This window comes from Lactuca virosa, chromosome 3 (genome assembly GCF_052849685.1).
Source record: "Lactuca virosa cultivar CGN04683 chromosome 3, Lactuca_virosa_CGN04683_v6, whole genome shotgun sequence".
Taxonomy (NCBI): Eukaryota; Viridiplantae; Streptophyta; class Magnoliopsida; order Asterales; family Asteraceae; genus Lactuca; species Lactuca virosa.
Genome location: NC_136428.1, coordinates 281,910,521 through 281,982,609, shown reverse-complemented (window position 1 = coordinate 281,982,609; position 72,089 = coordinate 281,910,521). Strand labels below are relative to the sequence as shown.

General features: G+C 37.9%; 1 protein-coding gene and 1 long non-coding RNA gene across 3 annotated transcripts; both read right to left on the bottom strand.

Moving 5' to 3' along the window:
* Positions 1-27,638: 27,638 nt before the first annotated feature.
* On the bottom strand, positions 27,639-30,437 carry LOC145162978 (uncharacterized). Its single transcript, XR_013739478.1, has 4 exons — positions 30,040-30,437; positions 29,863-29,950; positions 29,143-29,220; positions 27,639-27,782 (listed from the first exon to the last, which is right to left on the bottom strand). It is a non-coding gene; the product is annotated as an uncharacterized LOC145162978 (long non-coding RNA).
* A 7,828-nt stretch (positions 30,438-38,265) lies between these two features.
* LOC145167238 (RNI-like superfamily protein) lies at positions 38,266-42,791 on the bottom strand. Of its 2 annotated transcripts, XR_013741020.1 has the most exons (3): positions 41,345-42,791; positions 39,175-40,124; positions 38,266-39,085 (listed from the first exon to the last, which is right to left on the bottom strand). XR_013741020.1 is itself a non-coding variant. In XM_079086370.1 (1 exon), exon 1 carries the CDS (start codon positions 42,765-42,767, stop codon positions 41,355-41,357), a length of 1,413 nt encoding a protein of 470 aa, XP_078942496.1. In that variant the 5' UTR covers positions 42,768-42,791; the 3' UTR covers positions 41,082-41,354. The 2 variants fall into 2 exon arrangements, 1 of the variants encoding a protein (XP_078942496.1); XM_079086370.1 differs by lacking the exons at positions 38,266-39,085; positions 39,175-40,124 and having other exon boundaries at positions 41,082-42,791.
* Between the last annotated feature and the right edge of the window lie 29,298 nt (positions 42,792-72,089).

Genomic DNA, 72,089 nt, shown 5'->3' with positions numbered 1-72,089 from the left:
GAAGTAACCAGCATACCGGCAAAACACCAGTTCTACAAATGGACCTCAGTACATTTCAAGCCACTATAACAGCCGCCGTGACAGCCGTCATGGTACAATTTAGCGCTAACAACGCAAACGGAAATGGGAGCGGTACCAGCAGTACCAGCCCCGGTGGCAACCAAGGACACCAGCGGGTCGTTCCTCTAAGGACACCTAAAATCACAAACCTAAGAACTCCCACGAAAATGAAGGGGGACTACCCAAGAAATGAAAGTTTTAGAACAACAAAGGGGGTCGTTCGACTCAGGTACCTGCCAAAAGACCACAAATTGCAGCAGCTCGTGCCACCACAACCCCTACTGGCTCCGTTCTGACGAAACCATATGCGGGGAAACTGCCTAAATGCAACAAGTGTAACTTCCATCACGTTAGATTGCGTCGAGAGCTCCACTGCAATAACTGCAACAGAAAAGGGCATACTACTCGTTTATGTGGGATGCCAGCTTGACAAATCACCCGAACCACTAATAAAAAGGTGAGTCGGGTTTGCTACGAATGTGGAGAGGCGGGGCATTTCAAGAGGGAGTGCCCAAGGATTAAGAACAAGGATGTCATGAGCGTTGGAAGCATTTCAAAAATGGAACACGAGCAGGCAATGAAGGACCCTACTGTGATTACATGTACACTTCTCCCCAACTAACTCATACGCATGCGTACTTTACAATAGAGGTGCGGAAAGGAAACTCGTAGGCCACAAGGTATAATTTCATGCTAAATAAAAACCCTCAAACATTCATGAAAATATTCCCGGTAGAGATGACTAGGGGAAGAACTAAAACCACCATCAACACATACCTAGGATGCACTCTAACTCTAAGCAAATATTTCTTCTAAATTGACCTAGTGTCGGTAACAGTAGGAAACTCCGACGCAACCATTTACGTGTTTCAGATAAGTCCCCACCAAACCCATATCATATGTTACAAGAAATCGTTAGACTTAACTTACCAAATAACGAAACCCGTGTTATCTATAAGGACAAACCCGACACAAACCTCCAAATTGTCCTATGTATCCAGGCTCAAAAATACATATACAATGGGTACCACGCTCTTTATTAGCCCATAATAGTAATAGAGAACAGGGAGTTAAAGGCATCAAGGATATCCCAGAAGTCTGTAACTTTCCCCATGTGTTCCCAGAAAATTTTCCAGAAATACCACCCGTGTGCGAAGTTGAGTGCGAAATCGACTTGACCCTTAGAGCCTCTCACGTAGCCAAATCCCCAATACCACTTAGCACCAACATAAATACAGGAATTGTTCAGTCGATGGAATGACCTAATAAGTAAGGAAATTATCAGACCGAGCCTCTAACCTCAGGAAGCACCCGTCTGGCTCGTAAAGAGGAAGGGTGAATTGTCCATATGACCCTTGACTACCAATAGCCAAACAAACCCGTCATCAAGGGCCTATCTCCCCTATTCCGAATCGACGACCTATTCAACCAAATTCAAGGAACGAGCAAAAGTCGGCATACCACTAGCTCATAATTCCGTAGGAAGAAATTCCCAAGACAACCTAAGATTTATAAGGCCAACTGCACCACACGCAATCTTAACCATGGTGACAATAGTGTTCGCCTTAAGGTCTAGAGACACTACCTTTAGGGCGTCAAGTACACAATCTTCATTAGCCATGAACATCCATTCACATCTGCCCCGAAGATCGAAGAGGCGCAAGCTCGAAGCCTTGAAACCCTATAGGACGCAAATGCAGACCACCCCTGAGCTAGGCTGAAGTGGGTGAAACACAGTTAGCAAGAGGAAAAGTACCCGACAACCCTCTCACCGGTCCCGAGATCATCAGAGAGACCACTGAGAAGATCGACAAATTCGGGAACGACTAAAGGCATCCAGCGACCGACAAAAGAGCTACGCGGATAAACGATAGAAACCCTTGGAATTCCAAGTCGGCGACCGCGTGATGTTAAATGTCTCTCCCTGGAAAGGGATGATACGGTTTGGGAAGCATGGACAATTAAATCCGAGGTACATTGGACCATTCGAGATCCTCGCCAGGGTCGGTCCAGTAGCCTATAGACTTCGGTTACCACACGAATTCAACAACATACATCCCACATTCCACGTGTCCAACCTTAAGAAGCATCTGACCGCTGAAACTCTTGCAGTCCCACTCGACGAAATCGAGGTAAACGAGAACCTACACCCCAAAGAGGAACATGTGGGGATCATGGACAAGAAAATAAAAAGAACGAAACAAAGTCAAATACCAATAGCGAAGGTCCGCTGGAACGCCAAGCGAGGACCCAAATTCACTTGGGAACATGAGAATCAGATGAAAAGGAAATACCCACAAATTTCCTTGGGGCGACCAAGAACCCATTCAAGATACAAATTTCGGGACAAAATTCCCTCTAACAGGGGGATGATGTGACAACAAGAAAATTTTGGGTCAATCAAGGTCTAAGAGGTATTGTGTATAAGTATACCCATAATGTATATTTATGTAACTTTGTTGCAATAAGAGTTGAAAACCAAGAGGGCATGGTTTGGATAAGTGTATATATAGGAATATATACTTTGAAGATCATATTCGTAATAAACCTTTAAAATTCAACAAGTGATAGCATGGCAAAACAAGTCAAATGGTGGGAACATAAATCATAAAACTAAAACATTATTTTATAGTTTAATCCTAGTACCCCACAAAGAATGGGATTTCGGTCTACCTAAGGCCGAAATCACCCTCCCATGAAGCATCAAGACCGAAATCACCTTAACTCCAAACCACTTGGACAGAAAACCCTTTAATGGGTGATACCCAGGCCGAAAACTCCAAGCATAAGCCAACTAACGCCGAAAAAAACAATTGTGGGGGGATTTAGGACCGAAATCACAGGGGACACAAGGTGATTTCGGTTTAGAGGAGTAGATAAGGGGTTTTGACTTTGTGATTTAGATGTTTTTCCTCTTTTCCCATGCAATATATTACCTAACAGTATTCCAAGGAATAGTCCAACAGTTATCAAAGTAAACATCCCATCAATTACCACCTTATCTTTGGACGAGATCATCTCCACAAACACCACCATTTCCATTATATCTCTTATTACTCCAAACTCTCTCAAGAACCATAACCAAACATCCTCCAAGTTAAAGTTCTCCAAGATTATTCTTAGATTCTTGCTAAGTATTCCTTCAAATATAGTGTATTTATACACTTTTACGTTAGTTTCATTATATTTACACACATATTATTATGTGTTAAACTCTTAGGATAACATTCTTGCCAAGAAAGTTCAACCACCACATTCAAGTGTGAAGCTTGGAAATCTTCACACCATTTTCTCAAATAACCCACAAAACCACTCAAGGTGATTTCATACCCCCCCCCCCACACATTTTCAAGTTTTTTCATGTTTTTAGGGGGGGAATACAAATGAAACTTTGTTCATCACACAAATACTTACATGTTTTCATCTTTATGTTAAAAATAAGATATTATTTGCATAAGAAATGAATATCACTACTTTTTATACAATATTTGTGATGTATTAGTTTTGATATGCAAAGTTAACAAAAACATAACTCATTATATGCTACAAATATCATAAGGGAAAGTATGATTTGGAAAACTACAAGGTTTTGGAAACTTTTACAAAAAGATAGCTTTTCTAGCAAAAATGGTTACATTATAGTCATTTACTATTTTGGTGGGTTACAACCGAAAGATATCATGTTTTGATTACATATTTTGACACTAGACAAGATTACAACTTTATATTTATATAAAAGAATATATAAATAGTCTCAACAAACATACAAAATAAACTATAATTGGTATAGTTTGGGAGTCACAAAATCACACTTTCATTTCAGATGAACCATATAATTTTTCAAAGGTATAATTATTTCATTTTACAAGAAAAAGGAGTCATAGTTCATGTAAATATGTTGATGCTCTTGTAAGACATTCGTTTCCCCGTACCTACCTAGTGTACACCTTAAGTCCTGCATTATAACCAGAGTCTCCTTGAGGGAGAGTGAGATAGTTGTGTATAGATCTATATGGGATTGACAACCCTGCATCTCAACTGTTAGCTACAGCTAGACCGGCAAGTCTAGGGAGATAAATGTCTACTAGCTCCGACGCCTGAAGAACGTCGTTCAGGCATATCATTCACATTACCATGGTTATAATAATTAACATAGGGATTAACATAACTACTTGGTTTACGAACTTACAGTTCATTAGTTTTATAAAAAGATGAAACTACATACTATTTTCAGTAGAACATTACTTACAGTTTGGTCTTAGGGTTTAAGACTACAGTTCATATTTAAGAAAATATTGGATTTTCTAGCAACATACATTATCATTTTACAAGGAAGAGATACAAAGGAAATACATACATTTTAGTCTTGGGTATAAAACTCACAACTCATTTTTAAAGAAAATATCAGATTTTCTAGAAGTATACAAAAATCATTTTACACGAAACCGTTACAAATCCTTCTCATACAAAATGCTTATGAACTCACCAACTTAATTGTTGACACTTTTCAAAATCACTTGTATTCTCAGGAAACCAGCAAACAGGTATTCAACCATTTTGAGGGTCGGCATCGCTGTTTCGTGTTTTCTACTTTGTAGTTATTTGTATTTAACCTGTGAACAAACAAAGCTTTGTAAACAATGTAAACTTGAAATCTCAATGTATGAATGTTTGTGTTACTATGTTTAATTTATATTTAATTGTTATGATACTGTACATGAAGTCACTCCATTCGCCCCCAGACGTTTCCGCCGTTCTGGTTTGGGGGTGTGACAGTAGTCATCCCGCATGTAGGTTAATCACTAACCTGAAGGCAAAACTCGTTCATTACTAAGTGACCGACCCAACCCTACTCCACTAGCTCAACCCAATGCACTAAGTGAGGCGCGAGTCACTCGTATGATTGCTCCCGATTCGTTGTGTTCGCTACTCTGACGTTGCATATACAAGTATGCACATTGTCATTCGAGAGTGGTACTTTTCATTGTTCCCATCACTAGAACTTCCCACTCAAACGTGATATTTGATCCAACGCCATCACTAAGCCAATATCACTCCGGTCCTCGAACACCTTAGTGTCCATGAACGATGTCCCGAGTGGTGGTCTAGTAAAAAACATTCGAAGGCACCATTTTGCTTAAACTCTTTCCCTTAAGGTATCTTCCAACCTATAAGGCCCTCACAAGTATCCGGATAGGGTACACACACCTAAGTCTATGTTACTACCCTTTACGCCCCACTAAGTGTATTCCCCTTTTTAATTAATATATTATGAATTCATCACATAAGGATTACACTAAAAACCTCCCTAAGTACTCATGCTCATTTTTATTAAAATTAAATGGCATATTAATTCCCTAATTCACAATATGTAAACATGCAACATGACATATCAAGTTAAGGCATTTTACATCTATATATAATCATACACATATCATCACTTCATCACTAAGGAATATTATATCACTAGCATGAATTGTCCTAACCAACATAGATAAGTATTTCCAGAAAAACATAGAATGCACATACCACACACAACCATCACAAATCCATCTTTCTATCATGGACCTATGACACCCCTCACATCAAAATAGCAAACAAAAAGAATAACATAAAGGAAACATGATTCACATCAACATATCATTCACAATTTGGGTACATGCAACCTAAACAACCTAGGTTCATTCCAATCCCTCTAAGATGTGTAATCCCTAACAAGTACTTTAAATAACCACAAAGATTGACTAACTTTTGTCAAACAGGCACCCTTTACTCACTTCAAATCTTGTAAGACCTGAGGTATCAAACCTTCCCCTAGTTAAACACAAATAGATGGATTAATAGAAGTTTACATGAATAAATAATGGTAATTTACTACCGAAACATGCAAATTGGTTATTAGATCAAATTCTCAGATTTGACCTGAAACAACAACATGTTCAAGGACACTTTAGCCCCACTTATACCTGAATAAGTTGCAATCATTTTTCATATTCCAGTATACTAGACTTTTAGCTTTTCATAAAGTGCTCACACAAGTCCATACGATTTTTTTCTAGAATTCTCTATGAATTTTACAAGACAACATGTCCGTGCAGCTAATTTCCGACCAGTCGGTGAAAAAGATGATTTTCACCTTGGTTAGGGACAATATCAGGTCTTGGGAAAATCATGGACAAACTAGACTCAAAATACAAACTTTGAAAGTTTACGGATCACCAATCCAACATATTGGTAATATTTCAGAATTTCCCAACATTTCATTTTAAGGGTTAATTAACAACTTAACCCATTAAGCCATAACCAAAATCAACTATAAAGCTGGAAATTGAGTTCTTAATAGTAGAAAAATGTCAATAAGTTAAAATAACAATTTCAACCCCAAGTCATGATTCAAAGTACATTGCTTTTATGGGAAAAACAAAGTTCATTGCTAAAAGAGAAAACACCACTAGGGCTTAAGTTTCGTCCACCATTAAGCCTCATATGAAGACTTTTTAGGGACTGTTTTGATGACATTTTGGATGGTTCAAAACATGGTCTTTTTACAAAAAAATACTCACTAGAATTGAGATAAGAAATTAACATGAGTTTTAGCAACAACAAAGAAGGTAATGATTCCAAAACTTTGAGCATTTCATGGACTTGATTAATAACCCTTTTGAGAGTTTTTATGAATATATTTTGGCAGCCATTAAATTACCAAAACACACTCATTAAGACTAAAAAGTTAACCACGCATAACTACAAGAATCAAGAGTAGAAAGCACCATGATCAAGGATAGAAAATAGGAAGCAATTGACAATGATTTCAACAAATTCTTGTCAAATGAAGATGAAATAACATGAGAAAGAAAACCATATACTTACAAGAATGAATAATTTATTTCCATTAATCTCAATTGATCTGTAGGAACAAGCAATCAAAATAGAAAACAAATTCTAAGTTTCATATTTTGAAGTTTCATAGCCCGACCAATGTTCAGTGTTTTGACCGTAAAACAGAATGTATAACTCCAAAAACGGTGCTACTGGACTTTCTTGAAACTAGACTCAACTTCATACAATTTCATATCTTTAGGGAATTGTCTAATTCGAACCAGATCGAGCCCTACAGCCCTCGCAAAACAGATCAACAATTCTGTCTAGATTTTTATCTTTGACAAACATCAACAAATACTTCAACGATTATGACAAGGACTCGAAAAATACAGACGGATGGTAAGAAATTAATTTATACCTCTTAAATGTGATGAATTTATAGGAGACGAAGCAAATAAGTGAAGGATTTTGAGCATTCTAACACTCCTAAGGTGTACATGCAACCCTAGAAACCTTGGATCTATGTTTTACTAAGTTACATGCAAAATTGATTTTCCAAGGTTCTTAACCTATCTAGCATACATGGGGAACTTTTAAACATGAAAGATAGTAAGAAATACATACCTTTAGTTGCTTGGATTCCTTGAGAACCTTGTGAGCCTAGCACCTTAAGTGTGATGCCTCAAATGTCTCACACAACACCAAATGCACTTGGAATAACTTAGAGAGAAATGATAACACTCTAGAAATCGGCTAGCCCTCACTTTTCTTACTTAGTTGCAATAGTGGCCGATTTTGGTGAACATAAGGATGCTTATATAGTGTGTGTTACAATTAGGGTTTACACCATGTAAATGTTGGATTAATGTCTAAGTCCATAACTATATTTGGTATGTACTTGACCCGACCCGGCATGGTCCATTTGGCTTGCACTTCACCGGCACAATTTATATGGATAGTCTTTTGAGAATAGTATATTTATGATTTATATTAATATATTATAAGTTCTAATATATTAATATGGAATCATATTATTTAATTAGTATTGATCAAGAATTAATTTAGAATTAATTAAGTGATCAAAAAGAACTAATTAAATATGGACTCTTATATATATGGAATGGGCCAAGTTCATTTAGGTTGGGCTAAGCTTTCATGGATGGTCCATGGATCTTTTAACCCATGGATCATATGTAAATGAAAGGTCATGGGTATTAGGGTTTACATGGATGTAACCCTAATCCTCCATAATATATAAAGGGGTCCTTGGCTCATAAAATTGGCACAAGTGTGTGAAAATAAGAGTGGGCCGATTTTAGTGTGCATACATATTCTCTCAAGTTCTTCCAAGGTGTTTTGGTGATTTGTGATTCCATTTGAGGCTTCCACACTATTAGGGCTAAGCTCTTAAAGCTTGAAGACATCAAGCTACATCAAAAGGTATGTCATCTAACTAGAACTTTGTAGTATAGGTGCTTCATAATATGCTAGTTAGGATGAAACCTTGGAATAGTTAATATTTGCATGTATAATAGAGAAAACATAGATCCAAGGTTTATAGGGTTGCATGTACACCATAGGAGTGTTAGAATGCTCAAAACCCAACAGTGGTATCAGAGCCATGGGTTGTTTTCTGTTATATTGATGCAAATGTTTTATTTTCAAGTTGGAAAAAAAGAAAAAAAAAAACATGACGTTTGTCAAATTTTAAGATAATTACTTGTTTTGTGAAAAACGAATTATTTGTAAAATTTGAATCATTTGTTATATGAGTTGAATTAGGTCAAATTTAGTAAAAGATAAAATGATATGATTATTTTATTAGTTTTAAAAGTTTGATCTAAATGTTTTAAGGAGTTACATATTTTGTCATAAAATTTTGGAGCTCAAAAGTTTTTTTTTAAAGTTGTGATCTTAAGGGTTTTTGAAACTTCCATAAGTTATGGATATGAAAGTTTTTTTTTAAAAAAAAAATTGATTTAAAGTTTTTATGGAGTTACAAAATTTGGTGTTAATGTTTTAAAGAATTCCATAACTTGTTCTTAAGTTATGGAACATGGAAAGTTTCATCATAAAACACCATTAATTCCATAAGTTATGGAATCCAAAGGTTTTCAAGAATTACAAAACTTGCCCTCAAGTTTTGGAATTTGAGAAAAGTTTTTTATGAAAAAAAAAATTGAATTCTAAAACTCTTGGGTTCATAACTTAAACAATTAATTAAATTGTTTTAATTTTGAGTTTAATAATTGGAATTATGATGTTTTGTTGAATAGTTCAAATTAACTCTTATGGACTTTATTAATAGTTAATTAAAGCGTTTAATTAAAAGAGTATTATTAATCCATAAATATATGGTTTGAGTTTAATTAAATTAAAAGTCTACTTTAATTAATAGATTAAACCACCAAATATTTTAAATGTCTAAAATACACCCTTATACTATTATAATATTAAAAGTTTAATATATTATATGTATAAGAGCAAGTCGTCTTACCATTAGTAGGCCTCATTCACGAAGTCGGTCTATAAGGGGGGTATAAGGTTGTTGCCTATAAAATGGCAGCTTAATGGGTGTCCACTCTCACCCACCGCTTCCTTGACTGGTGGAGGTTTGTTAGCCGAATAGGTAAGACACGGACTATAATTCTCCCTTCATTAAAAGTATTAATGATAAATACTAAGTAACTAAATCTTTTATTAATTCCCAATCTTAGTTACTTAGGAAAATGTGAATAAGGTGCTAATCCATGAAATTACACTTTGCACTTTGTTTAAACCGTTAGTGGAGCGTGTGTGGTTAACCGGCACACTAACCTGGATTTAACAAAGTAGGCAAAGGGTAACTTAATGTTTATCATAGTATCGTTGGAGCGTGTGTGGTTAACCGGCACATCGATTGAGGGGTAAATATTAAGGGTACCAAGTATATTTTCATGGTTACTTCACACCTTGTTTTGTGATCCTCGGCATCCCAGTCACAAAACCTGAAGGGCACACTCGAGATTGAAACATGCCATTGAAAAGTTCAATGAATCTCAAAAGAATCTAGGAGTTTCAAAACCAATTAAAACCTAATAATACATTTCGTTTATCTTGGTGGAAATTGGTGAATCGTCATTCACCTACCTTCAAATATTTTATAGCTTGGATTACGGCATCCCTCTTCCAAGTTATAAAATAGTTTCTTGGGTCCTAGCCTTAATATATCATATTGGGTGTTATATTAAGGACTTAAATCAACTTTACGTGAATTTCTCCCATTGTTGATGTCTGGTTTAGACAACAATGATCTTCCCAAACCAAGCTTTCCTAATGAATATGACTTCCCGAGTTTGGCTCATGGAAGTCATACTTCTCTTCCTCCACCTCCTCCAATTATTCTCCCTAACCCACAAGTTCAAGGTCACTCAAGCCCTAATGGCAAGCAAGGTCTATGTGTGATCACATCTTAGAGATGAAGCCACATATTGACAAGCCGGGAGAGTTGGGTGTCAAAGTCTTGAGAAAGTTGGATGTTCAATCACTTTCTAAGTCACATAGTGAGTTCCTTTGGGACTACTATGAAACAGACTATGACATGAACCTTAATGATCATATCTATTTGCTTGGTGCTGCTGAATCAGCAATGATTTGGAACGATAGTAAAGCAAAATTGATTAGAAGATAAACTTCCCAAAAACTTTATGGACAGTGACAATGGTGACACTGGAAATCCAGAAAAAGCATTCTCTTCCCAATGGAAAGGGATTGGCCATAGTCAACCCGGTTGACCAAATGGTAAAGAGAAAGGCTAAGTCTGAGATAGTCCAATTACCAAAGGATCCATATGTTTATTTTGCCAAAGGAAGGGGCGTTGATTGCAAAGCTGCCAAATTTACCTAAGGATGTTAAAGTCAATAAGTTTGACTCTACATCAGGTAGAGCCCATTATCTAACTGTGTTAAGTTCTATTCTGAGATCCTCATTACATGATGTGACTGGGTCACATGTTGATGTTTTAAGAATCAAAGAATAGAGAGAAATCTTAAAGGAAGTATATGCTGATTCTGATCGCGAAGGTGGATTTCGATCGCATCAGAATTTTGAGCAGTTGCTTAAGAAGTTATGATATATTGCTAAGGAATAGATAACAACAATTTTCCATGTGGATTGTAAGGATAAGTTTTTCCGCAAAGTTTTAAAATAAAAGAAAATTGTTTAATTTTATTTATTTGAAGTATCCTTACAATGGCATTTGTGGAAAATTGTTGCTTATATGATTCCACTGACAGCAATATTGGAAAATAGATTTGATTCTTTCATTTGTGGTAGTGTCTAAATTTACCAAATCAGGAAAGTTCCTCATCGCCCAAGTTTCAATTGGACCGAAACTTGGAATCATGCAAGTTGAATAGTATGATGAATGAGAACTTTCAAGCATTGGAAAATCAAGACTAATTACTTGTTCACATGGATGTGTGAGTCAAGTGAAGGACTAAAGGGATCGAGTACACATTCTTGTGCACTGGTCATGTCCACCACAAAGCTCGTTAAGACTATTTGATTTACTAAAGTTTAGTAAATATGGTTATACTTACAAGTTTAAGTATAATTCTGAAACATTGGAAAAGTCTCAATGTATGGCAGAACGAATGGGAAGAATCAAATTAGGCAGAAAGATAAAAGTTTCTCAAATCGGAAAAGATTGGAGAGTACTTTAGTATCATGTTTGTGATCATCTTAATGATTTAGAAATCATATCACAATTAGTCCTCTAAAGGTCATCTTAGTGCATTCTTATGACTAAGAAGAGGAGTCATGAATTGTTGAAATGGTTAGATCAGGAAGATGAGTCATACTTCGTTCCAAAACAATTCTTAGAGTCATACTCCAAGATTGTAACTTGAGTGATATATCTTAAAGAAAGGTTTAAAACACTTGTCAAATGTAAGAGTAAAAGTGTCCTACTCTTGTACATTTGAAATTGGTAAGTTGTGATGTTTTGGATAAAACAAAGACCAACTAAGGCCAATTGTGTGAAGTGTTTGTCTTGATAAAGAATCCGCACTATCTCTTGAATATTTGGCAAGATAGTCTTATATGTCAAGAGGATAGTGGGAGTCTTAAAGATCCTAAAAAGAATTTCAAGAACTAATCAAGAATAAAACCTGAGGTTCTTCACTAGCACACGACTTGAGGTTTATAACCTATCGTGTTGACATATTCTGTGCCCATTCCAGTTAAAGTTGGCTTTGCATAGGAGTTCTGAAAGTTCTCAATTGGTTGCATAACAACTTGGAAGTAATGGCAGGCCATGTACTGCCAGGTGGCAAGAAGTTAAGATTGCATAAGTTCAGTCCATATGAGTTTGGATTTGTCATTATCCTTGTCTTGTGACTATGGTTTTGACGATTCACATGGATAAGAACACATACACCATAAAATCTAAGGGTCATAAGGTTTCTCTCCGATTCATGAAAATGATGGTGAGGAAACACTTCCACCAAGTAGATTTGAAGCAGATGGCAAAAGGTCTAAACAACTGAGACTATGATTACGGCATCCCTTTTCATAGTTCTGAAATTGTTTAGACACACTTGCATGCTATCTAAGGAAAGGTGTATGATTTTGATAAAGTTTTATCAAAGCATCTCGTATCAGAAATCTGAACTTTGGTAAGAAAGTCAATAAAGTATTGATTTCTAGAAGTCTAGTTGATTTCTGAGTACATGTCAAAGCTAGTGGGAGCATAAGTGTTATGCTAATAATCATCATGTTAGTGGGAGCATGATAATTATTGTTAGTGTTGCAAGTTAGCAATGTTAATTATAGAAAACAAAAGTTTCAATTCGTGAGGCTGCAGGGATTGAAAAAGTTGTTTTGCTATAATTAAGGGAGAGGATATACTTCATTTCAGTTCTAAAGGCTTAGATTGAGACCTTAATCATCTTTAGTCAAGAATATATATATGAATTTCATGTTGGATTGGTTCAACTTAAGGAAATTCTATATATTGCGTTCTCAAAATTCGATTATGATTACGGCATCCCTCTTCATAGTCAAATTTTGAAAACATGGCAAATAAAAATATTGTAGCAAAAGACTGGTCTAGAATCATGTCTTTATGTGAGACATCATGAATCGTGTACCATTTGCTTTGGGTACAGGATCGATTGCATGTGCTATAATATTTGTCATTTCTAAATTTTTCCAAATGCCCAGAGGCATTAAGAAGGGAAAAGGTCTAGAATTGGATATGACTAAAATGATTAAGCAATTATCGAGGACAATCTGAGGTTTACCAAAGATTGGTTGCTCAGGGACAGTTGGAAGTATAGTGATAATTTTGGAAGGACCATATTGACATATTCTGAAAAGAGGCATCTCTTATTCAGAAGTGATAGTCAAAATGAGAATATGGAGTTGTCTCCATAGGTGGAAGTTATCTGTGTAAGATTAGAAAACTTAATGCAAGAAGCATGTCCAAAGCAATGTACTTTGAATATGAGACTTAGTTTCATGGAGTTGATCTCCATTGGAATACCTTATAATGACTGTTGACAAGTCTTTGTGACTTTGTACATATTCATTACAGGAGGGTCAGTGCATATAAGTTTAAAATCTAAACAGATTTCGATAAATGATAGGAATTTGAAATTCTCACATTTTTCGATAAGGATTTGGGAGTGTGAAATTAGAATCATTGAAATTATGTTTAATTGGTTTATTTCACAAAGTAAGGATCATAGAGAAACATAGAGTGCATACTTGGTGTATGGCAAAGCTATTGTTTAAGAAAAACATAGTGTACATGCTTGGAGCATGGGACAACTAGTGTTTTAAATTCAAGTATAAAGTTGATAAAACCGAAACAATGAATAATGAGTAATCAGTATGGTGATAAATAAAAGTGTTTATTTATATTCATAGGGTTTGATACCATATTTGATTCATTTATTCTTGTGTTTCACTTTGCATGTTTTGACTTCCAGAATAACTAAGTCGCTCTTCCTGAATGATTAAGTTATTCAAACCATCCACAGTCGGTCATATGTTGGAAGTAGATATGAATCAAGACTGTCATGGGTTGGTTTGTAGAGGTCCAAGTTGGTGGACAAAGTGGTGCTACAACACTCATGAGTGCTCATAAGTTCTGAGTATTGGATTCAACCTGCGCTCATTTGAATCACTTCATGGATTTTATCACGAGTGATCATGAGACGATAATATCTTATATTCTTCAAACCTAGAGATATGAGTTGTTACTATGAGTTGGCTATACATTGATTGCACGAAAACGCATTTGGTAACTCGATGTTATAAAACGTGCCTTTGTGTATGATTCAACAAGTAGTAGAACAAGCCATATGAGTCGAAGTTTATCCATTCCTTTTACCTTCGGGATAAAAGCGATATCTGTGGGCCCCTCGATAATTTAGCGATGACACATGTGAGTGCTTGGCCAAGCCAGGACTGATTTGATTTGTTCAATCAGTTAGTCATCATAAATCGAAAATCGGGAAACAACAAATAGACAGAGAGAATGATTATAATCCATGTCTCAGTCCATATGATATCTAGAATGGAGGAATATATGATCCCTTATCTAATGGACAAGTCATTGACAAGATCAGAGTTCGACAGCGGCTTTAAGAGCTACGATTGCCAGTTAGGTTTTGAAGTCATACTCAATAATAGTTTTAGACTTATCCAAGTGGGAGACTGTTGGATTAATGTCTAAGTCCATAACTATATTTGGTATGTACTTGACCCGACCCGGCATGGTCCATTTGGGTTGCACTTCACCGGCACAATTTATATGGATAGTCTTTTGAGAATAGTATATTTATGATTTATATTAATATAATATAAGTTCTAATATATTAATATGGAATCATATTATTTAATTAGTATTGATCAAGAATTAATTTAGAATTAATTAAGTGATCAAAAAGAACTAATTAAATATGGACTCTTATATATATGGAATGGGCCAAGTTCATTTAGGTTGGGGTAAGCTTTCGTGGATGGTCCATGGATCTTTTAACCCATGGATCCTATGTAAATGAAAGGTCATGGGTATTAGGGCTTACATGGATGTAACCCTAATCCTCCATAATATATAAAGGGGTCCTTGGCTCACAAAATTGGCACAAGTGTGTGAAAATAAGAGTGGGCCGATTTTAGAGTGCATACATATTCTCTCAAGTTCTTCCAAGGTGTTTTGGTGATTTGTGATTCCATTTGAGGCTTCCACATTATTGGGGCTAAGCTCTTAAAGCTTGAAGACATCAAGCTACATCAAAAGGTATGTCATCTAACTAGAACTTTGTAGTATAGGTGCTTCATAATATGCTAGTTAGGATGAAACCTTGGAATAGTTAATATTTGCATGTATAATAGAGAAAACATAGATCCAAGGTTTATAGGGTTGCATGTACACCATAGGAGTGTTAGGATGCTCAAAACCCAACAGTAAACCCTAATTGTCATGACTTTTTATTTCCATGACCCATGGGTTCTATAACCACCATGGAGCATCCATGGAGCATCGTATGGGTTTTAGCCCAACTTGATAATCCATGAAGCATTAGCCCACTATATAAGTATGGATGATTTACACAATCAACCCAGATATTTAATTAGTCTTCTTTTGATCACTTAATTAATTCCAAACTAATTCTTGATCAATACTAATTAAATAATACTATTAATATATTAGAACTTATAATATATTAATAAACCATAAGTGTTATTTCTCTCATTTTAGTCTATCCAAATGCATGATGCCATGCAACCCAAATGGACCATGCCAACCGGGTCAAGTACATCCCAGAAATAGTTATGAACTTAGACACCTAATCCAACAGTCTCCCACTTGGATAAGTCTAATAACTATATCTGAAAGAATAACTTTAGGAACCGATCGGCAATCGTAGCTCTTTCAAGGTCTCTCGGAACTGAGATGATGATGATACTCCATTTAAGATAAGTGATCATATAATCCACTATTCTAGAACTTAATTAAACAGATCAACTTAGTTCTGACCGGGCCCGGTACATGGGTCAACACAAAATCATCAAGGGGCCCAGATATCGCTTCTAATCCAAGAAGGAACACATAAACTTCGACTCATATGCTTGTTCTACTACTTTTTGAATCATACGCAAAGGCACATTTTATAACATCGAGTTACCAATGCGTTTACGTACAATCAATGCATAACCAACTCATAGGAAACAAGTCATATCACTAGGTTTGAAGACTTATATGATATTACCGTCTCGCGATCACTCGAGATAAATTTCATGAAGTGATACCAGCGAGCGTGGGTTGAATCCAATACTCAGAACTTATGAGCACTCATGAGTGTTGTAGTCATGTCCACCATCTTGGACCTCTACAACCAACTCATGACATTCTTGATTCATATCTACTTCCAACATATGACCGAATGTGGATGGTTTAAATAACTTAATCATTCAGGGAGAGCGACTTAGTTATTCTGGAAGTCAAAATATGCAAAGTGAAACACAAGAATAATCGAATCAACTATGGTCTCAGAACTTATGAATATAAATAAAACAACTTTTATTTATCACCATATTGATTACACATTATTCATTGTATATTGTTTCAAACTATCAACTTTATACTTGAATTTAAAAACAATAGTTGTCCCATGCTCCAAGCATGTACACTATGTTTTTCTAAACACTAGTCATGCCATACACTAAGTATTCACACTATGTTTTTCCAAACATTAGTTATGCCATACACCAAGTATGCACACTAAGTTTGTCTATGATCTTTACTCTGTGAAATAGATCGATTGAACATAATTCCAATGATACTCATTTCACAGTCCAAATCCTTACCACAAATGCAAGAATTCCAAATTCCAGCCATTTACCTAAATCTATTAGATTCTAAACTTATATGCATTGGTCCTCTTATAATGATTATGCACAGAGTCACAAAGACATGTCAACAGACATTACAGAGTATTCCATTGGAGATCAACTCCATGGAAACGAAGTCTCATATTCAAAGTTCATTGCCTTTGAACATTCTTCTTGCATTAAGTTTCCTAATCTTACACAGATTTAATGAATAACTTCCACCTTATGGGAATATATCCATATTCCCCTTTTGACTATTACCCCTGAACAAGAGTTGCCTCTTTCCAGAATATGTCAATATGGTCGTTCCATATTAACACTATACTTCCAACTGTCCCTGAGCAACCAATCTTTGGTAAACCTCAGATTGTCCTCAATAATTGCTTAATCAAATTAGTCATATCTAGTTCTAGTACTTTTTCCCTCTTAATGCACTAGGCATTTGGAAAAATTTAGAACAGGTGAATATTATAGCACATGCAATCGATCCTATATCCGAAGCATATGGGACACAATTCATAAAGACATGATACTAGACCAGTCTTTTGCTATAATATTTCTATTTCTATTTGCCAAGTTCTCATAATTCAGATTATGAAAACAGATGCCGTAATCATAATCGAATTTTAGAACGCAAATAATGGACCCACATATATAGAATTTCTTTATGTTGAGCCATTCCAACATAAAATTCATATATATATATATATATATATATATATATATCATTGACTAAAGATGATTAAAACCTCAATCTAAGCTTTTAGAATTGAAATGAAGTATAATTTCCTCTCGCTTAATTATAGCAAAACAGCTTTTTCCCAATTGAAACCTTTTGTTTTCTATAATTAACATTGCTAACTTGCAACACTTATTATAATTATCACGCTCCCACTAGCATGATGATTATTAGCATGAAGCTTATGCTCCCACTAACTTTGGCATGTACTCAGAAATCTGCTGGTCTTCTAGAAATCAATACTTTATTGATCTTCTTACCAAAGTTTATATTTCTGATACGAGATGCTTTGATAAAAAAAATTTCAAAATCATACACCTTTCCTTAGATAGCACACATGTGTGTCTAAACAATTTCAGAACCATGAAAAGGGATGCCGTAATCATAGTCTCAATTATTTAGACCTTTGCCATTTCTCACAAGTCCATGTTAGTGTGTCGGTTAACCACACACGCTCCACTAACGACTTTGAGAATACAAAGGTCACAATTGATATCTACTTAAAATCTACTTAGTGAAAGCATTTCCTCACCATCATTTTCATGAATCGGAGAGAAACCTTATGACACTTAGATTTTATGGTGTATGTGTTCCTATCCATGTGAATTTGTCAAAACGATAATCTCAAGACAAGGTTAGTGACACATCCAAACTCATATGGATTGAACTTATGCAGTCTTAATTTCTTGCCACCTAGCAGCACAAGGGCCTGCCATAGCTTCCAAGTTGTTATGCAACCAATTGAGAACTCTCAGAACTCATATGCAAAGCCAACTTTAACTGGAATGGGTACAAAAATAGGAATATGTCAACACGATAGGTTATAAACCTCAAGTCGTGTGCTAGTGATAAACTATAGGTTTTTCTTCTTGATTAGATCTAGAAGTCTTTTCAAGATCTTTAAGACTCCCACTGTCCTCTTGACATATAAGACTCACTTGCCAAATATTCAAGATATAGTGTGGATTCTTTATCAAGACAAACACTTCACACAATTGGCCTTAGTTGGTCTTTGTTTTATCCAAAACATCACAACTTACCAATTTCAAATGTACAAGAGTAGGAAACTTTTACTCTTACATTTGACAAGTGTTATAAACCTTTCATTAAGATATGTGACTCAAGTTACAATCTTGGAGTATGACTCTAAGAATTGTTTTTGGAACGAAGTATGACTCATCTTCTTGATTTAACCATTTCAACAATTCACGATTCCTCTTCTTAGCCATAAGAATGCACTAAGATGTCCTTAGAGGACCAATTGTGATATGGTTTCTTAATCATTAAGATGATCACTAAACATGATACTAAAGTACTCTCCCATCTTTTCAGATTTGAGAAGCTTTTATCCTTCTGCCTAATTTGATTCTTCTCATTCGTCCTGCAAAACATCGAAACTTTTCCAATGTTTTAGAATTATACTTAAACTGGTAAGTATAACCATATTTACTGAACTTTAGTAAATCATGACAAATAGCCTTATCGATCTTTTGTGGTGGACTTGACCAGTGCACAAGAATGTGTACTCGATCCTTTAGTCCTTCACTTGACTCACATATAAATGTGAACAAGGAATTAGTCTTAATTTTCCAAAGATGAAAATTATCATTCATCATACTATACAACTTGTATGATTCCAGGTTTCAGTCCAATTGAAACCTTGGGTGATGAGAATCTTTCCTTATTTGATAAATTTAGACACTACCACAAATGAAAGAATCAAATTCACATTTCCATTATTGCTAGAACCATACAAACATCAATGTTTCACAAAATGCTATTGCAAGGAGATATAATAAAATAAAACAAAATTTTTATTTATTTATAAATGCGGAAAAAACCTTTTTCCTTACAATGCAACTTTAAATGAAAACTATGCTATTACATATCTTCTAGCAATCTATCATAACTCCTATGTAGTAGCTCAAGAATCCAATCTTCGAACCATGCGATTGAAATCCATCTTCACTATCAAATTCAGCATACTCTTTCTTTAAGTGTCCTTCCCTTTGCTTGATCCTGCCAAACACCAAAATGTAACCGAGTCACATTTTGTATTAAGAATCATCAATAAGGAACTTAACAGAGTTAGATAGTGGACTTACCTGAAGCAGAGTCAAACCTTTTTGATTTTTCCTTTACTCTTAGATCTTTCAGGTAGTTTGGGCAGTTTCGCAACCAATGCCCCTTCTCTTGACAATGAAAACATATAGACTCCTTGGGAATGGTACACGGGACTATCACAGACTTAGATTTTCCCTTTACCTTTTGGTCAACCGGGTTGAGCAAGGCCGATACCTTTCCATTTGGAGGAGAAAGCTTTTCTGGACTTCCAATGTTACCATTGTCAATGTCCATGGAAGTTTGAGAAATAGACCTTCCACCCATATTTTCTTGACCATTGCGCCACATCATTTCTGACTCAGCAGCAACAAGCAAATAAGATAGATCTATTAGGGTCATGTCGTGATCTGTCACATAGTAGTTCTTAATGAACTCACTATATGACTCTGGAAGTGACTGAAGAACCCAGTCAATAGCCAACTTCCTTGGGACAACGACACCCAACATTCTCAACCTGTCAAAGTGTGACTTCATTCCTAATACATGAGTGCACACATGTCTTCCATCTTTATGTTTCATTGCTAGTAGGGCTTGAGTGACCTTGAATTTTTCAAGTCTTCGAGCTTGTGGGTCATGGAGAATAAATGGAGGAGGTGGAGGTAGAGAAGTATGATTTCCATGAGATTTGGAAAGATCACAGTTGTCTAAACCAGACATCTACAATGGGAGATATTCAAGTTAGTTGATTTTAAGTCCTTAATATAACACCCAATATGAAATATTAAGGCTAGGATCCAACACAATATTTTATAACTTGGAAGAGGGATGCTGTAATCCAAGCTATAAAATATTTGAAGGTAGGTGAATGACGATTCACCAATTTCCACCATGAAAAACGAAATAAATTATTAGGTTTTAATTGGATTTGAAACTCCTAGATCTTTTGAGATTCATTGAACTTTCAATGGCTTGTTTCAATCTCGAGTGTGCCCTTCAGGTTTTGTGACTGGGATGCCGAGGATCACAAAACAAGGTGTGAAGTAACCATGCAAATTACTTGGTACCCTTAATGTTTACCTCTCAATCGATGTACCGGTTAACCACACGCGCTCCACCGATACTATGATAAACATTAAGTTACCCTTTGCCTACCTTGTTAAGTCCAACTAGTGTGCCGGTTAACCACACGCGCTCCACTAACCGACTTAAGCAAAGTGCAAAGTGGAATTTCATGGGTTAGCACCTTATTCACATTTTTCCTAAAGTAACTAAGATTGGGAATTTATAAAAACATTTAGTTACTTTATATTCATCATACTTTTAATGAAGATTTAAAGTCCTTGTCTTACCCGTTCGGCTAACGACCCTCCACCGATCAAGGAAGCGGTGGGTGAGAGTGGACACCCATTAAGCTGCCATTTTATAGGCAACAACCTTATACCCCCCTTATAGACCGGCTTCGTGAATGAGGCCTACTAACGGTAAAACGACTTGTTCTTATACATATATAATTATTATTAAACTTATAATATTATAAAATATAAGGGTTGAATTTTAACTTTTAAAATTCTAGGGGTTGGAACTAAAGTTTTCAAAGTGACTTTACATGTTCCAAAACTTGAGGGCAAGTTTTGTAACTTTACAAAACTTTTCATTTCATAACTTATGAGTTAATGGTTTAATAAAATGAGTGACTTTTCATTTTATGTAACCTATGTGTTTCTTTAATGGTCTTTAAAAGTGAGACTTTTGGTAATCCATAACTTGAGGACAAATTATGGATTCTATTAAAACACATAAAGATCATGAATTAAACATTAAACAAGTAATTCCTATGATCTATCAAGAACTCATAAAACATGAATATTCCTATCAAAATTTCAAGAACATATGAACATATATAAACATGAAATTTTGATATTAACCTTTGAAACTAGATTAGCATAATCATTAGCACATCAAAAACAAGTTTTAAGGTTCAAAAAACAGTTTAGGGTAATGATCCTCATCCAATACCAAGCAAAACCCTAAAATTCTGCATACAGGGGCATCACCACGTCGTGGTAAAGACTGTCACGTCGTGGTGAGCGGTCAGATGCAAAAAAATGCAGAATTTCAACTTTGGAAAAAACATGTAGCATCAAGTATCAAGCAAACAAGCCTAGGCTCTGATACCACTAAAGGGTTTTGAGCATTCTAACACCCCTAAGGTATACATGCAACCCTAGAAACCTTGGATCTATGTTTTACTAAGATACATGCAAAATTGATTTTCCAAGGTTCTTAACCTATCTAGCATACATGGGGAACTTTTAAACATTAAAAATAGTAAGAAATACATACCTTTAGTTGCTTGGATTCCTTGAGAACCTTGTGAGCCTAGCACCTCAAGTGTGATGCCTCAAATGTCTCACACAACACCAAATGCACTTGGAATAACTTAGAGAGAAATGATAACACTCTAGAAATCGGCTAGCCCTCACTTTTCTTACTTAGTTACAATAGTGGCTGATTTTGGTGAACATAAGGATGCTTATATAGTGTGTGTTACAATTATGGTTACACCATGTAAACCCTAATTGTCATGACTTTTAATTTCCATGACCCATGGGTTCTATAACCACCATGGAGCATCCATGGAGCATCCTATGGGTTTTAGCCCAACTTGATAATCCATGAAGCACTAGCCCACTATATAAGTATGGATGATTTACACAATCAACCAATATATTTAATTAGTCTTCTTTTGATCACTTAATTAATTCCAAACTAATTCTTGATCAATACTAATTAAATAATACTATTAATATATTAGAACTTATAATATATTAATAAACCATAAGTGTTATTTCTCTCATTTTAGTCTATCCAAATGCATGATGCCATGCAACCCAAATGGACCATGCCAATCGGGTCAAGTATATCCCAGAAATAGTTATGAACTTAGACACCTAATCCAACAAGTAGAAGTCTTGAACCCAACAAAGAAGTATCTCTAATTGAAAGCACCAAAATCACCACCACAAATTCTTAGATTTCCACCACCACTTCAAGAAAGGAAATGTACTCAAGAACTCACTTCAAAGTAGTGTGGAGGCTGCCAATTAGGTTTTAATCCCGTATTTCGGGTTAGGGTTACCTAAATACCTCATAAATTTCATTATTGGCCCTCAAAGTATCACAAAATGACTCCTAGACCCATATACATGATCATGGTTCATTTTATTACACTTTGGCCATCCAAATATACATTTAAACAATTGAAAATTTTAGTTTAAGAATAAGACTTAACATGACGCTAACATCGATGATGGATAGAATTTCGGGTCGTTACATTTGACCTAAGGGTATTTTGGGTATTTTGAGTGGTATTTGAGATTGGTCACTATTTGATGTTTAGGTGACTGGTAGAGCTGATATTCGAAGCAGTGTCCTATTTAGCTATCTGTTCAGACTGAGATGTGAGTTTTCCTCACTGTACTTGTGGGTCGAAGGCACCAATGTCGGCCCACTGAGTTATCTATCCTAGTTTAGAGGATGTTACTATGTTGTTTTGATCTGTTAGAACTGAGTCATGGTATATAGGATGTTGTTATGTGATAACAATATGTAGATCTGTCTGTGAGTTTGTTGATTGGTTATATGGTTATATGTTTGTTGAATATATGTTATTTGTTATATGTCTACGTAGTGTGGTTGGGTTTAGATTGTATTGCTTTGTGTGGTCAATTAACAAACCCGGGGCAATCCAACCAGGAGGTTGTGGGTCAGGGCAATCCAACCGGGAGGTTGTGCGTAGCGTAGTCTCACAGGGAGGTTGTGGGCCAGGGTAATCCAACAGGAAAAGCAAATGGATGATCGTGCGCATCCTCTTGGTTTTGATGATACTGATTTAGGACACTTTGATATATGATTTCGACTTTTGAGAACAACTTTTTTTAACGTTTGGTTTTGATTTGGGTTTTGTCTGAAAACTATGATTTCTCTTGATTTTAAAAATGAAAATTTTTACGTTAATTTTAGGATGTTACTCTCTCTCTCTCTCTCTCTCTCTCTCTCTCTCTCTACTGTTTTACCGATCACCATAAGGGTGATGGGTTGTTTTTCCTTCCATGCTTTGACTAGCCATACCTCTTACACGGTCCATGATTTTCTATCATTGGAATGTAACATGTCTTAGAGGCATAAAAGAATATATATATATATATATATATATATATATATATATATATATATATATATATATATATATATATATACACACACACACACACACGTGAGTTGCATCTTTTTCTCTTCTTCTTTATGCAGGGTCGAAAATCACCTTGATATATGTAAGTTTTCTCTTTAAATTGTTCTAAATAAAATAAGTCACAAAAGAACCTTTCCTTAGGACAAATTTGAATATGTGTTTAAAGGCTTTAGAGATTTTTCTTGCAAGGGTGGACTAGCATTCTTTTGTGTTGCAACTTGTTAGTTGACTTCTCTAGATGAATTCTACATTGCGCTCTTGTAATATTCATCAACTTCTAACCTCCCAAAGTTTAAAGGTTGTTATTGGTTGCTTTATTTTAATCTTTCTTTTCATGCAAATAGATCCTTGATTAGTTATAAAATAGTTTTATGTTGTTCGAAATTTATGTTGTTCCCGTTGCTACTTTGATTGTTTTTAAACCAATTTTTGAACAAAAACCCAACAAAGAAAACATTGAGGGAGAACGGAGAACACATCGAAACCAATTTATGTTGTTCCCATTTTTAAACAAAAACCCAACAAAGAAAACTAGGTATTGAACTTAATATTTTGAAAAACCACGTGGATTCTTTATGAAGATTTGTCTTTTTTGTTTAAAACCATTTAAATTTGTTTTTATATAAAAGTAGATCGTTCCAAATATTGGCCGAGCTCCCTACAAATGGCCAAGAGAATGCATGTTTCATACCACATAATAATAGAAAGATTCATATATCGTGCAAAACAAGTCCAAGACACAACATTAGAGATTAAGCCATCTAACATCTTTGCTGCAAATGAAAGCCACCAAGATCACCTCAAAAAGGAAAAGTACAAATGAGTTTCGATTCTTAATGTTAGCAAGATAAGGTTTGATATTTGGTTTGTTTGCTTAGATGGAAAATATTATACAAGTGCCTAAAAAAAGAGTACGAGCCTGATAATTTGGTTGTTTGCTCGAAGGACCGAGAAAATATGTGTTTCATTTGAAGGACGTGAAACATTACATTGAAACCCAACATTATATAAGTACCTAAAAATTATAATTTTCAAACCCTTAAATTTGCTTTACGACTCTATATCGATAACAGACTATATAATTGCAAGGTTGAACAGTACACTAAGAAATAATAAAACATTAATACCCGTGATAGTAAAAGCTGAGACACAAATCATTATCAAGCTTGTTTCATGGTGATAGTTGAATCTATCGTAATAATATTCACAAAGTATAAACTATCGATGATGTTTTGTGTTGTAAAAGGCTTGTCAGTGACTCACATTCATATTTGTTAGACATTTTTATAAACAAAAAAGACATAGTTTAATGATGTTTTGTTAGTAGTAAACGTGGTGGTTGAGGCTCAAGTTGGACTCGATTCCTTTAAACAGATTCAGCGTCTGTTCTGTTCCCATGGGACAGACTTTTTCACATATATATCTCCCCACCCAAAACATAAGTGATCGAAATTTTTTTTTTTCAGAAATTACAAAAAAAACAAACACCGCCTAAAAATTAGCCTACATAGACTATATAACAAAACTAAAGCGCTGAAACATTTTTAAAAAAGTGTTAGAACATCAATGTTTTATGAGAAATTTACAAATTTACGAAGAATCCTTAATGATTTTTCATTAAATAGCCAAATAATAGCATCTTTCAAAAAAACAATTGTTATCTCCCTATATATGTCTACAAATTGAGCCCATTTAGGCTTATGGGCCAAAAGTATATTAAACCTCAACCCTCGTTGCTTACACTCTTAACTTCAAGGAATTCTCTCAATAGCTCAAAATCAATATTCACTTGAAAAAAGAAAAATAAAAAAAACTTGACTTTTTAGCTATTTTTTAAAAAGCCATTAAAGTATTTGGCTAAATTTGTAAATCTAACATTTTTTATTCAATAAAATTAATTACTCCTATCTTACAACAAATTAACCCAACACGACTCATTTTCACCATTCTAATAAATTACCAATTTAATCACTACTTTGGTGTGACCTAGTGGTGGAAAGCCTTTGGAAAAGGGCACTGATATTGCCACGGCTATCTTCGATGCATCCACTGAAAAAATTTGTAATTGACAATTATGCCCCTATTTACTTTAAATAAAGTAACCCTATTTTTGTTTCATAAAACGCAAACCTGGATAGTAATTGCTACTATAAATAATTATTGACTGAAGTAAATTATATGTTTGAAAACATCTTCGTATTCCCATCATGAGCGCACATCCCAACATGCAACCATCGTTCTTCTGATGTTGGTGTCTCCACCGCTTCAAGGTGCGTTCACAGCTCAAGAAAAGAAAATCACTCACCATTGTTCCGTTGATTAAAGCTTCTAATGAGGGTACGTGAGTCATTGAAATGAATCTGCTGCAAGCCATGGCCACCGTTAATTTCTGGCTACCATTTGTACCGATGGTGTTTGCTGAAGAAAAATTGGCCGAACCGGTGCCGACTGAGGAAGAAGCATAGTCTTTTGGAGTTTCCAGGCGTCATTATATAAAGAATCGATAACAAATGAACCTTTGCACCTTATGTTTTCAAAGAAGCATCCCATCTCGAAGGCCACTTTATATCATTCAAGGCAAAGGAGACCTCATAAGTGATCGATGTCGTTGTATCAATCAAAAATAAACCAACTAACCTACGTAGATAGGGTAAGTCGGGTCGAATCCACAAGGAGTTCGTGGTCAAACTATGTGTCAAAATAGTCAATGGAAAATAGATTACTTGTAATCATGACAAAAAGTTTTAAACAAAGATTAACAAAAAAAATACTTGAAACTTTATTAGCTAAAACAAAACTTTAAATGAGACTAGTAAGGTACTCCCGGTTCAGTTGTCGGACAATTCAGATTCACACACTTTCTTCCCTAAAATCCTAGTTCTATTACTTAGATGTAATTGGGGTTTATGATTATGCAACACATAATTTAGGGTACACAATATGTTTATTCAACTAGTTGTCTTACTCCCTATATCTATTTGGATTAAGAACAATGAGTGAATTGACAATAAAGTGTATTGTAACTACCTATTACAATATTAAGATTTAATATCACAAGTTGGAATAACACACGTGGATTCAACCAATTGTCTTTGTTCCTAAACTACTTGAACTTGGAACAATCGGTGAATTGACAATGCACTATTTTAGTTATGAAATCAAACAAATTCATACAACCCAATATCAATCATTATTACCAAAAGATTATCATATGAAACATAAAAGAACAATTGAAATTAACTAGAATCAAGTAATAAACAAATGTCTTCATTGAAAAGTCCTAAACATCCCCGGAAGTAACCCTAATGATTTAGCCTTCCATTGAGTTCATAAAAACACTAACTTGGATGAAATAAATGAAATGCATAATAGAATTCATAATCAAACTTAGAATCATCAAACAAATGTAGTCTAATGATTATTAAAGTACGAAACAAGTAAACCTTGGGAGGAAGTAATCGTTTCTGAAAATTACTAGAATTGATGAGAATCACCGGTTGAATGATCTTCAAATGTTGCTTGATGATGAATTGAATCAAATCTTGCCTTGAATCCGGATTGAAATGGAATGTATTTATGTTTCCAAATGTTTCCAAGGGTTTTAGAAGCCTCAAAAACGCAGGAAAAACTCTGGAAATCGCAGGCGGTAACGCTAAAATCGAATGCATAAGTCCCTATTTATATTATTTGGCAGAAAATAGTGAAAGTGGGCGATGTGTGTCACATCCCAAAACCGGAACGGCGGAAACGTTCGGGGGTGGAGGACGTCATGTACAGTATCACAACAATGCAAAGTAGTAAACAAGCAACAACATCATCCATTGCATTAATAATATAATTTAATACAAGTGTGTTCTGTCAAGTTATATAGACACCAAAAATATGAATCAAAATAAAAGATGAGTCTTGAACGAGCTCCATTTTCTCAAAACCTGGCACCGGTACCTGTCTACTGGTGACCTGAGAATAAAAGTTATTTTGAAAGAGTTTATCAGCTTTAAAGCTGGTGAGTTCATAAGTATATTAGTGTCTGTGTTTGTATGAAAGTGTTTGTAAGTCTGTAATGTATAAGTTTGTAAAAGTTTGTAATTGTTTGAACTCCCCTAGAAAACCCTATGTTTCCTACTAAAAGTAGCCTTCTACCAAGGCATCTAGTATTTGTGTGTGTATCTCTTGTAAGAGTATGTATTTTCCCAAAATCTGACTATCATTAACCAAAAATATAGTTTTTACATTACTGTTTATTGTGTGAAGGTCACAAAGCGAATGTAATGGGAAAATGAAATAGTACTGTAGTGTTGTATTAAGTAACTACTGCTGTACTAACTACCTTAAACCAATTGTTATTTAAAGTACCATGTGATCGGCCTGTATCCTGCTACCGACTATAAACATGACGATGTAAGACGTCGGAAGAAATGACGTTTGGCACCCGTAGACTTGCAAGTCCCACTGTAGCGAGCAGCAAGGAGTAGGATAGTCAATCCAGTATAGATCTATACACAAACTCATACGCTCCCCACTTAAGGAGATTCTGGATACAAAACGGCCATGACAGGTAATGCCAAGCCCCGTTACGTGGCTCACATAACTGTAGTAATGTTCTAGTATATGTATGTGCTAGCTGTATTGTGTGTTCTCTCCCTGTCTAGCATGTATGTATGTTCTCTCTGTATGGTATTGTTTGTTTCTCATCATAGTATTCTCTATATGTATGTTATGTTCTCGCTGTATGGTATTGACTCATGTATGAACTGACTCTTTGTATGTTTCACTATTCTAGTAATAGTATTAGTATCTCTCTAAACTATACCTATTATAGCTTACTAGTAATGTTGTCTGAATGTATGAACCTGTGTGTATACCTTTGCTACCCAAAGGTATTGAACTGAATGGAAGAAGGAACTTTTATATCTATACACATATACATAATATATAACTAGGATTCAAACGACCTTCGGACAAATAACCTGAATATCCTAAGTCCACAACCAAACAAGGAACAGGAAGTAAGGTGAGCTATCAGTCCTAACTCCTTTCAATCCTACTTATATAACTATATCTATATAGATACACATTTAACAGAATATAAGTTTAAAAGAGTTTAATAAAAGTATTTGATATGTAAAAGAGTTTGTAAAACAGTTTGAAGTAAAACAGTTTGATAACACAGTTTGAAAAGTAAGAAATCCACTTGTTTGGTAGTTATTAATCACATGTGATTGATATAATAACTATAATAGTTCAACTTGTATCCCCCCCCCCCCCCATAAAAGCATTTAAAATCATTTAAAAGGTTAATTAAGGGGTATGAACTCACCTGTAGTGAGTGGTTTGGATGAACGGATTGTTATAGGATGCTAAGTGTCAAGTGAAGACTTGAACACACACAAGGATCCTAGTTAACATATAATAACACATATATGTATCCAATTAGTCATTAAACAACTAATTAACCAAGTTAAGACATCCTAAGACATGTAAAACACTTTATTTAAGTGCTATAAGTACTAAGGATTGCATCTAAGGGTTGTAGGACTTGGCTATTGAGTTTAGGGTCCAAGGGTAAGCTCTTTATGAGTTTACGGTTTTGGGACCAACTCCATTGGAGTTTACGGTCGTAAACCCATGAGTTTACGGCCGTAAACTCATGGTACTTTTACCATTTTGTGTTTTGAATCTTATAAGTCCTATAGAAGCATTCCTACTTCAAGTCTAAGCCTTTGGAAGTGATTAGGGCACCATTTCACCCCTTTGTGGAGTTTACGGTCCATGGACCATTTCTCCATGGGTTTACGGCCGTAACCCAAATGGTTTATGGTCTTTTTGATGTTTAAAGTCCTAAGCACTTTAAGGATATGATCTAGACTAGTATCCAAGGCTTGGCAAGGGACTAGGGCATACTTTGGCCCCTTCATTAGGGTTTGCGGTCCAAGAACATCTTGGACCGTAAACACCTTTGATCTTGTGTTTCCTTGTGTTTTCTAGATGATTTAGAAGTGTAGAAAGCCTTATAACAAGCCAAGGTAAGAGTACTTACTATGTAGAAGCTTGAAAGGGTGTTAGAAGTCCAAGAACACTAGTGTGTATTCTTGGTGTTCTTGGTGAAACTAAGAACACTTGAAGATCTACACAAATGGAATGATTTCACGGATGAAATCATGTAAGATTACTAGATTAAGGAAGATATCGACTAAACAAGGCAAGAAACACTTACTTTCTTGAAGATCTTGAAGAAAAGTCGGATGATACTTGAGAGAGAAATGAGTTCTAGTTCTTGAAAATGTGAAAAAGTGAATAAAATGGCTGAGTGCCATATTTATACCCCTTGGGGTTTACGGCCGTAAACACCTTGTTTAGGCCGTAAACTCCAAACTCTTGGAGTTTTGGAACTTTATTGGTGCACAATAAACCCTAGGGCATCCTCTCTCCTGTTATCTTTTGAAGTACTAACTTTAAAACACTCAGACTGACTCCAAAATTCTTAACAGTTAGCAGAAACAGTTTTGACTTCTATTGAAGTGAATGGTTGTACAGAATAGAAATTTCGGGTTGTCACATCATCCCCCCGTTAGAAGGAATTTCGTCCCGAAATTAGAGTTTAAGCAAATAAGTAGTTACAAATAACTAAGTAAAAAGACGAGGATATTTCAGTTTCATCTGATCCTCTCGCTCCCAAGTGAATTCAGGTCCTCGCTTGGCGTTCCAGCGAACCTTCACTATCAGGATACGGCTTTGTTTCGTTTGCTTGACCTCCCGGTCCATGATCTCTACAGGTTCTTCCACGAAGTTGAGGCTCTCGTTGATCTCGATCTCGTCGAGTGGGATTACAAGAGTCTCGTCGGACAGACACTTTTTCAAGTTCGAGACGTGGAAAGTAGAATGTATGTTACTGAGTTCGCGTGGCAAGTTAAGTTTGTAAGCTACAGGGCCGATTCTGGCAAGAATCTCGAAAGGCCCTATGTACCTTGGATTTAGCTTTCCACGCTTTCCGAAGCGTATCAAGCCCTTCCAGGGTGAGACCTTCAATAGAACACGGTCGCCCACCTGGAATTCCAACGGTTTTCTTCGTTTATCAGCGTAGCTTTTCTGTCGGTCTCTAGAGGCTTTCAATCGTTCACGAATCTGAACGATCTTCTCTGTCGTTTCCCGAATGATCTCCGGACCCGTGAGAGTGCTTTCAGGAACTCGTCCTTTAGCTAACTGGGTATCACCCACCTCAGCCCCGAACAGAGGGGATCTGCACTTTCGGCCATAGAGGGCCTCGAATGGAGCAGCCTTTATGCTCGTGTGATAACTGTTGTTGTAGGAAAATTCGACAAGGGGTAAATGAGTATCCCATGCTTTCCCAAAGTCGATCACACAGGCTCGCAACATATCTTCCAAGGTCTGGATAGTCCTCTCACTTTGTCCGTCGGTCTGTGGATGTTAGGCTGTACTCATGTCCAGCCTAGTTCCTAGGGAACTTTGTAGCGACTGCCAGAACCTCGAAGTGAACCTACTATCTCTGTCCGAGATAATGGATATGGGAACACCGTGCAGTCGGACAATCTCCCGTATGTAAGTTCTTGTAAGCTTCTCCATCTTGTATGTTTCTTTGATAGGCAGGAAGTGTGCGGACTTGGTCAATCTGTCGACGATGACCCATATGGTATCAAGTCCACCCGTTGTCTTGGGCAACTTGGTTATGAAGTCCATAGTGATCCGCTCCCACTTCCATTCCGGTATCTCCGGCTGTTGTAGTAGACCGACGGTTTCTAGTATTCGACCTTGACCTTAGCGCAAGTAAGGCATTTACTCACGAAGGTAGCAATCTCTGCTTTCATGTTAGGCCACCAGTATAGCTTTTTAAGATCCAGATACATCTTATCTGAACCTGGGTGGACGGAATAACGAGTGTTGTGCACCTCGTTCATGACCAAGTCTCTGAAACCACCGAGTTTCGGGGTCCAGATCCGATCCATGAAATAATAAGCCCCGCCACCCTTAACTTCCAAGTTCTTATCCATCCCTCTCAGGGATTCACCCGCCACATTTTCAGGTTTCAAAGCATCGAGCTGAGCTTCCTTAATTTGTGTGGACAGGTGTGAATGGATAGTCATAGTCAAAGATTTGACTCTACGACCAGAATATTCTTTCCGACTTAGGGCGTTGGCTTTACCCGGATGATAACGAATTTCGCATTCGTAGTCACTGAGTAGCTCGACCCACCGTCGTTGTCTCATGTTGAGCTCCTTCTGGTCGAATATATGTTGTAGGCTTTGTGGTCTGTAAAGATAGTGCTTTTTGTACCATACAGGTAGTGTCTCCAGATCTTCAGAGCAAACACAACTGCTCCTAGCTCAAGATCATGAGTAGTGTAGTTGACCTCATGCGTCTTCAGCTGTCTCGAGGCGTAGGCGATGACCTTACCTCGCTGTATCAGAACACATCCGAGCCCTTGATTTGACGCATCGCAATAGACAACGAAGTCTTCTATCCCTTCGGGGAGGGATAGTATTGGTGTGGTGCACAAGGCTCGTTTGAGCGTTTGGAACGCTCTTTCCTGCTTCTCTTCCCAGTCAAAGGCCACGCCCTTCTGGGTCAGTGTTGTAAGAGGTTTCGCGATGCGGGAGAAGTTCTGAATGAACCTGCGATAGTAGCCAGCGAGGCCTAGAAATTGACGAATTTCTGTAGGCGTCTTCGGTGCTGACCAGCTCTCAATGGCTTTGATTTTGGAAGGGTCCACGTGTATTCCCTCTTCGCTAACCACGTGCCCTAAGAATTCGACTCTTCGGATCCAAAATTCGCATTTCGAGAACTTCGCATAGAGCTTCTCCGAACGCAGCGTTTCTAAGACCTGTCGAAGATGTTGACTATGCTCCTCCTTACTACGAGAGTAGATAAGTAAGTCATCGATGAAGACGATGACAAACTGATCCAAGTAAGGACGACACACCCTATTCATTAAATCCATGAATACTGCGGGTGCGTTTGTTAATCCGAACGGCATCACTACGAATTCGTAGTGCCCATAACGAGTTCGGAAGGCTGTCTTCGGAACATCCTCCCCTAGCACTCGTAGTTGGTGATATCCGGACCTTAAGTCGATTTTTGAAAAGAAGTTCGCCCCTTGAAGTTGGTCAAATAAATCGTCAATACGAGGCAGAGGGTAACGATTTTTGACGGTCAATTTGTTGAGCTCCCTGTAGTCGATGCACATTCGAAACGATCCGTCTTTCTTTTTGACGAACAAGACTGGAGCTCCCCAGGGTGAGAAGCTTGGTCTTATAAAGCCCTTGCTGAGCAGTTCGTTAAGTTGACAGGACAGTTCTTGCATCTCTGCAGGTGCTAGACGATAGGGCGATTTGGCTACGGGAGTAGCCCCTGGAACTAAGTCGATTTGGAACTCGACTTGACGTTATGGAGGTAATCCTGTGAGTTCTTCTGGAAAGATATCGGGAAAGTCACGTACTACTGGAATGTTCTGAATGTCTTTCGTTTCTTGGCTCACATCGACCACATGAGCAAGGAATGCGCGACATTCCTTTCGCAAGAATTTCTGAGCTTGAATGCTCGAGATGATACGAAGGTTCGTGCCGGGTTTGTCGCCATATACTACTAGAGTTTCGCCAGACGACGGATTAAGGCGTACAGCCTTTTCGTAACACATGATGTCGGCACGATGAAGACTCAACCAATCCATGCCGATAATGACGTCGAAACTTTTAATTGAGACCGACATGAGGTCGATCGAAAATGAATGGCTATCTAGAGTTAGGGTACACCCTATGAATATACTGGTAGTGCTCTCCGTCTTTCCATTAGCCATTTCTACAGTGAACGGTTCTTTAAGTGCTCGTGATTTTTGCTTAAGTAAATGAGCAAATTTTTGGTTCACGAAACTCCTCTCCGCTCCACTATCAAACAGTATGCATGCATAAGAGTTATCGAGGAGAAACGTACCCGTGACCACTGTGGGGTCGGCAACCGCTTCCTCGTGGCCTATGGCCAGAACTCTTCCCACTCTACCGGCATTCCCTGCCTTTGGGCATTCCCTCTTGTAGTGGCCCACCTCGCCACAACCGTAGCAAGCTTGGCCTACTCCTGCGCCGGGGACTTGGTTGAGTGGCCTCGCCGGAGCTTTGCATAAACGGACGGTGTGCCCCTTCCTGTTGCAGTTCGAACACTGCATTTCCCGGTAGGCTCCTGTGTTGTGGAAGTTGCACTGGTTGCACCTAGGCAAACTTCCAGCGTACTGCTTTACCGGAGCAGCAGCAGTGGCAGGTGCTATCGCAGCATGAACTGCCACGATCTGCTGCTTTTTAGCAGCCTTCTTCTTCTTTTTTTCATCCCAGAACTTCCGCTTGGAATCAGCGGTTTTGGAAGATTCTGAAATGGCCAGGGTTGTTGTTGCGGCCGGGGTACGAACCCCATGGTCAATAAGCCGCAGTGCCAATCGCTTGGCACTATCGAATGTAGTGGGGTTTGAAGCCAAAACATTTCCCTGGAATGGAGGCACCAGCCCCCATATGAATCTCTCTATCTTCTTCCCCTCTGTATGAACCATGTTGGGACAGAGGGCCACCAGTTCACAGAACCTGGCGGTGTAGGAGACTATGTCGGAGCCCTTCATGGATAGGCTCCACAGTTCCTCCTCCAGTTTTTGGATTTCGCCCCTCGGGCAGTACTCCTCAATCATTAGCTGTTTCAGAGCTTCCCAGCCCATAGCATTTGCCACTATTAGGGATAGTGACGTGACATGGCTATTCCACCATGTCAGGGCTTTTTCTTCAAAGGTGCAAGCAGCGAACTTGACCTTGCTCCCCTCTGGACAGGAGCAGATTTCGAAAACCGATTCGGTCTTCTCGAACCATTGCGAGAGGGCAATGACTCCGCCAGTCCCTCTAAAGGACTTGAGCTTGCAGTTAGTGAAGTCCTTATAGGAGCACTCTCTCAAGCGTACAGGAGCTTCACCAAGAGTAGATTGAACAGGGGTTCCTCCTCCAGTGGAACCAGATGAATGATATTGAGCCATGGCTGTAGCCACAGCCGCAGCTACAGCAGCATTCAGAGCTGCCGTATCGATTTGAGGAGCAGGTGGTGTTGCAGTGATTGGAGGATCGTGTCTTGTCGATCGGCGTGGAGGCATCTTTTAACTATAAGTTTAGAAAAATGAAGATATAGATAAGAATTTAATAGGAAAATTTGATGAGAATGACCCATGGACTAACTCTCCATAGCCCAACAGCACAAATGAATAGAACGATTTGAATGCTGATCTAGTACTAACAGATGATAGCGTTTGGATAATAATTTCCGTGAGATTAGATATCTGTCAATAATACTGGAATTATAGATGTAACAAGTTTGGAAAAAATGGCCTAGAAGTAGGCCTTACATCAACCAAGATAGGAAAATTTTGACAGATCTACGACCTAATCAAGACCTGACAGGTCCAAGTTCTAACAAAGATAGGAATTTAGACTAGAGTTTTTACAGAATCTAGGTTATATCCAAAAGAGAAGTCGATGGGACTCTATCGGCAACGAGAACTACTACAGTGAGTTCTTGACTCCGACAGAAGACGTTTTATGTCCCTCATACGCCTTTCAGATCTTGCTTGCTAAGCTCGAAGTTCTCTGACTTCAGCTTGGGTTTCAGCAAGTTCTCTCTGCAGAGCTGCATTGCGGACCTGAGTCCTCTCATGAGCAGACTCTAGCGAATGCGGACTGTGTTAACGCCAGAGTGGGCGTCAATCTCCACAACTCGGTCGATAGTTGCTCGACCTTGCTCGGTGTTCCGAGCAATCCTACGGACCATGACGGGTAGGACTCTGTCAGCTGAACCTCCCTCGGTGAGGTTGTAGAAGCTTCTGTCTCCATTGTAGGGAATGGGTTGTCCATGTTCCTGACTCCATCTGTTCAAGTTTGTAGCCCACAGAGGTGTGAGTCCTTGAAATGCTGGACGAGGATTCAGGTTTGGGTTTTGAGCAGCTGGGGGTAGGTTGTTGACTTCAGGTTCTGAGTCAGAACCATCAGAAAAGCCTTCAGCTTCATGATCATCCAATGGGATTGGGTGATCGTCTTCTGGCTCTTCCCCAAGCCATCCAGCATTGCCTTCGTTGGGATAGTACGGGTCTCCGGGGATATGGAATCCAGCCATGAAATCTACACGAGAAAAGGGATAAAGAATTTAATTAATAGACGAACTAACTAGATAATTATAAGAGGATCTTTATCGGTTACTCCAATACTTGTTTAGTGCATACCAGTTATATGTACTCAAAATAGGATAGACCTTCGAATAGGTGACCCTAACTCTAAGCCCACAACCAAACAATGAACAGGAAGTAGAGCAAAGATCACAGATTCTAAGTCTATGACATCCTAGTACATATAACCTTAGCGTATCCACTCAACAATTATTGGCATACTAATAAAGACCTTTTTAGTTCTCAGATAAGTAGTTATAGTAACACAAAATACTCCTATAGTATTTTAAGTTTATGTTCTGTTCTACTGTTCTCATTGTAGTAGTGTTGGTAAGTTTTTAGACTTGTTGCAACCTCACAACTACCCTTAGGCACATGCTAGTCACTCCTCGGATAATATAGTTGATCAGGCTATATCTTCCCAGGGTTGACCATATGTCTCTAAGTCTAATTGTGTTGCCCAACAATCGTAATACTTTTGTTCTGTCCTAGTAACACTGATTTTAGTATGAATGCAGGTATGTATACTTGGTTAAATATTTCATTATTTAAAAGTATAAACTCTTTATCAGAGTATTTTAATCCCGCTGTGTTTATAGTTCGTATATCTTTTATGGTTTGATATACTCGATTCACTATAAACCATGCTCTGATACAAATCTGTCACACCCCAAAACCGGAACGGCGGAAACGTTCGGGGGTGGAGGACGTCATGTACAGTATCACAACAATCCAAAGTAGTAAACAAGCAACAACATCATCTATTCCATTAATAATATAATCTAATACAAGTGTGTTCTGTCAAGTTATATAGACACCAAAAATATGAATCAAAATAAAAGATGAGTCTTGAACGAGCTCCATTTTCTCAAAACCTGGCACCGGTACCTGTCTACTGGTGACCTGAGAATACAAGTTATTTTGAAAGAGTTTATCAGCTTTAAAGCTGGTGAGTTCATAAGTATATTAGTGTATGTGTTTGTATGAAAGTGTTTGTAAGTCTGTAATGTATAAGTTTGTAAAAGTTTGTAATTGTTTGAACTCCCCTAGAAAACCCTATGTTTCCTACTAAAAGTAGCCTTCTACCAAGGCATCTAGTATCTGTGTGTATCTCTTGTAAGAGTATGTATTTTCCCAAATCTGACTATCATTAACCAAAAATATAGTTTTACATTATTGTCTATTGTGTGAAGGTCACAAAGCGAATGTAATGGGAAAATGAAATAGTACTGTAGTGTTGTATTAAGTAACTACTGCTGTACTAACTACCTTAAACCAATTGTTATTTAAAGTACCATGTGATCGGCCTGTATCCTGCTACCGACTATAAACACGACGATGTAAGACGTCGGAAGAAATGACGTTTGGCACCCGTAGACTTGCAAGTCCCACTGTAGCGAGCAGCAAGGTGTAGGATAGTCAATCCAGTATAGATCTATACATAAACTCATACGCTCCCCACTTAAGGAGATTCTGGATACAAAACGGCCATGACAGGTAATGTCATGCCCCGTTACGTGGTTCACATAACTGTAGTAATGTTCTAGTATATGTATGTGCTAGCTGTATTGTGTGTTCTCTCCCTGTCTAGCATGTATGTATGTTCTCTCTGTATGGTATTGTTTGTTTCTCATCATAGTATTCTCTATATGTATGTTATGTTCTCGCTGTATGGTATTGACTCATGTATGAACTGACTCTTTGTATGTTTCATTGTTCTAGTAATAGTATTAGTATCTCTCTAAACTATACCTATTATAGCTTACTAGTAATGTTGTCTGATTGTATGAACATGTGTGTATACCTTTGCTACCCAAAGGTATTGAACTGGATGGAAGAAGGAACTTTTATATCTATACACATATACATAATATATAACTAGGATTCAAACGACCTTCGGACAAATAACCTGAATACCCTAAGTCCACAACCAAACAAGGAACAGGAAATAAGGTGAGCTATCAGTCCTAAGTCCTTTCAATCCTACTTATATAACTATATCTATATAGATACACATTTAACAGAATATAAGTTTAAAAGAGTTTAATAAAAGTATTTGATATGTAAAAGAGTTTGTAAAACAGTTTGAAGTAAAACAGTTTGATAACACAGTTTGAAAAGTAAGAAATCCACTTGTTTGGTAGTTATTAATCACATGTGATTGATATAATAACTATAATAGTTCAACTTGTATCCCCCCCCCCCCCCCCATAAAAGCATTTAAAATCATTTAAAAGGTTCATTAAGGGGTATGAACTCACCTGTAGTGAGTGGTTTGGATGAACGGATTGTTATAGGATGCTAAGTGTCAAGTGAAGACTTGAACACACACAAGGATCCTAGTTAACATATAATAACACATATATGTATCCAATTAGTCATTAAACAACTAATTAACCAAGTTAAGACATCCTAAGACATGTAAAACACTTTATTTAAGTGCTATAAGTACTAAGGATTGCATCTAAGGGTTGTAGGACTTGGCTATTGAGTTTAGGGTCCAAGGGTAAGCTCTTTATGAGTTTACGGTTTTGGGACCAACTACATTGGAGTTTACGGTCGTAAACCCATGAGTTTACGGCTGTAAACTCATGGTACTTTTACCATTTTGTGTTTTGAATCTTATAAGTCCTATAGAAGCATTCCTACTTCAAGTCTAAGCCTTTGGAAGTGACTAGGGCACCATTTCACCCCTTTGTGGAGTTTACGGTCCATGGACCATTTCTCCATGGGTTTACGGCCGTAAACCCAAATGGTTTATGGTCTTTTTGATGTTTAAAGTCCTAAGCACTTTAAGGATATGATCTAGACTAGTATCCAAGGCTTGGCAAGGGACTAGGGCATACTTTGGCCCCTTCATTAGGGTTTGCGGTCCAAGAACATCTTGGACCGTAAACACCTTTGATCTTGTGTTTCCTTGTGTTTTCTAGATGATTTAGAAGTGTAGCAAGCCTTATAACAAGCCAAGGTAAGAGTACTTACTATGTAGAAGCTTGAAAGGGTGTTAGAAGTCCAAGAACACTAGTGTGTATTCTTGGTGTTCTTGGTGAAACTAAGAACACTTGAAGATCTACACAAATGGAATGATTTCACAGATGAAATCATGTAAGATTACGAGATTAAGGAAGATATCGACTAAACAAGGCAAGAAACACTTACTTTCTTGAAGATCTTGAAGAAAAGTCGGATGATACTTGAGAGAGAAATGAGTTCTAGTTCTTGAAAATGTGAAAAAGTGAATAAAATGGCTAAGTGCCATATTTATACCCCTTGGGGTTTACGGCCGTAAACACCTTGTTTAGGCCGTAAACTCCAAACTCTTGGAGTTTTGGAACTTTATTGGTGCACAATAAACCCTAGGGCATCCTTTCTTCTGTTATCCCTTGAAGTACTAACTTTAAAACACTCAGACTGACTCCAAAATTCTTAACAGTTAGCAGAAACAGTTTTGACTTCTATTGAAGTGAATGGTTGTACAGAATAGAAATTTCGGGTTGTCACAATGTGGGACGTTGGACGTCCTAGGAAACATCTTAGACGTCATGTATAACGCCCAGTCGTTCTTTGTACGTGTTTGCATGCCTTCTGTCGTCCTTGAAATACACTAAAAATTGGCCAAAAACGCTTAACGTCTTAGGGGACGTCTTAGACGCGTTCTAGGTCGTCCTTCCTTGATTTCTATGCTTTCCGAAACACACCGTTCCAACACGGGGCGCACCTAAAACGCCTGGACGTCCTTGGTGACATCTTAGACGTCGTGTAAAACGCCGACGGGGTCCTTCCTTCTTTCCTGCTCCGCAATTTTCCCAAATGTTGACTGTTTGACTTGGACGTCCTAGGGGACGTCTTAGACGCCTGCAGGCGTCCTTCATCTTCCGTACAAGTTTTGGTGGTCAAAACGACATAACTAGCAGAAACACAAAACATGAAAGTTGTAGCAAATCTTGTCTAGTTTCCAGAACTTCTTTACTCATGTCAATCGGAGCTCCAAAACTTGAGATATGACCAAAAGATTGAAGTGTGGTCAATTTTCCCAACAATGTTTCTTCATTCCTTTAGCAATCCGTTTTATTTGCAGGTTCCGCCCACTTTTAGTATGATATATTGACCTGCATATGAAGTTCAACAACTCATTAAAGTAGTGTCATTCTTGGACAATTATACATCAATTCAACAGATTTATGACAATTTAGTACATTCATAAAATAGACTTGTCAATAAGTAAACTACCTTTTGTCACAACCATGGTGACAGAAGCACGATCACATTTGATTGATTTTGAGTATTTTCTAGAAGTTTTAATATCTTATAACAAACTAACATCGTGATTCATGTTGGTTGAACTTCAAAACCCACCACCATGTAGCCTTCGTTGTTCGTTTTGTTACTATGTGTGATTATTCAGCACCATCACCATTCCCAATGATGCCGACACGTTGTTTTGTTCATTGTTCATGAGCTAAAACTCTAAATTCAAATGATTGAAGACATATTAAACCTCTTTAACTTTGATTCCGATGGGATACCCAATTCATCGTAGACTATATCCATCTTTTTTAGTGTACCGAATTGTAGGAAGATTATCAATAGTCAAGTTAACCTGATACATTTTAGTTGATTCTTTCTCTTAAAGTCTTGAATACGTCCGTTGATACGGATATGATTTGCATTAAAATATCACGCTTTCATTCTTAACATTTTAAACTTGTTGTCACCTGTAAGGTAAGTTTTCGATGAGTTTCAATCTCCCATTAGAGGCTCACCTATGTTTTCTGCTCTATCTTTTGTGCCTTCAAGAGGCTTCTTACAGAAGGGTAAATACATTACCCATAAGGAATTTATGTATCTATTGAGGTCAGTGAATTGACTTTTATAGATAAGATTACCCACGTCGTATTTTATGGGGGAAAGTAACAGCCGAAGATCATGCGTTTTTTGAAACATAGATTGGTATTTCTCTCTCTTTAGTAAAGAGGGGCATAATTGTCAATCTTTTTTTTTTCAGTCGAAGCATTAAAAACTGTCGTGCCAATATCACCTCCCTTTGTAAAACACTCACCAACAAATTTATACACTATATGCATCAAATTATTAATCTTTATACACTTTATGCATCAAATTATTCATCTTTATACATTATATGCAATTGCATAAATACCATACAAATCAAACTAATTCTTTAGTTGCAATACAAGACACAATTACATAAATATGCATTCTTCTTATTTCCATGGAAACAGGACAAAGATTCATTATAGTTTATAACACACAATCAAGAAACCATATACAGTTGATAATTTTCAATGGAATTGTTAGAACTTAGAAGTACCTGTTCTTGATCAAGGTTGGACTTCAATAAACTTGTTTATCATCCACCTCCTCGCAATTTCTGATAACTTGCGATCTTCCACTTGCACTTTTCTCAGTTCTGGAGAATTCAGGATCACGAACTCAACACCTTCCATCTGGATTCCATGGCAGTAGACCATATCGATGCTCTCCAAATGCTTACAGTTTTTGCACAATGAGATCAATGATGCATTCGTTAACCTATTGCAACCCCTTAGTTTCAGTTTCCGAAGATCCTTGAATGAACTGATCATGGATACAAATTCTTTGTCGAGAAGCATATGGTTGTAGGAGAGATCGAGTATCTTGATTTTTGGTAGATTCTGAGCTAATTCCACAAGGAATCCGTTTTGTCTCTTGATCACATCGCAATTTGTTAAAGCGAGTTCTTCGAGGTTATCACTCAAAGCTAACCCTAGGGTTTTGAGTCCTTCACCTGTGACCATAGAACAACTTTGCAATCGAAGAACATGTAATTGAGTGAATTTCGTACCGATTTCGAATAAATGACTGTCGTCTAAATCGAGCGGCAATCGGAGGTCGAGTTTCTGGAGATTACAGTTCGTTTCGCGGATGAAATGGAGCAAACCTTCTTTGCTACCTCCATCGTAAATTAACATAGACGACAAAGAATCGCAACGATTCTCAGCTAATTTAAGCAAAATTAAGGCGATGATTGACCTACATGTCTTCAATTCGACTTCTTGAAGGTTCTTCAGTCGTTGGATGAAGCTCGCAAATGAATGATTATCGCCTACGCCTTCACAGTTCTCGAAAACGAGCTTCGATAGGGCTTTGTAACTACAATTGTTCCATAACCAACTGAGCTCGTAATCTCCGGCCCGAATTCCTGATAAGCAGAGGGATTCCAGCTGCAATTCAGTCGAGGAGGAGGTGTAGTGGTCGGAAATAGAGTCAGGTGAGCCGTTTCCCGAAAGGATTAAGGTAAGGTTCTTGAGTGAGCGGAATGATGAGAGGAAGTGAAGGGAGAGGAGAGGTCTGGACAGGATAATAGAAAGAGACGATATGTGAGGACATGAGGTGGAGAGAGAAAACAAGGGAAACAAGGAGACAGGGCCGGTGGAGAGGCGGAGCTGGGTGAGGTTAGGGCAAGCTGAGGAGATGGAGATGAGGAGGCTGTCGGAGAACGCGGTGGTTGCAGCAGCGGAGGAGGAAGAGGAAAGGGAGAGGGAGAACAGGTAGGTGTGGAGAGAAAGGAAGGAAGTGAGGGAAGGGAGAGAAGGGTGATTGGGTGAGAGACGGAGGGTGAGGGAGGAGAGGGAAGAGTGGAGGAGATGGCGCCAGCGTTTGGAGACGAGGGAGACGGCGGATGACGACGGAGGAGGGAGGCGGTGGAAGATTTCTTGGAGGAGCTCGTCGCAGAGGATTATGTCCATTATCATGAAATTATCGAGAAAAATGACAATAATTGACTAAATTTAAATAAGAAGCTGAGGAGTACTACAATATTCTATGTCATTCACCTACTCTCGGCTTTGGTAGCCGGAGTACTACGGAACCACGCGACTTAGAAGTGCATTGCTCCACACGCGAGCATCTAATTTGTTTTAAGCATCAAAAAATTAAAGCAAAAATTTTAAAGTTTGTGACCGGTTTCCTGTTCAACCGGTTCGACCACTAAGTAAACCGGTTTTTATAGTTTTTATTTTTTTCCGTATTTTCGTACACATACCTACATACACAAATCAAGAATATAATGTTAACAAGTTTAAACATTAAAATACACATGAAAACAAGTTGTAGATCATTTTAAATACATTAAAATAACTCATAACCATAAGTTTTACATCAATCTACGTGCATGAAAAAAAAAGTCGTAGATGAATATAAATGCTTCAAAAAACTTCATAACATTTATCATGTGTTTTTATTCAGAAAAAATTTAATAAATGTGAAAAAACTACCAAAGTTTATTATGCAAAAGGTTTCGATTCCATGTGTTTTTATTTAATTTAACCGGTTCAACCGGTTTAATTGAACCGGTTCAACCGGATTTTTGTAAAAACCGGCCGGTTCGATTCAGTTCAGAAATAGACATAAAACCGGTAATAGTTGAACCGCTCCCTTCCCCGATTCCCGGTCCAACCGGTTCGACCGGCCGGTTCAAACTGATTTTTAAAACATTGAGCAAAATACATATTTGGTTGTGGTAAATGTAAAAAGTAAAAACTTCATAGTTCTTTCTTAATTTCTTTTTATTTCTTACGGACACAATTCAAAATTATGTCCATAGTTTGTTCCTGAAAATTTTGATGGTGGATCAATGGTCCAAAATTTATTATTTTATTGGTTTTGATCCTTGTTAGTAACAGACGTTAGAATCCAATGTTGTCTAGCAAAAAACAAAGGGGCATTTTCGTATTCCTATTGGGCCCAACCCCACCTCTCTCTCTCTCTCTCTCATGTTCGTTCTTTGCTTCCATCATACCTCTACCATCTCTCATCAGCTTTTTGTTCTCCTCCATCATCTTCGTATCACCAGCACTCGAAACATTGCTTCCTATGGCCAACAAGGGTAGAACTCCTCTAAAATCCACCTCATGAAAGCCATTGTCAACATCATCTACCATCAGTGCTTATTTCAAGTCCGCATGAACTCTATTTTTTGAAAATTAGGGCTTGCGTCTAACCATAATTCTCTTCCTCCACATGCGACTCTATGTACTCCACCATCTCAAGTTGATTTTCGGGGTTGTACGGTGTTTAGTCGAACTTCTAAGGTATGAAACCACTCATATTCCTGTGAAATAAGAATTTGATGTTCATTGTGGGAACTAAATCTGATTTTATGCCCATTTGATGACTAGGGTTTTGATTTCAAACAAATATAAGATGATTGCTACAAAATCTAGCTCAAATCTAACATCTTTTGGTGAAATTGAGATTGATTTGGAAACTTCAACACAAACCCTACATTCCAATGATAATGATGTTGTTGTTAACATATTCCTTATGTGATTACATGACCATTGTGTTAGTTTTGATGCAAATCCCTCATGGAAAAGCACAACTTAAAAATATGGTAGAATCAAATGTAGATAAAATTGTAGTTTGGGGAGAATGATCGATCCATGAACTTCTATGGATATTTGTAGATGATACAATATATAAAGGATGTTCATAGCAATATATTGATACATTGATCTAGTGTTGGAAGAAAAACATGATAAATCCCTTAATCTATAAGTAGTTTTGATTATTATTGGCCACAAGGGCATTTTAGGAAACTATGGAATTGAATTGTAATTGTATGGTTGTATTAAGAGCCTATATTCCTCTAAAATGTATTTGAGCATGATAATATGCACTTCATGATATTCATATAAACATTGAATAGTGTTGAATGAATCACATTGCTCCTTGTTGATCTCTTATGAAAATTAAACTCATAATCACTCCATTGTGCGTTTGATGAAGATTATGACCTTAAGACTTTTAATCATCTAAGTGATCATGAAAATGGAATACATTTAAGTAACAAATGAGTTTTATGGAATTATTAGGTTCATAAGGGTCATTTGGGAAGGTAGTATAATGATTAGATGCATTTGGATCAAAGTATGATGCCTAAAAGTGCAATTTTAGTCGTTTTTAGTTGTTAAGTGTGGCACGAGTCGGGTTGTGGCTTATGAATTGTATGTCAACCAAACTTGTTTTGCTCATAACATCCGGACTTGAAATCATGCATGATCTTTTCGTACATTTATGTTTTAACATGTGGAATACTTTCAATAATGAAATTCCAAATTTAGGATTAAGAGCTTAATAAGTGACTTAATGGATCACTTAATAGGAGTCTGGCGTATGTTATGTTGCTTTTAGGTGACGTTTGAATTCTCATGCATTGATGCATCATAATAGACCACAAAATCATCCACACCCTTGGGGAAGGTTAGTATTGGAGCCTCACACAACTTCTGCTTTAAAAACTTAAATGTCGCCTGCTGTACAGGCCTCCATAAGAAAGTGACATTCTTCTTCGTCAATTGGGCAAATGAACTACGATCTTGGAGAAATCCTGAATGAATATCTGATAGTACTCTGCTAAACCAAGGAAGCTTCGAATCTCAGATGGAGACCTCGGGACTCCCCACTGCATCACAGCCTCGATATTGGTCGGGTCGACCAAAATATCATTTTGATTGACAAGGTGACCCAAGAACTGCACCTCGTACAACCAAAACTCATACTTGGAGAATTTTGCATACAACCTCTCCCTCCTTAAAGTCTCAGGAACCTCCCACAAATGCTCCTCATGTATTTCCTTGGTATGAGGATAGACCAAAATATTATCAATAAACACAATAATCGATCGATCCAACATATGCTTGCAAACTCGGTTCATGAGGTCCATGAACGTTGTTGGTGCATTGTTGACCCCAAATGGCATAACCACAAATTCATAGTGTCTGTAACGAATCCTGAAGGTTGTCTTCTAAATATCCTCATCTCTGAACCTCATCTGATGATAACCCAATCTCAAATTGATATTGGAAAACCAAGATATGCCCTAAAGTTGATTATATAAGTCATCGATCCTCGGAAGTGGATAACGGTTTTTCACCATCAGCTTATTCAACTCCCTATAATCGATACACATCCGATGAGAGTTGTCCTTCTTCTTTATAAACATAATGAGACCCCCTACGGAGAATAGGGTTGCAAAAATCAGCCTAGGCGGCTGATTAATCAGAATCAAGTAGGGCTCGAGGCGTCTAATTAGAAATCGACCAAAAATCAGAATCCGTCAAACTCGGTCAAAATTGGTCAAAATCGGCTCTAAATTGGTCAAAATTGAAAAAATTATGAATTGATCAAAATTGGAAAAAAAAACCAGAATTTCGACTTGTTTTAGATAAAAAAATCTATATTTGTTATTGATATTCATCTATTTTGTTATAATTTTTAATAAACTTGTTATATTTGTTATAAATATAATTTTCCTAAAATTAATTTCATATAATTTATCCAATCTGAGTACTCCCCGAGTACTCCCCGCCTAGACCGAATACTCGCTAGGCGCTAGTCGGCCACCCTGGGAATGTCTAACGAGTTTTGCAACATTGATGGAGAACTACTTAGCATGATGAACCCGTTGTCCAGCAGCTCCTAAAGCTGCATGGACAACTCTTGCATCTGAGGAGGTGCAATACGATAAGGTGTCTTGGCTATCGGAGCCGCACTCGGAACTAGGTCAATCCAAAACTTCACATGCCTCCTTGGAGGCACCCCCGACAAATCCTTGGGAAACATGCGACATCCCCAATTTAGCGGTCAATTTAAAACTTTTTATTTATATTTATTTATTTTAGAGTATAAAACTTAATGTGGCATTTGTTCCCAAAACATAATATTTGAATATTTCCAAAGGAACATTTTTTTATTAAATTGGTGTCTACTTCTTATTGATGTGACCCTATAGGATCATATGTTATTGGAAATATTAGTTTATGATCATTCTTGAGCATATAGTGTTGGGTTATGAGCATAAAATCATTCCTATGGTGTTCATGCAACCCTAATTGCTTTGATCTAGGTTTTTCTAATTTGAACATACAACATGAATACCAAAGAAATAACCCTATTACTAGCATACATATTTCGAAATTGACATATGATTAGGGTTAGAAACTTTACCTCTCTTGTTATGTAGCAATAACAAGTTTAATCCTTCTTAATCTTGACTTCTGAAAGCCTAGTGCCCCAAGTGTCGCACCTCTAATAGAGTCACAAACACTCTATGCAAAGGATGATTTAGGAGAGAGGAGGATTTCGACCACTCTAGGGTTTCTTAGAAACTCATAGGGACGAATTCCACTAGCAAAGGGTCTATATATATAGCTGTGTGGGCTGTTAGGATTTTCAGGTGGAAACCCTAATACCTAACTTAGGCAACAAGCAACCCATGAACTCCTTCCATAGAGCCCATGGACGAAATCTTATGGGCTTCCCCATAAATTTCGTCCACTCCACTCTATGGAGTCCATCAGCCCAATTATGCAACTATCAATGATTTGCATAACAGTCCCCCAATTATTTAATCAGTCTCTTTTGATCATCAAATTAATCCCAAATTAATTTCTGATCAATACTAATTAAATAATATGATTTCTAAATAATATATTAATCTTGTAATATATTAATAAAACCATTTTGAGTATGAATTTATTATTCATATAATAAATTCTACTTTCTCTCCTCTTGTCATCCTATCAAGTTGCATGAGTGAAGGCAACCCAAAAGGACCGTGCTCATAATCAAATCAAGTACATACCAAAAATAGTTATGGGCTTAGACACCTAATCCAACATATAGAACCAACATAAACCTGGTAAAAAGTATGTCCAGGTCATAGCCTTGATGCCCACTGATCCCAGAGCATGGCTCACCTCCTCCCACCAGTCAGGAGCCCTGTCCCTCAAAATACAAGCCACAAATCTAACCTACAACCCCTCAGGGCAGAAATGATGGGTTTTAGCCAATAGAACATCATATGTGCTCATGCAAACCCTAATACTTGGATCTAGGTTTCTCTAATTGTACATGCAATTCATCCAAGGCTCAAGAACCCTAATCTATCATATGTAATTCGAAATTATCAAATAAGAATAGATCTAGATGATTACCTCTTCTTGAATGGATTGAATCTTCTTGTCTTGGAGCTTAGAGTCACAAGTGTCACTCCTCTAATGGCTTACAAACACCACAAGCAAGAGAATGAAGTAGAAGAGAGAGGATGAGAGGTAAAATCGGCTCTAGGGTTCCTTGGGATCAAGTGTAGCCGATTTCCCTAGCCCTAGGGGTCCTTATATACTTGTGTTGCTAGGGTTTCAGTCCAAAACCCTAATGGATAACTTAGGCCTTAAGCGGTCCAAGGAACCTTCTGGAATAAGGCCCATTTGGACGAAATTGGATGCCCAAGCCTCCAAGATTTCATCCACCCTTACACCTTAGGGTTTCCCAGCCCAAATTTAACTATCCAACATTTGACAGTTTTAGTCCCCTTTATTTAATTAATTTCTTTTAGTCACAAAATCAATTCTTTATTAATTCTTGACTAATATTAATTAAACAATATGATTTCTCCTTTAATATATTATTCTCATAATATATTATTAAATCATAATTAATCCTCTTTCTTCATAAATCATCCTATCAAGTTGCTTTGGTGAAGGCAACCTAAAAGGACCATGCACAACCGGGTCAAGTACATACCAAATATAGTTATGGGCTTAGACACTAATCCAACAGACTCCCACTTGGATAAGTCTAATAACTAAATTTACAAGTATAACTTCGGAATCCGATTAGCAATCGTAGCTCTCAAAGACGCTGTCGAACTCTGATCTTATCAGTAACCTGTCCTTTAGATAAGGGATCATATATATACTTCCATTCTAGATACCGTATGAACTGAGACATGGATTTAATCATACTCTCTGTTCATGTGTTGTTTCCTGATTTCAGATTTACGACGACTGACAACAGACTATAATTGAACACATCAACTTAGTCCTGGCTTGGCCAAGTGCTTAGGGTGTCATCACTAAATCATCGAGGGGCCCACAGATATCGCTTTTATCCACTTTGGGTAAAAGGAACGGATAAACTTTGACTCAATGCTCGCTTGTACTCACTCACCAAATCACACACAACAATATGTTTTATAACACCAAGATACTGGTGTGTTTGCATATTATCAATGTGTAACCGACTCGCAAGATACAACTCACACATCTCGGTTTCAAGAGTATAAGATATTATCGTCTCACCAATCACTCGTCATAAAATCCATGAAGCGATCCAAGTGAGCGTGGGTTTAATCCAATACTCTAATCTTATAGCAGCACTCATGAACTCTGCAGCAAACTTGTGTCATGTCTAAACACTTTAGGCAATCTACAGATGGATTCATGACAGTCTTCTTTCATACCTACTTCCAAAGTATGAGTGACTGTGGAGGGTTTGAATAATCTTATTATTCGGGAAGTCAAAACATGCAAAGTGAAACAAAAAATAATACTAATCCTATATGGCCCCAAACCTTTGAGTATAAATAAAACATTTTTTATTTAATCACTATATTGATTACTCATTATTTGTTGTTTCGGGTAATCAACTTCTTACTTGAATTATAACAACAGTTGTCTCATGCACCAAGCATGCACACTATGTTCACCTATGGTCTTTACTTTGTGAAATAGATCAAATGAACACATTTCCAATGATGCTCATTTCACAATTCCTAATCCTAATCATTAGTGTAAGAATACAAAGTTCTCGCCACTACTAGAATATGTTAGATTCTAACATTTTATGCAACAGTCCTTGCGTAATGTCACGGCACAAACGTCACCAAGACTCGGCCAATGAAATTACAAAGTGCTCTATTGGAGATTGTAACAAAACAATTCCATAGTCATGAAGTCTCACATTCAAAGTACATTCCTTTGAACATCCTTCTTGCATAGAAGTTTCTAATCCAGACATATCGTCCAACTCCCAATAAGGAACCATTTCCATATTTTCCATATGACAACTCATTTTAAATAGAATCTTATCTATTCATAATAATGTCAATATGGTCCATCCATGACTATACTTCCAACTTTCCACAAGTGACCAATCCTTGGCGAACCTTAGATTGTCCTTGACAGTTGTTTAAATATTTTAGTCAAATCCGGTTCTATTCCCTTTTTCCCTCTAAATGCCCTAGGCATTTGGAAAATTTTAGAACGGTCGAATATTACAGCATATGCAATCGATCCTATACCCAAAGTGTATGGGATATGAAAAACATGATACTTTACCAGTTTCTTGCTATAATATTGTCATAATATTCTATTTGTCGTGTTCTCAAAATTTGAACTATGAAGAGGGATGCCGTAATCATAATCGAACTTTGAGAATGCAAATAATAAATATATCCTTGACTAAATTCAATTAAAATTTCTCGGTCTAAGCTTTTAGATTGGAAACGAAGTACAACATTCTCTCCCTTAATTATGGCAAAAACAACTTTTCAACCCCTGCAACTTTGCAAAGTGAAACTTTTGTTTTTCTATAATTAATATTGCCAACTTGCAATACTTAAAATAACAATAATCATGCTCCCACTAACATGATGATTATTTCCATTCCAGCATAACATTTATACTCCCACTAGCTTTGACACGTATTCAGAAAACAGTTGGATTTCTAGAAGACAATACTTTATTGACTTCCAAAGTTCATATTTCCAATACGATGTGCTTCGATAAGCATTTATCTAAGCTTCTCAAACTCATACACCTTTTTCTTAGATAGCTCATATGTGTGTGTCTAAACGATTCTAGAACTTACAGCAATAAGTCTAAAATGTTCGGACCCATTTTCCATTTCCCACAATTCGAACTATGAAGAGGGATGCCGTAATCATAATTGAATTTGAGAATGCAATTTACATAATCGCTATCTCCTTAAAATCTATCTTAGTGAAAGCGTTTCCTCACAATCATTTTCATGAAGGAGAGAAACCTTTATGACACTTAGATTTTATGGTGCATGTGTTCCTATCCATGTGAATTTGTTATAACCATAACCATCAGATAATGTTTGTGACAAATCCAAACTCTTATGGACAGATCTTTGTTCATACTTGATTCTTTGCCATCAAGGGTCCCACCATTGCTTCCAAGCAGCTTACCTATGCCAGTCAATGTACTTTCATTAAACAAGGTGCTTGCCTTATGCAGTCTATTGAGAACTCGTAGAACTTATATGCATAATCAACTCAACTGGATTGGCACGAGAACAAGAATACGTCAACACGATAGGTTACAATCCTCAAGTCGTGTGCTAGTGTTTAATAGGTTTACTTCTTGATTTGTTCTTGAAACTTTTCAAGATCTTTAGACTCCTACTGACCTCTTGACATATTAGATTCTCTTATCAAGAAACATTTCTTGACAAAAACAAATATCCAAGAGTTAGTGTGTGTCAATATCAAGACAAAAACTACACGCAATTCGGTACTAGTTGGTCTTTGTCTTATTCAAGACATCACAACTTACCAAAATGTGCAAGTGTAAGAATATTCCTACTTAAGATTATGTCACTCAAGTCACAATCTTGGAGTATGATTCTAAGACTTGGTTTTGGAACGAAGTACGATACATCTTATTGACTCAACCATTACAACTATTCTCCATTCCTCTTCTTAGCCAAACTAGTGCACTAAGGTATCCTTAGAGGATGAATTGTAATATGGTTCCTACAATTACCAAGACGATCACAAAACACGATACAAAAGTACTATCCCTTCTTCTTAGATTGGAGAACCTTTTAATCTTTTTTCCTTCATTGATTCTACTTATTCGTTCTGCCATTCATTGAAACTTTTTCAATGATTCAGAATTACACTTAATCTTGTAAGTATAACCACATTTACTAGACCTTTAGTAAATCATGACGAATAATGTTATTATTATTTATGGTGGATTTAACTAGTGCACAACATTGTGAACTTGATCTCCTAGTCCTTAAATTGTTTCACATTCTTATGTGAACATGGAATTATCTAAGTACCAAAATTTCCATACATCACATGATTTAAACCATATGATTCCAAGCTTCTGTCTAATTGAAACTTGGGCGATGGGAATCTTTCCTTACTTAGAGAATTTCTATACTTCCATAAATAATATAACTAAGAATCACACCCATTCATTGTAGAAATACACAAACATCAATTTTTCACAACGATTTCATTGCAAGGATATAAATAAATAAGTCAAACCAATATTTATTTTATTCATAAAAGCAGCGGAAAACATGTCCTTACAATGCAACAATCAAATGAAAAACTATGTAACTAAATATCCCTAACAAATCTATCTTAACTAAGCTCAAAATATGATCTTCGAATCCATGCGATCGTAATCCATTTCTTCGTGATCAGACTCATCTTGCTTCTTCCATCAAGCTTCCTCCCCTTTCTTCGATCCTGCAAAAACATCCAAATGTAATCTTATCACATCATGTATTAAGAATCAATGATTAGGAACTTAACAGAGTTAGATAGTGGATTTTACCTGAAGCAGAGCCATACTCCTTGACTCTCCCATCTCTGGGACTCTTCAGGTTCTCAGGGCAGATTTGTATCCAACGCCCCTTCTCTTGGTTGCAGAAACAAGTGGGTTCTTCTAGAATGTCCACGGAAGCATGGTTGTTTGATTCACCAAAAAAATATGCTCCATTGCTTTGCCAAATCATTTCTGACTCAGGAGCAATAAGCATGTAAGTTAGGTCAATGAGGGTTGCGTCAAGATCCATCATATAATACTCTCTTTTGAACTTATTATATGATTCAGGGAGTGACTGAAGAACCCAGTCCACAGCCACTTTCTTGGGAAAAGTCGCACCCAACATTATCATCCTATCGATGTGTGATTTTATCCCTAGGACGTGAGCACACACGGGTTTTCCATCTTCATGTTTCATTGCCAACAGGGTTTCAGTGATCTTGAACCTTTCAAGTCTTCGATCTTGTGGGTTTGGGAGAACAACGGGAGGAGGTGGATGAAGTGAAACCAAGCTAGTCCACGAGGAAGGGATTGATCTTTCACCTTCATTGTGGAACAGACATTGACTTTGAGCAGGAAAACCTTTTCCTTGGGATTCGGGAAGACCATTGTTAGAATCAGACATCTACAAAACGGGAGAATAATTCAAGTCAGTTAATTGAATCCTTAATAACACACCCAAATGAGATATTAAGGCTAGGATCCAACACGATATCCTACAAATTGGAAGAGGGATGCCGTAATCCAACTCGCAGAACATTTGAAGGTAGGTAAATGACGATTTACCAATTTCCACCATGAAAAACGAAAAAGAAGGTTGAGTTTTAAATGTATTGGAAACTCCTAGATCCTTTGAGATTCATTGAACTTTTCAATGGCATGTTTAAATCTCGATATGCCCCTCGATTTGTGACTGGGATGCCGAGGATCACAAAACAGGGTGTGAATAACCATGAAAACTTACATGGTGCCCCCAATGTTACAATCATCTATTCGATGTGCCGGTTAACCATACACGCTCCACCGAACTATGACAAACATTGAGTCACCCTTTTCTACCTTTCCTTAGAACCCATTTAGTGTGCTGGTTAACCACACATGCTCCATTAACGTCTTAGCAAGGGTACAAAGTGTAATTTCATGGAATTGCATCAATTCACTTTTGCCTAAAGTAACTAAGATTTGGAATTTTGGTAAAACATTAAGTTACTTAATTATTCATTATACTTTTAATGAGGAGAGGGTTTACCCTATCCTACCCGTTCGGCTAACGACCCTCCACCAATCAAGGAAGCGGTGGGTGAGAGTGGACACCCATTAAACGGCCATTTTATAGGCCATAACCTTATACCCTCCTTATAGATCGGTTTCGTGAATGAGGCCTACTAACGGTAAGACTAGCAGTTTAGGTTATACATATATAATATTAAACTTTTAATGTTATATATAATATAAGGGTGTATTTTACATTTTTAAAATACTAGGTGGTTTAAACTATTAATAAATTATACCTTTAATTCGATTAATTTTAAACCTATTAATTTATGGCTTATTAAAATTTTCCTTTAATTAAACTCTTAATTAAATCAATAAACCACAAGGGTGAAATTTGAATCTATTCAAAACTAGGGTTTAAAAATTTAAAATTTCAAAGTTAAACTTTTTAATAAAAATTTAAATTCCAAAACTTGAGCGTAAGTTTTGAAACATTTCAAAGATTAGGGTTTAGAATTTAAATATTTCAAAATTAACTTTTAATCAAAATTCAAATTCCAAAACTTGAGGGCAAGTTTTGAAACATTTCAAAACTATTTAGATCAAAATACAAATAAGGCAATTAAACAATTAATTGGTGATTATCTATTTTGACCTAATCCAATTTCATGCAAGATAATTGTCCAAATAATTCAAATAATTTAACATTTATCAAATAAGGTAACAATTATCTAATTAGATGACAAAAATCTTTTATTTTGACAAAGATAATCATAAGGAACCAATAAAATTTGTATTTTATTAATTTGAAACAATTATGGCAATTATCCTAAGTCAAAATAGGCAAAAATCCCGAAAATCCATCTGTCTGACAGCCAGACTCGCCGAGTCACAATATGGACTCGCCGAGTTCATCCTACTCGACGAGTCCACATTGGGACTCGACGAGTTTGTCAGGCAGATGGCCAAAAATTCGACTTTTCAATAAAGGATGAAACACTAAGCATCAATACAATAGAAACTAATCAAGGCTCTGATACTACTGATGGGTTTTAGCCAAAAGAACATCCTATGTGCTCATGCAAACCCTAATACTTGGATCTAGGTTTCTCTAATTGTACATGCAATTCATCCAAGGCTCAAGAACCCTAATCTATCAAATGTAATTCGAAATTATCAAATAAGAATAGATCTAGATGATTACCTCTTCTTGAATGGCTTGAATCTTCTTGTCTTGGAGCTTAGAGTCATAAGTGTCGCTCCTCTAATGGCTTACAAACACCACAAGCAAGAGAATGAAGTAGAAGAGAGAGGATACTTGTGTTGGTTTCCCTAGCCCTAGGGTTCCTTATATACTCGGGATCAAGTGTAGCTGATTTCCCTAGCCCTAGGGGTCCTTATATACTTGTGCTGCTAGGGTTTCAGTCCAAAACCCTAATGGGTAGCTTAGGCCTCAAGCAGTCCAAGGAACCTTCTGGAATAAGGCCCCTTTGGACGAAATTGGATGCCCAAGCCTCCAAGATTTCGTCCACCCTTACTCCTTAGGGTTTCCCAGCCCAAATTCAACTATCATACATTTAAAAGTTTTATTCCTCTTTATTTAATTAATTTCTTTTAGTCACAAAATCAATTCTTTATTAATTCTTGACTAATATTAATTAAACAATATGATTTCTCCTTTAATATATTATTCTCATAATATATTATTAAATCATAATTAATCCTCTTTCTTCATAAGTCATCCTATCAAGTTGTTTTGGTGAAGGCAACCCAAAAGGACCATGCACAACCGGGTCAAGTACATACCAAATATAGTTATGGGCTTAGACACTAATCCAACAAGAAGCTCGTCCAATAGGCACTCTCCATGTCTGCAATCCAACATCTGATGGCAATAGGGTCCTTCTTCCCAAAAAACTCAGGAGCCCTACAAGAACGAAACTCATGAAAGGTGAGAGCACGGGCCTCGAACTGCCCGACGACCAGCTCTGCACAAAAGGCTTCAAGACGCTCATCCATCAAATTCATTATCCCCTCCTTGATCGACTTGAACATGACAGGGGTTGCCTCAAGGATAGCTCGCGAAATCTCATACGTGATAAACTCTTGTAGCTCCACAATACTAGGTCCAACACCCAAGGCTGAACCAAAACCAGAACCGCCTCCAAGATGAGTCATCACCATTCTCAAAAAACACAAAAAAGGTCAAAGTATACTCAATGAATATATCATACTAGAAGCTCCTTGGAATATATGTCACTTCCCTTGATTCAAGTATAGATCTCGTGCTTTTCGTATTACAGGCTCATACTACCTTCCACACCTATCTGCATTTTCCTCAAGATTCATCCGATATTTCATAAGTAACTCTTATATGACTACCCACACATGGCTACATCGCTAAACAGCATACACAACATACTAAGATATTGATGGGTTTTGAGCATTCTAACACTCCTATGGTGTACATGCAACCCTAGAAACCTTGGATATATGTTTTACTATGATACATGCAAATTTGATTTTCCAAGGTTCTTAACCTTACTAGCATGGCATGGGGAACTTGAAACATAAAAGCTAGTAGAAGAACATACCTTTCTTGTTGCTTGGATTCCTTAAGAACTTTGTGAGCCTAACACCCCAAATGTGATGCATCAAATGTTTCACACAACACCACAACTCTTGGAATAACTTTGAGAGAAGTACACTATCACTCAAAATTGGGTAGCCCTACTTGTTCTTCACTTAGTGCCAATTTGGATGCCTATGAGATCTTTATATAGTGTGTCACAAGTAAGGTTACACCATGTAAACCCTAATTGACATGGCTTTTCATTTCCTCCATGATCCATAGGTTTTAACCTCCATGGACCATCCATGCAACACCCTATTGGTTTTAGCCCAATCCAATAAACCATGGATCATTAGCCCACTATATAAGAATGGATGATTTACACAATCAAGCCCATATATTTAATTAGTCTCTTTTTTATCACAAAATTAATTCCAAATTAATTCTTGATCAATAATAATTAAATAATATGATTTCATATTAATATATTATAACTTATAATATATTAACAAATCATAAGTGTCCTCCTCATTTTGTTTATCCAATTATCATGATGCCATGCAACCCAAATGGACCATGCCAAACCGGGTCAAGTACATACCAGAAATAGTTATGGACATAGACACCTTATCCAACAGATACTTCCTAGACTCTCCTAGGATTCCAATCTCCATGTGTGCCAAGAAAGTCTCTGCAGACATTGCCAATCATCCAATGAATGCAGGTCGTACATAATTACAATAAAATAGACATTCAAATAAATGTCTCTGCCCTAAGGCCTTTATCAAACAAGAACATGAAATAAGGATGAACCAAAAGTTCTAGGGCTATCTAGTCTTAACTATGTACCACCCTAATGCATTCATCACATAACTTCCATTATCATCATAAACTCTAAAGAACTTAATCTCATAAACATGCATATAAAGTCAACTCTCCTAATAAGCATTATATCATGCATCCCTGAGTAGATCCTTAGCCTTATTGTAGCATGAAACTCATATAATAACATACCAATACATAGCATTCATATATGGGTATTTTGGGAATTACTTATTTGAGTTCGGCTGATTGCATGCACCACACCCCTTTATTTAGAAAAACCTTTTTATAAAATGGTTTTCTTTTTAAAAGATTTTATTAACTTTCCATTTTGATTTCAGACACACCAAAAAGTGTGTCCGACTCCCTCAAATCAATGCTCCAATACCAACTTGTAACGTCCCAAAAATACTAAGTAAAAATTTCATATTTCAACAACAAAAACCATTCATTCAATTGTTCCAAAAGACAATCATAGTATAATATATTCTCGAAAATATTAGAGTATCGTCATAAAATAGATAATGCAGAATAAAACTTTGGGGTATGCAGTGCGATCAAGCCGAACCCTTCCCTTTGGAACCAGAAGTACCTGAAACACTTAAACATAAAACTGTAAGCACAAATCTTAATGAGTTCCCCCAAATACCACATACCATACATAACAATGGTCCCAACCCTAGGGTTATATTTCAACCCATATTTATTTTATGATCCAACCATAGTCTTACAATAATTTTTCTTTTTACAATCCAACTGTAGTCTTTCCTGTCATGATCCAACCATGGTCTTTCATACAAGTGTTGTGATCCAACCACATTCTTTCATATAAATGTCGTAATCCAACCACATTCTATCATGCAAGAGTCACAAAGATAGTCTAGCATCCTACATAGTATAATGAGACTCACTTTACTCTCGAAGTCGAATACTACAACTCGTATAGTCGTGAAACTGGTGCTACGTCCCACCTAGCGAAACAACCAAGGTCAAACCGTAGTATACCTTCTAAAACTAGTAATTTTGACCAAAACTCAACCTTGTCAAAAAAGTCAACGGTCAACGGTCAAAAGTTGCCACGTTATGGCCAACCATTGACCATGTTGTGGCAGCTACAAGACAAAATTGTCATGAAAACCCATCACCACGTTGTGACAAGCACCGTGCCATGTCATTGGCATGCCCGGAAAAATAGATGTGTTTCATAAAAAATAAGCACTAACCAGATGTGTTTTCTTCTTGTATTGCTTTGTTCTTTACGCCTTTAAGTGCTTAACAAATAATCACTAAAAAGGAAGACACAAAAGCACCAAAAGCCAAGCACCAAACTTCAAAATAGAGAGAGAGATCCCAAGCTCTTTACTAACTATGGTTTTTGGAGACAAAGAGGAGAACAAGAACTAGCCATTTTTCATGCAAAGAGTCTCCTTTTATATCCCATGCAAGGTAAAGCCTTTTATTATAATACTCTAAAGTATTATAAAGTATAAAGGTAAGGGATACAAGGAATGGAAGCAAGTCATGGAGGTTGACAACCAACCTCCATGTCCTCTAGTAACTTTCAGCTATATAAGTCAAAAGAAGAAGACAAAATTGCATGACTAGTTATTTTAACCAAAGACCAATTAACGAACTAAACCATGGTAAGCCAAAGTGTCCAAAACTTTGTACATAACTTATAAATCATACTATATAATATAATTACTAGTTTGGCCTTTCTTTTGTCATTGTTTTCATAAAACAATAATTACTCTCTAATAAAATACAAGAGTTGAATTTATTTATTAATAACCAATTACTTAATAAATATTCAATAAGTACCAACTTGATTAAGGTAATATAGGCCCGTACTACCGGAAACACAAGATTCATACTTAAAAAAAGATGATTCACAAGGTTTCTAAGGAACTAGTAATTGAATTTGTTTTGTTCATGTCTGTCGTTGTCGTCGTTTCGATAATAACTACTAGGATGAATGCATTCTGACCCTAGTGATCATATCGAATTAAGTCCGACTTGAGAAAAAATGGTTGCGGTGTAAGTTAATTGGTTCCGAGAACCATGATCGATGTAGTATTCTACTTAATTCAAGAGATCGAAGGAAAAGATAATCAAATCGATCGATAGAGTTATCGCAGTCGTCATTGAGATCAAGCAACCTGTAGCTAGAAGTGATACACGCTATAATATGATTATATCACATTAGAACATGAAGGAATGTATTTTCCATACTAAAGTACGAGTCAAATAGACCTGAGTCTAGCCATTGCATCGTACGATGAGAGGTCATTAGAACATGACCCATCGGTCTGTTACGATACTCAAAGTAGATGGAGCAGGAATCTCCGATGAAAATAAAATTTAGAATCAAAGAGCAGGTACAAGATTTAGCACCATTAACAATCAACAAGACGAAGACTTAGAAACTCGATAGAAAACACATGAAAGGTATGGTTATTACCTAGGATGGAAAGGTAACATGCGGGGTCATCATACAAGCCTTGTTTTGTTTATGATTCCGGGACATAATCATCCTAAAGGGGAGATAATTTTAACACCCATAGATACGGACAAGTCAAATACGTGATAAAACGATATTTTGAGAGACGATTATTCAGGATAAATAATCTTAACCGAATTTATAGTATATGTGAAAAGGATTTCGTAGATATAAAGAACACCAAAATCTGACTTAGAGGAACTTATGATTTTATAATATTTCAGCGTAGCAATATACGACTTAGAAACCGAAATTGGAATCGATCGATTGTTAGGAAAACCAAACTAAAATAGAGTTGAAGATCTCGCCAATACCTATCCGTCGATATAAAGACAGTCGAGAACAGATGTGATATAAGCGAGTTATGAATTTTTAACAGACTTTAACACTCTAAGCGTATTAAAAATAAATTCAAAACTAGCCGACAAAATCTAAATGAAAGTTGTAGATCTTGTAGATAGCTACGCGTGGGTATAAAACCCGTCGAAAACGGAGCTCGTATAAAGAAGATATGAAGTTTCTAAGGATCATAAATTCTAAGTGTGTCGCGCGCACTGACAATTAACCCAGAAGGTGACATGTGGCACCAGGCAGAAAGTGACACATCGCTCTCTTCCGAATAGATGCGTGACGTGCAGACAAAATACCCCTATAAATAGGAGTCGAATTTTAGTTCAATCCCACATCATTCCTACGTTTCTATCTCGGTTTCTCTTAATTTTAAGCCCTTTTCCCTTAAGTTTTTAGTCGACGATGCCCTGCAGTGTCTTATAGCCGACGATTAGGACTTTTTGAGTTAGAGTTATGTTCGTTTAATTCCCAGCTTTCATTAGTGTGCTCTGTCGTGTAAGAGGAAAATTCAAGCAGATTGGCGCAGCGGTGCCGAATTCTCCAGTCACCATCTAAGTCAGGTGTAACACCCATAAAATTCGAGCCAATTTAAAACTTTTTAAATCATTTGAAACCATTAAATTATTAAAATTTGTTTTCAAAATAGTTTATCCATCAGAGTTCCTAGAAATCATAATCATCAATCGAGGAAGAGTACGGTCACGCCTTCGCCTTCCCACGGCCATCCGCTGAACCTGAAACAATGAACTGAAATTGTAAGCCCAAAATCTTAGTGAGTTACCCCCCCCCCCCCAAATACAAACGTCATATAACCATAATCATATCATATCAACAAATACATAACATCATGCATAATGAGCCTTCAGCCTGACTGGACCGCCTCGCAGGGCCTTCAGCCTATCTGGACCACTCCCGAGCCTTCGGCATGACTGGACCGCCTCGAAGGGCCTTCAGCCTATCCAGACCGCTCACCGGGTATGTTGGACTTCAGCACAAAGCAGGACCGCCTCAACCCAACCCCCAATCAAACAAACATGTGCACATAAATATCATGCTAGCTCATATCATATAACAGTCAAACCGATCTATCAGATCACTAATCATAGCAACATCCCACTAACCGGGATACAGACCTAATCGGTCACTAACATAGCATCATCCAATAACCAGTACACTGACCTAACCAGGCCACTAAGCATATGCATATCACCATCCTAACTACCAGGATGTAATCAATAAACATATCATGCCATAAACGGATACAATCCATAAAGGGCCGGCCTTGGTGCCTTAGACCCATTGATATAGTGAGGATAACTCACCTCACAACTAACGCGCTGAAGTGATAAGCTCCACTCTTGGATCACTGTCACAACTCCACCACCTATATTCACCATAAAACCATATCCATAAATTTCCAATTTCCCCAAAATGCCCCCAGAAGTCAACTAGTCGACCCTTGGTCGAAGCCCAAGTCAATGGTCAAGGTCAATAGTCCATGTTGACCTCAAATCGTCGAGTACAACTATCCACTCGTCGGGTTCCTTGAATAAGTCTTCAACTCGCCGAGTCACTTTAGTGACTCGTCGAGTTCCTAATGTTTGCGGCTGAAAACTCCTTGGCCAACTCGTCGAGTTTCCCTTGCAACTCGCCAAGTTCATGCGTGCCAACAACCGGGAAAACCCTAACTGACTCGTCGAGTCACCCCACTGACTCGCCGAGTCCACGACAATCTTTATCGGACTCGCCGAGTTGACCATGCAACTTGCCGAGTCCCTTCAGTCCATTTTCCATTCAGATGCTTTTTAAGCCATCTTAAGGTTCCATGTTGCAGATCCAGCTTCCCAAGGCATGTTTATCACGTAAAGTTGCAAACTTTACGTGCATGCAAGGCTCTAAAGTCTTATAATGACAAAACCAAGCTTTCAATGGAGTTTTACACTTAAGGAGGGGTTCATACTTGCCAAAGCTGATAGCTTTATGGACTTAGAGACCAAAGAGAGTTCAGATCTGAAGTTACAACTTCAGATCTGAGCTTATGCCCAAGAATAGCTTCATAATATGCTAGAAAATCCCAACTCTTTAACCAAATGAGATCTAGAATGAAATGAGGTCAAGGTAATGACTTGATACCTTCCAAAAGATGCCAAATGAGGTAGATATCAGATCCCCACATGTTCCTTGCTTCTAACCACTTGCTCTCCAAGCTCTCCTTACAAAGATCCTCCTTCCAGAGCTTAAAACACACAAGAATGACGCACACAAACGGATTAGGGTTTATGGACTATCAAGAGGCTGTAAGGGGAGGCTGAGGAGGCCAATGATCCTTTAAATAGGGTGCAAAACCCCAGAAATTAGGGTTTGATCCTCAAGCCCCTACTCGTCAAGTCCCTTTTTGGACTCGACGAGTAGGTCACTTAAACACGTGGACCAACCCGCTGCTACTCGACGAGTCAGGCAACCAACTCGTTGAGTAGACCTTGAAATCATGAGAATTTATAACCATAAATTGATACTCGAGAATCGGGGCGTTACAATTCTCCCCCACTTGAACTAGACTTCGCCCTCGAAGTCTGCTACGGTGAACATCCTCGGATAGTGCTCCCGCATCTTTGCCTCCGGCTCCTACGTCCACTCGGACCCTCTTTGGTGCTCCCATTGTACCTTTACCAAAGGTACCTCCTTGTTCTGCAGAACCTTCACCCTCCTCTCCAGAATGGCCACAGGCCTCTCAACATCATCCAGGCGCTCACCGACCTAAATGTCATCCAACGATACTACCGCCTTCTGATCCATGACGCACTTTCGCAACTGCGAAACGTGAAAGGTGATGTGAATCCCAATCAAACCTTTTTATAAGGTCCATCCTTCATGCCACTTTGCCAACTTGACAAAATCCTGCTGATCCAAAGTATCGGAAACCCAACTTTCCCTCTTCCTAAAGCGAACCCTTTTGTGATGACAGGATATTTGTCCCAAAAATATCATACCAAATCGATCCACTAAAACACGAACACACATGCCTGGCCTAATCGGCCTCTGGCTGGAATACCAAACATATCAGGTCTAATCAATCATAGGGTCCGGTCATCCTCGAGATGGAATACCCTAGATTGGAATACCTCTATGAACATAACTCGGTTCTACTCATAACTTGAGATCTAAGGATCTATCCTTGCGTCTCATCCACCATCCTCAGATTTGTCACAACTGAGTGCAACTCCCCCGAATCTTCAATAGTACATGAATCCGAACACGCTCCTAAAAAAGACATAACCAACACAATCTTTGTGCCCACAGCCTATGACTGGAATACCCTTACGTGGTCCTCAACAAATGTCTGGATTGCCTCCGGGCCCACAACATGAGTCTGGTATGCCCTCTCCGGCCCTCAGCTCATAACTGGAATGCTCCCGATGACCGATCGACACTACTATCGTCACTTCAATTTCCTAACACTCCGGCCCTGCAGATATCCACTTTCCTCCGCCGCTCGAAGGGCCTAATCGATGCTCCTCTCATCAACAAACAACATAAAGATACAAAAACTACTACAACACATGAATCCCAAATCATAAACCCACTTCAACTCTTCCTGCTACCATACGATGTTTCTCAGGCGAAGTCGAAACCTCCTTGGTCCCAACTTGTCTGCCCACTACCCGAAACATAGGACACCTCACCAATTACTGAACCAAAAGACACACATAAACAACAGTCCCACGCGTCTCCCGAAAAGAAACCGACTGGATGGACTTGCTTCCACGCCGTGCCATCAACTTCTGCCAATATAATGAACGTTACATGACCCACGTCAGCCTCACATCCTACCTGGTCTTCAGTGACCCATCTTCTCCTTACTTCAGATATGCTATCGCTCTTTCGCAGATGAAACCAACCCAAGATACATCACAATAACTCAAACCATCATCAACATACCTACCACTACCGACCAACCAGTACGACAATCATATCTAACCCATATCACCTCCTTCGGGTTGGAATGCCAACATGTCTAATCAATTCAACTATCGAGTTGAAATTCTCAGGGTTTGTTGGCCTACCGCCTCAACCCTACCGCTCCCCTTGAGCCTTCGTGCCTACGACTTTCAGTCGGCCCGCACCGGGTATCTTAGCCTACCGCATAAAGCAGGACCGCCTCAACCCTATCCAAATGCCATAGAAGATCATGAGAAAGATCTAACCCGGTTCCCAGAACCTGAATGACAGGATATTCTAATCCCAAGCCTTCCTAAGGCTGACGAATACCCAATCAGATCTAATTCCCAGTCCCCAACTGGAGTATTACCCGATCCAAGAAGATTAATTCTTTAAGGCACTCCGAACTAATGAGATCACCAAGATCATCTGTACTTCATCCGATCTCTAATAACAACTTCCGATCAAACCCAAAAATACAATGGAGTCCTCAGCCTACTCCAACAACATGTTAATTACTAGGGGACAGACCTGCTGATTGCTATAGCATAGCAGCATACTCAATACCCTCACATTGATCTACAAACACATACAGAGTCTTCAGTATGACTGGACCGCCTCACCATGCCTTCAGTCTATCTGGACCACTCTCAGAACCTTCAGCATATCTGGACCGCCCCTCTGGGCCTACAACCTGTCTGGACCGTTCTAAACTGTTGAGTATCTCCCTGGACCACCCCTTTGATGATCCTTCCCATGCAAACTGTTCTTACCCACTTGGGGTTCCGAACTCCTGATCCATTTCGTGGACTCAAACTCCGGCCTAATCCTAGTCCTCATGTTGATCGTCCACCCTCTTGGAAATCCGTGGTCTGCCCCCTCCCCCTCCCGACCCACGTGTCTACCACATACGCTGAATAACCAGCACACCCGTGCTGAATGCACTGCCGAGTCCTGACAGCTAACAAAACCCTCAATCTATCAATCCAAAAACCCTTAGAGTCGAGCACACCCTCGACCGAATGCTCAAACTGAACTCAATTCCTGACTAGAACTCCAACGTGGTTCCCCAACTTCTGCTATCAAGCACCAAGAAGACGTGTTTCTTATGATGGGAAGTTTTGTCGAACCCCCAATCAAACACAACCCTCAAACCAAGCAGCCACTAGGGCCTCCATTATCCCTGTCGGGTTGTGAAACTTATCCCCGTTTCAAAACCTCTCCCGCTCTGCATCCTGGGGTAACTCTCCCCCACTTAGATTTGACTAAGCCTTCATAATACATGAAGATTGGAGGATTCCCAATCCTTGTCACTTCCCAACGATCGACCCGATGACAACCAACTCTTTCCCGCTAGTGCTCCATCACTAGCCAATCCCAGTTGATCACACACTTCTTAAGAACCATATGAACACTTCCTGAACCCCAGTGAACAGACAATCACTAATGCTTGAATGACCTCACACTCAAGTCCTGAAGACCACAAGATAGTTACTCCAACTAATACCTCGGCAACGAGCTACTTCTCTTGGCGCTTTAGTCCGTCAATCACTAACGGTTGCTAACCACTGAATCCTGACAATGCTGAATAACCCTTATGTGGGACCCTATCTACAGAACTCCCATATAATACACCTTTTCCAAAGGTGTTCCAAACAAGCTTCCCGCTCTCGGGATCTAGAAATCATTCTCTTCAGGGTTCGCACCCTAACTCACTTACCAGCTCAAACATCCATAGTTGAACTGCAGCAGCTGAAACAACTTCTGCCCTAAACCGGGCTACAAACTACTCCCAAGACATAGTCTACAATCCTAAAAGTGCAATAGATCGCACAGTCAATCCTTACCGTCCGATACAAGAGATCCAAGGAAAACCGGACCTCGCAAATACTTATGCCATATCGACCCACCTGCGCTCACCGGCGCTGAAATAATGTTGCCTAATCCTGCAACCAACTGACCCCGAGCTGGAATACAACCTGATCCTGGGGTCGCAAGTCTGGTCACTCCTTCGCGCCTCAAAAAACCGAGAGGGCACAATCCTTGCTTTACAAAATGACAATCCAATCCCTCAATAAACTATTCCCCTTCTAGTTGCAAAACCCCAGCTGAAAATAATCATCACTCCCTTCCGGAGTTCCCGCGACTCACATTCCGGCCTCGAGCAAACCCCCGAGCCTCAAATCTAGAAACCCACGTGCTGGCCTCTCCTGCTCAACCCGCGAAAATATAACGAGTACATATCATCTTCTTGATCCCAAATAACCGCAGCCCTCTACTCATCAGAATATGTACCAGTGACAAGTCCCGGTACCGGAAAGCTCGACCAGCTCTTCTCCCTGCCGTCATTACAGCTGCGGAAGCTGCTACGGCAGCCATCTCAGCAATGGCTGCATGGCGCTCGACAAAACACTCAACCATGGTGGTCTTGAAAGACCCAATCATCTCCAGAATCTATCCCCGAACGATCTCAGTCACCTCCTCCCGGATGATCTCCCTGACACGATCCTCTAACAATACTGGCTTATCCTGACTGCCAGCTCTCGATCCTGATGCGGATCCGGTCTCAAAACGTCTCGAATAATCCATACCATAACAAGGAACCAACTTCCAACTAAACCCCAGGGGTTGTGACTTCCTTGCTACACGTATGGGTCCTATGCTTTCAGTAGTACGGGCCCATACTACCTTCCACACCTACCCATATTTGTCTCAAGTATCACCACAACACTCTAACAATATACATAGATATAGCGAGCGCTTAATCCTCACTCCTAGAGGAAAGCTAAATATCTCATAACTAACCTACCGGACCCACGCAATCCACTCATCCATGAAACTTCCACCAACCCTCCAGCACTAGTGTAAGCTAGCCATACATAACGTTGGAACCTATAGACTTTCGAATATCCAATCCTACCCTAAGCCCCCAATCAGACAAGAACAGAACATAAGGCCAAATCAAACATTCTCAGGCTATAAGATCTTAGTTATGTATAACCGTGATGCATACACTAAACAACTACAGTAAAGATGTCAATCTCATATAAAGGAAACCCTAGGCTACCAGGCATCATGTAAGCAGGCAATTCTATCCTACAATTCCTGAAGATCCCTAGCCTAGTACTAGCATGTTGTTCTAACATATCACAAAATAAAATAACTGTGTGGTATTTTGGAGTCTACTTACTGGCTCCGGCTGATCGTACACTTCACATCCTCTTTTACTTATTTTGAAAACCATTTAAAATCATTTTGAAAATCTTTCCTTGATTTGAGACTGGATTCACACGAGTGTTCCTCCAATTCACTCAAACCAAGGCTCTGATACCAACTTGTAACACCCACAAAATTCGAGCAAATTTAAAACTTTTTAAATCATTTGAAACCATTCAATTATTACAATTTGTTTTCAAAATAGTTTATACATTAGAGTTCCCAGAAATCATAATCATCAATCGGGGAAGTGTACGGTCACGCCTTCGCCTTCTTGTGGCCATCCGCTGAACCTGAAACAATGAACTGAAACTGTAAGCCCGAAAGCTTAGTGAGTTACCCCCCACCCCCCAAAAAAAAATACCAACCTCATATAACCATAATCATATCATATCAACAAATATAAAACAACATGCATAATGAGCCTTCAGCCTGACTGGACCGCCTCGTAGGGCCTTCAGCCTATCTGGACCGCTCCTGAGCCTTCGGCATGACTGGACCGCCTCGCAGGGCCTTCAGCCTATCCGGACCGCTCACTGGGTATTTTGGCCTTCAGCACAAAGCAGGACCGCCTCAACCCAACCCCCAATCAAACAAACATGTGCACATAAATATCATATGCTAGCTCATATCATATAACAGTCAAACCGATCTATCAGATCACTAATCATAGCAACATTCCACTAACCGGGATACAGACCTAACCGGTCACTAATATAGCATCATCCAATGACCAGGACACTAACCTAACCAGGCCACTAAGCATAAGCATATCACCATCCTAACTACCAGGATGTAATCAATAAACATATCATGCCATAACCGGATACAATCCATAAAGGGCCGGCCTTGGTGCCTTAGACCCATTGATATAATGAGGATAACTCACCTCACAATTGACGCGCTGAAGTGATAAGCTCCACTCTCGGATCACTGTCACAACTCCGCCAACTATATTCACCATAAAACCATATCCATAAATTTCCAATTTCCCCAAAATGCCCCCAGAAGTCAACTAGTCGACCCTTGGTCAAAGCCCAAGTCAATGGTCAGGGTCAACAGTCCATGTTGACCTCAACTCATCGAGTACAACTATCCACTCGTCGAGTTCCTTGAATAACTCTTCAACTCGCCGAGTCACTTGAGTGACTCATCGAGTTCCTAATGTTTGTGGCCAAAAACTCATTGGCCAACTCGTCGAGTTTCCCTTGCAAATCGCCAAGTTCATGCGTTCCAACAACCGGGAAACCCTAACTGACTTGCCGAGTCACCCCACTGACTCGCCGAGTCCACGACAATCTTCATCGGACTCGCCGAGTTGACCATGCAACTCGCCGAGTCCCTTTGGTCCATTCTCCATTTAGATGCTTTTTAAGCCATCTTAAGGTTCCATGTTGTAGATCCAGCCTCCCAAGGTATGTTTATCACGTAAAGTTGCAAACTTTACGTGCATGTAAGGGTCTAAAGTCTTATAATGACAAAACCAAGCTTGCAATGGAGTTTTACACTTAAGGAGGGGTTCATACTTGCCAAAGCTGAGAGCTTTATGGACTTAGAGACCAAAGAGAGTTCAGATCTGAAGTTACAACTTCAGATCTGAGCTCATGCCCAAGAATAGCTTCATAATATGCTAGAAAATCCCAAATCTTTAACCAAATGAGATCTAGAATGAAATGAGGTCAAGGTAACAACTTGATACCTTCCAAAAGATGCCAACTGAGGTAGATATCAGATCCCCACATGTTCCTTGCTTCTAGCCACTTTCTCTCCAAGCTCTCCTTACAAAGATCCTCCTTCCAGAGCTTAAAACACACAAGAATGATGTACACACACAGATTAGGGTTTATGGACTATCAAGAGGCTGTAAGGGGAGGCTGAGGAGGCCAATGATCCTTTAAATAGGGTGCAAAACCCCGAAAATTAGGGTTACATCCTCCAGCTCCTACTCGTCGAGTCCCTTTTTAGACTCGACGAGTAGGTCACTTAAACACGTGGACCAACCCGCTGCTACTCGACGAGTCAGGCAACCAACTCGTTGAGTAGACCTTGAAATCATGAGAATTTATAACCATAAATTGATACTCGAGAATTGGGGCGTTACATCAAGTGAGTGTATAGTTACTTTCAGCTTACAGATAGATATCAATTATTTAATATGCTTAACTGATCTATGTGTTTACAATCTGAATTCCTGAATTGTGTTCTAAATGATATAATGATTTTTTACTTGAAGTAATTATATATTTTATTTACCATACTTATATTGTCTTGGGTAAAAAGGGTAGAGAAAAACCTTAAGAGACGAGATAGTAATTAGAGAGATCAAGAGATGAGATAAAAGCAAGAGACCATAAGAGAAATGAGAATAAGAGTAAGGGATCATAAGATCTGACACATTAGTGGTGAGAGAGCACGAGAGAAAGTGATATTAGTGATGAGAGACCACAAGAGAATGAGATATCAGTACCTTTGTAGTACCTAGAGCAGTTATATAGAAGAGCATAGATGATGACTATAGACTATTCTAGACAGTCCTGTGCAACACTAGCAGATTTGCAATCTGTAGGTGTTAATGAATCATACTATCTGAGAGTATGGATTGTGTGTTCATCCGAGTACTATATCCCCTCTTGATTGCGTTACTGACATGTATTGCTAAAGAATCCCCGAGGCAATGCTGTCTACTCATTGTTACAGAAATCCATAGGATAGAACCTTGAGATTATCGTATTAGGATCAAACAGAGAGAGAGAGAGAAAGAGAAAGAAAGAAAGAGAGAGAGAGAGAGAGAGAGAGAGAGAGAGAGAGAGAGAGAAAGAGAATAACATGAATGGGTAATGGGGATTAAATTTGTTTTACGTTCTACTATAAACTTAAAACAATATAATAATAATATTGTGGGTTAAAAGCCCTATGTACTCACCAGGTTTCCCAAACCTTACCCACTCAGTTTCCTTGTATCACAGGTAGCGATATGAAGATACTAATAGATAATGTAATTATCTGCTCACAAATCCAAGGAGTTGTAGATCGTTAGTATATTGAGACTTTGTAAGTCTTTGTTTATGCTTATGTTTCTTGTATCAATTCTAACATCCTAGACTTTTAAAATATAAAATCTTCTGAAATGCCTTGATTTTGATATTATATCATGTCAATGACATTTTGGTACCAATTCCGCAATAACAAATGTCTTATATAACCATAAAGTAAAAGTTTTTAAAATGTCGTGAAATTAGGGATGTCACAGTTGGTATCAGAGCATTAGTTTAAGCGAACTAGGAATTTTAGGGAATTTCTAGACTTAAATTAGAATGTTAAGCAATGATTGTGAGGTGAGTGCCTATTTTATTTTAGGTAGTATACCTAAATTGACACAAGCACTAGAATGCATTAGGGAATGTGCCTTAATTGCTATTATGTGCTAAATGATTTGTATTATAACATGCCTTAGGTTGCATATCTAAATTGCTATTAGGTTTAAGGTCTGTTGCCGACCTAGAATTAGGAAATTTTATGTGTTCAGGTTTCTAAACGTTTAATTATGACATTAGAACTGTCATATAACTTTTCGGAGTGATAAGGAGGATCATGCGTCAAAACCTTCCATATATATATTCTCGCCTCGATACACCGAACGTCTGCTTTGGTGTGTAGAACGTCGTGGTAAAGACTCATAGAGGACTGAGCAAATGGAAGAAATGAGAAGCCTTACGATAATGAATGATAGCTATCGGAAGACATCGTAAGTAATATCGATAGAGTGATATCTTGTGTTTAGAATATGTCTAATAATAATAGGTCTGGTACGGGAGAAGTACACTTTCGATTGGCAGCAGTATACAACTATTGGTGTGATTCCTAAAGTCGTCCCATCATCTGGCATTTCCACCACCAACCGAGTTGAAGCATTATTGCTATTAAAGACATGCCTGGAATAAGTCCTAGTAGAGTCTAGGAAATGTTTTATTATTGCTTGGACACATCCGTGTGTGTTAAATTGTTTTGTGATGTTAGGAGTAAGAACGTGGGGACTGCGAGACAAATTTCAGGACATGTATCAGTAGGTGTGGAAGGTAGTATGGGCCCGTACAACTGGAAACACATGCTTCATACTTAAAACAAGATTAGTCACAAGGTTACTAAGGAATTAGTAGTTGAATTCGTTTTGTTCATGTCTGTCGTTGCCATCGTTTCAATAATAACTACGAGGATGAATGTATTACGAACCTAGTGGCCATATCGAATCGAGTCCGACTTGAGAGAAAAAAGTCTGCATAGTAAGTTAATTGGTTCATAGAACCATGATCGATGTAACATCCTACTTAAGTCAAGATATTGAAGGAAAAGATAATCTAAACGATCGATAGAGATATCACATTCGTCATTGAGATCAAGCAGCATGTATCTAGAAGTGCTACACGCTAGAATGTGATTATATCACGTTATAACATGAAGGAAGGTATCTTCCATCCTAAAGTCTGAATCAAAGAGACTTGAGTCTAGCCATTGCATCGTGCGAAGAGAGGTTATTAGAACATGACACATCGGTCTGTTATGATAGTCAAACTAGATGGAGTAGGAGTCTCTAATTAAGATCAAATTTAGAATCAAAGAGCAGGTGCAAGATTTAGCACCATCAATAGTCAAGAAGACTAAGGCTTAGAAACTCAATAGGAAAAACATGAGAGTTACGGTTATTACCTAGGATGGAAAGGTAACGTGCGGGGTAATCATACAATCCTTGCTTTGTTTATGATTTTGGGGCGTAATCATCTTAAGGGGGAGATAATTATAACACCAGCAGATACAGGCTAGTCAAATAAGCGATAAAACGATATTTTGACAGAAGATTATTTAGGATAACTAATCTTAACTGAAGTTATAGTATATGTGATAAGGATTCCGTACAAATAAAGAAACCAATTCTGAATTCGGGAGAGGAAGTTATAATTTTTCTAATATTTCAGTAGCAGTATACGTTTCAGAAACCGAAATTGGAATCGATCGATTGTTAGGAAAGACA

What these genes read in the sequence shown, in the direction of transcription:
- LOC145167238 (XM_079086370.1), bottom strand. Translation starts at nt 42,767, where the DNA reads ATGATAATGGACATAATCCTCTGCGACGAGCTCCTCCAAGAAATCTTC.